The sequence below is a fragment of the Rutidosis leptorrhynchoides genome, chromosome 6, assembly GCF_046630445.1.
Source record: "Rutidosis leptorrhynchoides isolate AG116_Rl617_1_P2 chromosome 6, CSIRO_AGI_Rlap_v1, whole genome shotgun sequence".
NCBI lineage: Eukaryota > Viridiplantae > Streptophyta > Magnoliopsida > Asterales > Asteraceae > Rutidosis > Rutidosis leptorrhynchoides.
This window is the reverse complement of record NC_092338.1, coordinates 278,465,253-278,537,341: the sequence shown is the minus strand read 5'-3', so window position 1 is coordinate 278,537,341 and position 72,089 is coordinate 278,465,253.

The following is a 72,089-nucleotide window of genomic DNA, read 5'->3' as shown; positions in this document are numbered from 1 at the left end:
AAAATATCTTCAGAAATATGGAGGATATTTATAATGAAAGATACTATGATATCTTAGAATTTCTAATATCAGAGGATGATGAAGGATATTGTCCGCAGGAGTTTAGAGTTAGAAGCAAGGTATTCGTTAATGACTTCAGCAGATACTAAATCATTTGTATTCTTTGAAGTCAGGTTCAGTCTTTGTGATTTGTCCACAGCCTCCTTAATACTTTGCTCAATCCTGTTTCCAGTTCCAAGACTTCTCTTTTTCTGAGCTTTGCCAGCACACTATTCATTATCATCAAACTTTTTACTGTTAAGGTCGTTTTATAGTTTTTGCTGCTTCATCAACATTTCGAGAACTATTCCGCAGTTCAGGATGTTTTTCAGAAACTTCACATCCGAAGTATGTAAGTCCGTTATATGTAAACATGTAACTATTGGCATAGGCATGCTGCGAGATTTCAAAATACTAATTGCTAATTCCCAATGATTCGTATGGCAATTCTCGTTACAAGATGCGAATGAGTAAATGATGGGGTTTCAATGAATAATTATAATGACTTTTTGGAGAGGCTAAAGTCAAAGGGTAATGAAGTTGTTGGTACATCTACTAATAATGTGGTGGAATGTAAAAGGTTCCCCGGTAATGATGGTGTATATCTCAAGGTTATAATAAGGTTAGTCCGACTGAAAAGTCGAAGTTGACTTGCAGGAGCTGTGACAAAACTGGCTACTTTGAAAAGTAATTGCAAAGTTATTTTTGCTAATAAATGCCAAAGAATCTGATGCGGATATGTTGTTTAAACTTTTACTTTGGTTTCAAGAGTTTTTCGGGTACATAACTATGGGTAACATTTTGTTGGATCATCATCTCGATTGCTCATCATTTGAAGTGTCTTCAGAAATTTTTGAAGGGTTTGAACACAGATTGTAATTGTTAACATACATTTGATGTTCTAACACAGTTTTGAAGTCAAAATATAGCTTTGAAAGATTTAGGAATCTAAAGGTGATGGTAAACAGTTATATCTCGAATTTAATTCTGAGGTTTCAAAATCAGAATTTGTAATTGAGTTTGAATGAGTATGGTTGTTTTGATATGAAAGAATGTATATTATTGTGAAAGTAGGAAGTATGGTTGATAATTTGCTTAATCAGATTCGAAGAATGTAACATATTAATTGTGAATATATATATATATATATATATATATATATATATATATATATATATATATATATATATCTCGGGTATTACCTACCCGTTAAAAAAAATTTCACAATTAATATCTTAAATTTTTTTTTTATTACAGTCTTTATGAAAATATATATGTATATATTCTCTTCAGATGTAACATAGATTTTAATGAGTTAATACTAAATTAAACTCATTTGATTTACAGTTGGAACTAGAATTGAATAATCCCTTGAAGGCTTTAGAAATTACATAAGTATTTCTTCAATAATATTGAAATTATGAATCAATACTTCGTTATTTGTTGAGATGTGATGTTAGTTTTCGTTAAATTCTTGTGAACTTCGCAAAGTACGAATGATGTTATCTGAAAAGTTTCGGTTACATCAATGATGAAGTGTAAAATCAAATATATACTTGATTTATTAGGAATTGGAATTTGTTGAATTGAGAAAGAAATTGTAGTTAACGCTAGTTAAGTTGCGGCCGAAGGACGTACATTATTGCATATTTGTAATATGAATTAACCGATTAGTTAAGATTCACACACAATAGCTTAGCACGGAAAGATTTATTTTTATTTCAATATATATATATATATATATATATATATATATATATATATATATATATATATATATACATATAATTTCTTCAGAAGGAATGAGTTAATTCTTCATAACTTGTTGACACAATATACGCGTTACTGATTCGTAATGATGTCCACAGTGATTCTTGAACTGACGGAGTTTGTGATGTTATAGGTGTTGTTGATTCTGATGTTGACTGTACTGACGATGCTGGTGACGTTGATGGTACTGTTGATGTTGTTGGTAAAATAAGTTTAACTTGTTAATCACACACCATTTTTGTTAGGGTTTCTACTCTTCCTTCTGTCATTTTGGTTCGCTTTACTGATTTATGGTTAGGGCTAGATTAGATAATCTCTAAGACTTTAGAGATTATATAATCGCCGCGGAATGTTTCTCCAATGAAGTTATGAATTAATATTTCGTCAGTTATTGTTGTTGGTACTCCGTGGTATCTATGGTGCGTATGACGTTGATGCTCGTGGGACAGATTGTGAAGTTGAGGTTTACGACGCGGTTGTGGTTGGAGGTGGTAATGGTACTGTTGGCGTTGATGATGGTGGTACTGGTTATGCTGCTGGTGTTTGTAATCTCTGCACCATATTCTCCAAAGCCACTATCCGAGCGTGAAGCTCATTGACTTCTTCTATTACACCGGGGTGATTGTCGGTTCGGACGAGTGGATAAATAAAATCTAGAATTTGATGTAGTATATAATCGTGACGAGATACTCTGGAAATGAGAGAGAAAATGGTGTTTCGGACAGATTCAACGGTAAGTGCTTCAGGTTCTTCGCCAAGAGAGCAATGTGATGGATGGAAGGGATCACCTTCTTCTTGTCTCCAATGATTGAGAAGGCTACGAACCATCCCCAATTCATCCAAAATAGATGATGGCTGATTGGTTGATCCATTCCGGTCACACTGCTTTCAGAGCTTGAATGGGATTCCATTTCGGAATCCGAGTGACTTGAACTGATGACGAATTCCATTTCGTACGATTGGATAAAGGATTTTTTTCGATATGAAATGATTTTGGAAAACTGATGGTATTCTAATTACATAGAATATCCATATATATAGAACAAAAGATTTCGTAATTTACGGAGGAATTTACGAAATATATCAGGCAACGTTTACAGTAATAGATACGATAAGATATGATTTAGAAAATACGCTAAGATATAAATTTTTGTCTATACACTATTCATGCAATCAATGCAGCAAGAAGTGTCTAGACTAAGCAGGAAATTTTTCTAAGGGTGATAAGCAGATGATTTCAGGCTAGACATGATAAGCAAAACTTTTGACATGTAGACACGGTCGAAGTCCAGACTCACTAATGCATCCTAACGACTTATCAGTTAGACACACTAATGCAGACCTGGTTCGCTAAGACCACCGCTCTGATACCAACTGAAAGACAGTTGGGGACAACCACTGTCCCACCCAGTGCCTTCCCAGCTAACCGCCTGGTGACCACTGAGTGTACCTCAGATACTGATTTTAGGGCCTGCCTCTCGGCTACTGCCAACCCTCGTAAGGGATCGCAAGGAGTAAGAGCCAATGCTTCGTCACAGGTAACACTGTGAGAACCTCCTTTACGACTAACCCGCCACACATGGACGGCGTTATACCAGCTCTGATACCAACTGAAAGGACCCGTTCATATACATTATAAACGATTCACAATAGTTGATTTCATTGCGAGGTATTTGACCTCTATATGATACATTTTACAAACATTGCATTCGTTTCTAAAAGACAAACTTTCTTTACAACGAAAGTTGACGGCATGCATACCATTTCATAATACATCCAACTATAATTGACTTAATAATAATCTTTGATGAACTCAATGACTCGAATGCAACGTTCTTCGAAATATGCTATGAAAGACTCCAAGTAATATCTTTAAAATGAGCAAATGCACAGCGGAAGATTTCTTTAACACCTGAGAATAAACATGCTTTAAAGTGTCAACCAAAAGGTTGGTGAGTTCATTAGTTTATCATAATAATTTATTTCCATCATTTTAATAGACCACCAGAATTTCATTTCCAGTTCTCATAAATATACGTCCCATACATAGAGACAAAAATAATCATTCATATGGTGAACACCTGGTAACCGACATTAACTAGATACATATAAGAATATCCCCTATCATTCCGGGATCCTCCTTCGGACATGATATAAATTTCGAAGTAATAAAGCATCCGGTACTTTGGATGGGGTTTGTTAGGCCCAATAGATCTATCTTTAGGATTCGCGTCAATTAGGGTGTCTGTTCCCTAATTCTTAGATTACCAGACTTTAATAAAAAGGGGCATATTCGATTTCGATCATTCAATCATATAATGTAGTTTCGATTACTTGTGTCTATTTCGTAAAACATTTATAAAAGCGCATGCATTCTCAGTCCCAAAAATATATATTGCAAAAGCATTTAAAAGGGGAGTAATGAAACTCACCATACTGTATTTCGTAGTAAAAATACATATAACGTCATTGAACAAGTGCAAGGTTGGCCTCGGATTCATGAACCTAAATTAATTATAAATAATTATGTGTTGGTCAATATTTGTCTAACAAATTAGGTCAAGTCATAGTGTACCACAATCCTAATGCTCGAGACTAATATGCAAAAGTTAACAAAAGTAAATTTGACTCAAAATAATTTCCAAAAATCTATACATGATTAATATATAGTTTAAATATCATCATTTTATATTTTTAAATATTTTTAAAAGATTTATTAGAGTAATAATATAATTTATTTATTAATAAATAAAATTTTATATTAAATTTATGTAATAAAATATACTTTTATATATATTAAGTAATAAAATTTATAGGGTTCATTTAATATTATAAAGATAATATGATAGGTATTATTAAAGTAAGTTATTACACGTAGTAAAATATGTTTGTATCACATATTTATTTGATAAAATAATATCTATACTGATAGTAAGTAAAAGTTGTATTATTTTGTAATAATAATTATTATTATAAAAATATCAATATTTATAATTACTAAGATGACATTATGATAAAACGATAATTCTAATTATGATAACTTTAATATTTACGATAATTTTTAATATTATCTTTAAAATAATAATTCTATTTAAAATAATAATAATAATGATATTTTATAGTAACAATGATATTTCTATTAAAATGATAATTTTTGTTAAAATGATAATTTTTGTTAAAATGATAGTTTTAATACTAACGATACTTTTAATAATAATAGTAATGATAAAAATAATAAGAACGATAATTTTATCTAAATCAATATCTTATAATATTTTAATTTCATCATGATACTCTTACTCATTATTTCCTAATCGTTTCGTTTAATAGCTTTTAATCATCTTTTATATCGTGTTCATAATAATGATAATAATAGTAATCAAAATAATTAGGTGTTACAAATATTTTTTTTAATTACACTAATATTAATAATGATAGTTACTATAACATTATTAACGATAATACTAATAATTATCTTACTGATAATATACTAATAATAATAATAACAATAACAATAACCATTTTTAAATAATGATATATATATTAATAATGATAATAATAATTATAATAATACTAATAATAATTATAATAATAATAATAATAATAATAATAATAATAATAATAATAATAATAATAATAATAATAATAATAATAATAATAATTGGATAATAATAATAATACTAATTATAACTTTAACGATAATAACGATAGTAACAATAAAAAAAAATAACAATTTTTAATGATAAATCCCTTTTATTGATAAAGATAATAATAATGATAAAATAAGATAAAACTAGAACGACGATAAAAACGACGATAATAATAATCATTTTTAATAAAAATATCGAAAATTCAATTGATTATAACTTCTAATCCGTTCATCGAAACCATTCTATATCTAAAGGAAAAGTTCTTAATTTTTAGCTAGCTTTCCAAGGACATGCATATCTTATACCTTATCTCAACCGCAAGTGTAACTAATTCAATATTCAACCTAACCTGTCTAAGGGCAATATCAAAAGTACAAGCATGCATAATCCTAAATACTCGAGCACTAGTCGGGGATACACTATTAGTATGTAAAAGTTAAATTATGAGTACTCACGTATCAATATTGAGATTCAATATTGCAGGAAAGGTACGCATACGCAACGGAAATGATAAACACTATATTGACCTCACGAGCATACCCATGAACCATAATCAATCACCTCCATAGCTATAACCCATAATTTCCTTAATCCTATCCTACTCGAAAAATAATTTCAAAATCACTCGAACAGCACTCCGTCGTAATATTTTATGTATACTAATAATATCTTGAAATAATACGGAGTAAATATATATATATGTAAATCGATTGAGAGAGTTTAGAGAAAAATATTTTCAAGTTTCTATGAAATAATGAAACCTATTGAATTCTATTTATAATAGATTTTTGAATTATTAAAGTGAATTATTAAAGTATGAATTATTAAAGTGAATTATTAAAGTATGAATTATTAAAGTGAATTATTAAAGTATGAATTATTAAAGTGAATTATTAAAGTTAAAGTAAAGTAAAAATAAAGTAAAGGTAAAGTTTAAGTATAATAAAAGTATAAAATTATGTACGTATAATACGCGTATAAATATATATAATATTAATTTAAATCGTTATATATATTTAATAATATAAAATATAAATATCGTTATCTTTATCATACTAGTTAAGTAATGAGTTGTCAAAAGTGGTTCTAGATATTTATAAAAGTTATATACGTTTTAATAATAAAGTTCTTTTTAAACTGAAAACGTTTTTGTACGTTTGAACTAAATAGATCAATCGAGTCTTTATGAGATTCAATCTTCCACTATCCTTTGTCTAGTTCTCAATGATTGAAAATTTGTTCTTATTTATAAATCACTTTACCATTTTCCGAATATTGTTAAAATGGAAAGATTTCTCAAATCAACGTGGGCCTTTCAACAGAGACTTGTAATCATAATTCAATATATCTGATAATTCAATCATTTGATCTTATCTTCTAATTCCATTGATAAACATTTTGAAACAGATACAATCATATAAAGTATTTAATCTAATATTTTGTTTACGTTTCAAGTTATAATATATATACACATATACATATATAATCATATTCGTTTAATGGTTCGTGAATCGTTGGAACTTGGTCGAGGTTGAATGAATGTATGAACATAGTTTAAAATTCTTGCAATTTAACTTAACAAATATTGCTTATCGTGTCGGAAACATATAAAGATTAAAGTTTAAATTTGGTTGGAAATTTCCGGGTTGTCACACTTATGTAGTTCATTGTTAACACACTTAATGTTATATTTACTTATCATTTTATCATGTTAAATATAGTGTACCATAGTGTAACAATATCTTAATATGATTCATATATACTTAATAAGGCGTTGTTATAACGATAATCGTTATATATATCGTTTCGAGTTTCTTACGTCAATAATCTCATTTTTATGTATATAACTCCTTGTTACTATATTTAATGAGATACTTGATTATAATTATATCATGTTAAACATATATATTTATCCATATATGTATCATCATGTCCTATACAACTTATAGCGTTCGTGAATCATCTGTCAAACTGGGTGATCAAACATTCACAAAATTTCCGTTTCAATTAACCAAGTCTTAACAAGTTTGATTGCTTAACATGTTGGAAACATTTACTCATTCAAATATAGTTTTCATTTAATATATAATCATAGAAAAGTTCGGAAAAGTTCGGGTCACTACATTGTACATCTTTCTCGCTCCGGGATGTATTGAATATCTGGTTTTATGTGCTTCCTTAAGTACCAATTCTCTCACATCTCCAAACTTTGGTACCCAAATTCTTTCAGCCCTATACCGAGTTCCATCTTCTCGAACATTAAGATGTTTCTCCGATCCTTTGGGTATTTCCTTCTTCAAATTTCCTTCTTTTAAAACTCCTTGTTGCGCCTCCTTTATTTGAGTAGTAAGGTTAATATGAATAATTATATTCATAGCTTTTACTCGAATAGGTTCCCTGTCCTTTCTGCTCAAGGCATCGGCTACCACATTTGCCTTTCCCGGGTGGTAATGAATTTCAAAATCGTAGTCATTTAACAACTCAATCCACCTACGTTGTCTCATGTTCAGTTGTTTCTGATTAAATATATGTTGGAGACTTTTGTGATCGGTATATATAATACTTTTGACCCCATATAAGTAATGCCTCCATGTCTTTAATGTAAAAACAACAGCGCCCAATTCCAAATCGTGAGTAGTATAATTTTGCTCGTGAATCTTCAATTGTCTAGACGCATAAGCAATTACCTTCGTTCGTTGCATTAATACACAACCAAGACCTTGCTTTGAGGCGTCACAATATATCACAAAATCATCATTCCCTTCTGGCAATGACAATATAGGTGCTGTAGTTAACTTTTTCTTCAACAATTGAAACGCTTTCTCTTGTTCATCCTTCCATTCAAATTTCTTTCCTTTATGCGTTAATGCAGTCAAGGGTTTTGCTATTTTGGAAAAATCTTGGATGAATCTTCTGTAGTAACCGGCCAATCCTAAAAATTGGTGTATATGCTTCGGAGTTTTCGGGGTTTCCCACTTTTCAACGGTTTCAATCTTTGCTGGATCCACCTTAATACCTTCTTTGTTCACTATGTGACAGAGGAATTGAACTTCTTCCAACCAAAATGCACGCTTTGAAAACTTAGCGTACAGTTTTTCTTTCCTCAACAACTCTAGCACTTTTCTCAAATGTTCTTCGTGCTCTTGATCATTCTTTGAGTAAATAAGAATGTCATCAATGAAAACAATGACAAAATTGTCAAGGTATGGTCCACACACTCGGTTCATGAGGTCCATGAACAAAGCTGGTGCATTAGTTAAATTAAAAGGCATGACCATAAACTCGTAATGACCGTAACGCGTTCTAAAAGCAGTCTTTGGAATATCATCTTCCTTCACCCGCATTTGATGATACCCAGAACGTAAATCAATCTTTGAATAAACTGACGAGCCTTGTAGTTGATCAAATAAGTCGTCGATCCTCGGTAGTGGATAACGGTTCTTGATGGTAAATTTGTTCAACTCTCTGTAGTCGATACACAATCTGAACGAACCATCCTTCTTTTTGACAAACAATACCGGTGCTCCCTATGGTGACGTGCTTGGTCGAATGAAACCACGTTCTAAAAGTTCTTGTAATTGACTTTGTAATTCCTTCATTTCGCTGGGTGCGAGTCTGTAAGGTGCACGAGCTATTAGTTCAGCTCCTGGTACAAGATCTATTTGAAATTCAACTGATCGGTGCGGAGGTAGTCCCGGTAATTCTTTCGGAAATACGTCGGGAAATTCTTTTGCGATGGGAACATCATTGATGTTGTTTTCTTCGGTTTGCAAATTTTCGACATGTGCAAGAATGGCATAGCAACCTTTTCTTATTAGTTTTTGCGCCTTCAAATTACTAAAAAGATTTAGCTTCGCGTTGCTCTTTTCTCCGTACACCATTAAGGGTTTTCTTTTCTCACGCATAATACGAATCGCGTTTTCGTAACATACAACCTCTGCTCTCTCCTTTTTCAGCCAGTCCATGCCAATTATTACATCAAAACTCCCTAACACTACTGGTATCAAATTAATCTTAAACGTTTCACCAACCAGTTTAATTTCACGATTCCGACATATTTTATCGGCTGACATTAATTTACCGTTTGCTACTTCGAGTAAAAATTTATTATCCAAAGGCGTTAATGGACCACCTAATTTGGCACAAAATTCTCTACTCATATAGCTCTTATCCGCACCCGAATCAAATAAAACATAAGTAGGTTTATCATCAATAAAAAACATACCCGTAACAAGCTCCGGGTCTTCCTGCGCTTCTGCCACGTTGATGTTGAAGACTCTCCTACAGTTATGTCCATTATTATTTTCCCGATTTGGGCACTGAGTGAAATGTCCCATTCATATTGATTATAAACGTTCCATATTAATTGATTTCGTTGTGAGGTTTTGACCTCTATATGAGACGTTTTTCAAAGACTGCATTCATTTTTAAAACAACAATAACCTTTATTTTATCAATAAAGGTTTTAAAAGCATTACGTAAATTATCAAATAATGATAATCTAAAATATACTGTTTACACATGACCATTACATAATGGTTTACAATAGAAATATATTACATCGACATATGTTTCTTGAATGCAGTTTTTACACAATATCATACAAACATGGACTCCAAATCTTGTCCTTATTTTAGTATGCAACAGCGGAAGCTCTTAGTATTCACCTGAGAATAAACATGCTTTAAACGTCAACAAAAATGTTGGTGAGTTATAGGTTTAACCAATATATATCAAATCGTAACAATAGACCACAAGATTTCATATTTCAATACACATCCCATACATAGAGATAAAAATCATTCATATGGTGAACACCTGGTAACCGACATTAACAAGATGCATATATAAGAATATTCACATCATTCCGGGACACCCTTCGGATATGATATAAATTTCGAAGTACTAAAGCATCTGGTACTTTGGATGGGGTTTGTTAGGCCCAATAGATCTATCTTTAGGATTCGCGTCAATTAGGGTGTCTGTTCCCTAATTCTTAGATTACCAGACTTAATAAAAAGGGGCATATTCAATTTCAATAATTTAACCATAGAATGTAGTTTCACGTACTTGTGTCTATTTTGTAAATCATTTATAAAACATGCATGTATTCTCATTCAAAAAATATTAGATTTTAAAAGTGGGACTATAACTCACTTTCACAGTTTTTTACTTCGTCGGGAAGTAAGACTTGGCCACTGCTCAATTCACGAACTTATAACAAATATGTACATATATATCAAAGTATGTTCAAAATATATTTACAACATTTTTAATATGTTTTAAAGTTTTAAGTTTATTAAGTCAGCTGTCCTCGTTAGTAACCTACAACTAGTTATCCACAATTAGATGTACAGAAATAAATAGATATATATTATCTTGAATCAATCCACGACCCAGTGTATACACGTCTCAGGCTAGATCACAACTCAAAGTATATATATTTTTGGAATCAACCTCAACCATGTATAGCTAACTCCAACATTACTGCATATAGAGTGTCTATGGTTGTTCCAAATAATATATATACATGGGTCGATATGATATGTCAAAACATTTGCATACGTGTCTATGGTATCCCAAGATTACATAATATATTAGAATACATGTATAATACAATATAAGTTAGCTAGGATATGATTTATATAGATTTGTTACCAATTTTCACGTAGCTACAACAAGCAAAATTATCCAATCTTGTTTTACCCATAACTTCTTCGTTTTAAATCCGTTTTGAGTGTTTCAAGTTGCTATGGTTTCATATTGAACTTAAGTTTATGAATCTAAACAGAAAAAGTATACGTTTATAGTCAGAAATACTGGTTTCAAGTCATTTTTGTAAAGGTAGTCATTTCAGTCGAAAGAACGACGTCTAGATGACCATTTTGGAAAACATACTTCCACTTTGAGTTTAACCATTATTTATGGATATAGTTTCATGTTCATAAGAAAAATCATTTTCCCAGAAGAACAGCTTTTAAATCAAAGTTTATCATAGTTTTTAATTAACTAACCCAAAACAGCCCTCGGTGTTACTACGACGGCGTATATCCGGTTTTACGGTGTTTTTCATTTTTCCCGATTTTAAATCATTAAGTTAGCATATAATATAGATATAGAAAATGTGTTTAGTTGATTTTAAAAGTCAAGTTAGAAGGATTAACTTTTGTTTGCGAACAAGTTTAGAATTAACTAAACTATGTTCTAGTGATTACATGTTCAAATCTTCGAATAAGATAGTTTTATATGTATGAATCGAATGATGTTATGAACATAATTACTACATAAATTTTAGTAGGTAAAGCTACTGGAAGTTACAAGAAATGATCTAGCTTCAAAGGATCTTGGATGGCTTGAAAGTTCTTGAAGTAGAATCATGACACGAAAACAAGTTCAAGTAATATTATCACTCGAATTAAGATAGTTATAGTTATAGGAACTGAATCAAAGTTTGTATATGAGTATTACCTTGATTTAGAATGATATCTTACTGTAAACAACAAGGATTTCTTGAGGTTGGATGATCACTTTACAAGATTGGAAGTGAGCTAGTAAACTTGGAAGTATTCTTGATTTTATTAAACTAGAACTTGTAGAATTTATGAAGAACACATAGAACTTGAAGATGGAACTTGAGAGAGATCAATTAGATGAAGAAAATTGAAGAATGAAAGTATTTGTAGGTGTTTTTGGTCGTTGGTATATGGATTAGATATAAAGGATATGTAATTTTGTTTTCATGTAAATAAGTCATGAATGATTACTCATATTTTTGTAATTTTATGAGATATTTCTTGCTAGCTGCCAAATGATGGTTCCTACATGTGTTAGGTGACTCAAATGGACTGCTAAGAGCTGATCATTGGAGTGTATATACCAATAGTACATACATCTAAAAGCTGTGTATTTTACAAGTACGAATACGGGTGCATACGAGTAGAATTGTTGATGAAACTGAACGAGGATGTAATTGTAAGCATTTTTGTTAAGTAGAAGTATTTTGATAAGTGTCTTGAAGTCTTTCAAAAATGTATGAATACATATTAAAACACTACATGTATATACATTTTAACTGAGTCGTTAAGTCATCATTAGTCGTTACATGTAAATGTTGATTTGAAACCTTTAAGTTAACTATCTTGTTAAATGTTGTTAACTCAATGTTTATTATATCTAATGAGATGTTAAATTATTATATTATCATGATATTATGATATATTAATATATCTTAATATCGTATATATACATTTAAATGTCGTTACAACGATAATCGTTACATATATGTCTCGATTCGAAATCCTTAAGTTAGTAATCTTGTTTTTACATATGTAGTTCATTGTTAATATACACAATGACATGTTTACTTATCATTTATCATGATTAAATATAGTGTATCAATATCTTAATATGATTCATATGTATTTAGTAAGATGTTGTTATAACGATAATCGTTATATATATCGTTTCGAGTTTCTTAAATCAATAAACTCAATTTTATGTATATAACTCATAGTTAAAATACCTAATGAGATACTTACTTATCATAATATCATGTTAACTATATATATAATCATATATATGTCATCATATAGTTTTTACAAGTTTTAACGTTCGTGAAATCACCGGTCAACTTGGGTGGTCAATTGTCTATATGAAACCTATTTCAATTAATCAAGTCTTAACAAGTTTGATTGCTTAACATGTTGGAAACACTTAATCATGTAAATATCAATTTCATTTAATATATATAAACATGGAAAAGTTCGGGTCACTACAGTACATACCCGTTAAATAAATTTCGTCCTGAAATTTTAAGCAGTTGCAAGTGTTGACGTATCTTCTGGAAATAAGTGCGGGTATTTCTTCTTTATCTGATCTTCTCGTTCCCAGGTGAACTCGGGTCCTCTACGAGCATTCCATTGAACCTTAACAATTGGTATCTTGTTTTGCTTAAGTCTCTTAACCTCACGATCCATTATTTCGATGGGTTCTTCACTGAATTGAAGTTTTTCATTGATTTGGATTTCGTCCAACGGAATAGTGAGATCTTCTTTAGCAAAATATTTCTTCAAATTCGAGACATGGAAAGTGTTATGTACAGCCACGAGTTGTTGAGGTAGCTCCAGTTGGTAAGCTACTGGTCCGACACGATCTATAATCTTGAATGGTCCAATGTACCTTGGATTTAGTTTCCCCGTTTACCAAATCTAACTACGCCTTTCCAAGGTGAAACCTTAAGCATGACCATTTCTCCAATTTTAAACTCTATATCTTTTCTTTTACTGTCCGCGTAACTCTTTTGTCGACTCTGGGCGATTTTCAATCGTTGTTGAATTTGGATGATTTTCTCGGTAGTTTCTTGTATTATCTCCAGACCCGTAATCTGTCTATCCCCCACTTCATTCCAACAAATCGGAGACCTGCACTTTCTACCATAAGGTGCCTCAAACGGCGCCATCTCAATACTAGAATGAAAACTGTTGTTGTAGGAAAATTCTGCTAACGGTAGGTGTCGATCCCAACTATTTCCGAAATCAATAACACATGCTCATAGCATGTCTTCAAGTGTTTGTATCGTCCTTTCGCTATGCCCATCAGTTTGTGGATGATAGGCAGTACTCATATCTAGACGAGTCCCCAATGCTTGTTGCAACATCTGCCAGAACCTTGAAACAAATCTACCATCCCTATCAGAGATAATAGAGACGGGTATTCCATGTCTGGAGACAACCTCCTTCAAATACAATCGCGCCAACTTCTCCATTTTGTCATCTTCTCTCATTGGCAAGAAGTGTTCTGACTTGGTGAGATGATCAACTATTACCCAAATAGTATCATAACCACTTGTAGTCCTTGGCAATTTAGTGATGAAATCCATGGTAATGTTTTCCCATTTCCATTCCGGGATTTCGGGTTGTTGAAATAGACCTGATGGTTTCTGATGCTCCGCTTTGACCTTAGAACACGTCAAACATCCCCCTACGTATTTAGCAACATCGGCTTTCATACCTGGCCACCAAAAATGTTTCTTGAGATCCTTGTACATCTTCCTCGTTCCAGGATGTATTGAGTATCTGGTTTTATGAGCTTCTTTAAGTACCATTTCTCTCATATCTCCAAATTTTGGTACCCAAATTCTTTTAGCCCTATATCGGGTTCCATCTTCCCGAATATTAAGATGTTTCTCTGATCCTTTGGGTATCTCATTCTTCAACTTTCCTTCTTTTACAACCCCCTGTTGCGCCTCTTTTATTTGAGTAGTAAGGTTAGTACGAATAATTATATTCATAGCTTTTACCCGTATAGGTTCTCTGTCCTTTCTACTCAAAGTGTCGGCTACCACATTCGCCTTCCCCGGGTGGTATCGAATCTCCAAAATCATAATCATTCAACAGTTCAATCCACCTGCGTTGTCTCATATTCAGTTGCTTCTGATTAAATATATGTTGGAGACTTTTGTGGTCGATATATATATTACTTTTGACTCCATATAAATAATGCCTCCAAGTCTTTAATGCAAAAACAACAGCACCCAATTCCAAATCGTGAGTTGTATAATTTTGCTCGTGAATCTTCAATTGTCTAGACGCATAAGCAATCACCTTCGTTCGTTGCATTAATACACAACCGAGACCTTGCTTTGATGCGTCACAATAAATCACAAAATCATCATTCCCTTCAGGCAATGAAAATATAGGTTCCGTAGTTAGCTTTTTCTTCAATAACTAAAACGCCTTCTCTTGTTCATCCTTCCATTCAAATTTCTTCCCTTTATGCGTTAATGCAGTCAAGGGTTTTGCTATTTTGGAGAAATCTTGGATGAATCTTCTGTAGTAACCGGCCAATCCTAAAAATTAACGTATATGCTTCGGAGTTTTTGGGGTTTCCCACTTTTCAACGATTTCGATCTTTGCCGGGTCCACCTGGATACCTTCTTTGTTCACTATGTGACCGAGGAATTGAACTTCTTCCAACCAAAATGCATACTTTGAAAACTTAGTTTTTCTTTCCTCAATACTTCTAGCACTTTTCTCAAATGTTCTTCGTGCTCTTGATCATTCTTTGAGTAAATAAGTATGTCATCGATGAAAACAATGACAAACTTGTCAAGATATGGCCCACACACTCGGTTCATAAGGTCCATGAACACAGCTGGTTCGTTAGTCAATCCAAACGGCATAACCGTAAACTCGTAATGACCATAACGCGTCCTAAAAGCAGTTTTTGGAATATCATCCTCCTTTACTCGCATTTGATGATATCCTGAACGTAAATCGATTTTCGAATAAATCGACGAGCCTTGTAGTTGATCAAATAAGTCGTCAATTCTTGGTAGTGGATAACGGTTTTTGATGGTAAGTTTATTCAACTCTCTGTAGTCATTACACAACCTAAATGTACCATCCTACTTCTTGACAAACAAAACAAGAGCTCCCCATGGTGATGTGCTTGGTCGAATGAAACCACGTTCTAATAATTCTTGCAGTTGGCTTTGCAGTTCTTTTATCTCGCTGGGTACGATTCTGTAAGGAGCACGAACTATTGGTGCAGCTCCTGGTACAAGATCTATTTGAAATTCAACAGATCGATGTGGAGGTAGTCCCGGTAATTCTTTCGGAAATACATCGGGAAATTCTTTTGCGATGGGAACATCATTGATGCTCTTTTCTTCAGTTTGTACTTTCTCGACGTGTGCTAGAACAGCATAGCAACCTTTTCTTATTAGTTTTTGTGACTTCAAATTACTAATAAGATGTAGCTTCGTGTTGCCCTTTTCTCCATACACCATTAAGGGTTCTCCTTCTTCTCGTACAATGCGAATTGCATTTTTGTAAAATACGATCTCTACTTTCATCTCCTTCAGCCAGTCCATGCCAACTATTACATCAAAACTCCCTAACTCTACTGGTATCAAATCAATCTTAAATATTTCGCTACCCAGTTTAATTTCTCGATTCCGGCATATATAATCTGCTGAAATTAATTTACCGTTTGCTAATTCGAGTAAAAATTTACTATCCAACGGCGTCAATGGACAACTTAATTTAGCATAAAAATCTCTACTCATATAGCTTCTATCCGCACCCAAATCAAATAAAACGTAAGCAGATTTATTGTCAATAAGAAACGTACCCGTAACAAGCTCCGAGTCTTCCTGTTCCTCTGCCGCATTAATATTGAAAACTCTTTCGCGGCCTTGTCGATTCTTGTTCTCCTGGTTCGGGCAATTTCTAATAATGTGGCCTGGTTTTTCACATTTATAACAAACTACATTGGCATAACTTGCTCCGACACTACTTGCTCCGCCATTACTCGTTTCGACACCATTTGTTCCTTTCGTTCTGTTAACCCCTGGTTCGTAGACCTCACACTTCGCCGCGCTATGACCATTTATTTTACACTTGTTGCAAAATTTGGTGCAGAACCCCGATTGATACTTTTCACACCTTTGGCATAGCTGCTTCTGATTGTTGTTGTTGTTGTGGTTGTTATTGTTGTTGGGATGATTGTTGTAGTTGTTGTTGTTGTTGTTGTGCCGTTTGTTGTAGTTGCGATTGATGTTGCGATTGTTGGGATAGTTGTTGTTATTTTGGTGACTCTTATCACCGTTTTCCTCCCACTTTCTTTTTACTAACTTCACGTTGGCCTCTTCGGCCGCCTGTTCTTTAATTCTTCCCTCAATCTGGTTCACTAGTTTATGAGCCATTCTACATGCCTTTTGTATGGAGGCAGGCTCGTGTGAACTTATATCTTCTTGGATTCTCTCCGGTAACCCTTTCACAAACGCGTCGATCTTCTCTTCCTCATCTTCGAACGCTCTCGGACACAATAGGCACAATTCTGTGAATCGTCTTTCGTACGAAGTGTAGTGACCCGAACTTTTCCATGTTTATATATATTAATTGAGATTTATATTTACATGATTAAATGTTTCCAACATGTTAAGCAATCAAACTTTTTAAGACTTGATTGATTGAAATATGTTTCATATAGACAATTGACCACCCAAGTTGACCGGTGATTCACGAACGTTAAAACTTGTAAAAACTATATGATGACATATATATGGATATATATATATATATATATATATATATATATATATATATATATATATATATATATATATATATATATATATATATATATATATATATAGTTAACATGATACTATGATAAGTAAACATATCATTAAGTATATTAACAATGAACTACATATGTAAAAACAAGACTACTAACTTAATGATTTTTAAACGAGACATATATGTAACGATTATCGTTGTAAAGACATTTAATGTATATATATCATATTAAGAGATATTCATACATGATAATATCATGATAATATAATAATTTAAAATCTCATTTGGTATTATAAACATTGGGTTAACAACATTTAACAAGATCGTTAACCTAAAGGTTTCAAAACAACACTTACATGTAACGACTAACGATGACTTAACGACTCAGTTAAAATGTATATACATGTAGTGTTTTAATATGTATTTATACACTTTTGAAAGACTTCAATACACTTATAAAAATACTTCTACTTAACAAAAATGCTTACAAATACATCCTCGTTCAGTTTCATCAACAATTCTACTCGTATGCACCCGTATTCGTACGCGTACAATACACAGCTTTTAGATGTATGTACTATTGGTATATACACTCCAATTATCAGCTCTTAGCAGCCCATGTGAGTCACCTAACACATGTAGGAACCATCATTTGGCAACTAGCATGAAATATCTCATAAAATTACAAAAATATGAGTAATCATTCATGACTTATTTACATGAAAACAAAATTACATATCCTTTATATCTAATCCATACACCAACGACCAAAAACACCTACAAACACTTTCATTCTTCAATTTTCTTCATCTAATTGATCTCTCTCAAGTTCTATCTTCAAGTTCTAAGTGTTCTTCATATATTCTACAAGTTCTAGTTACATAAAATCGAGAATACTTTCAAGTTTGCTAGCTCACTTCCAATCTTGTAAGGTGATCATCCAACCTCAAGAAATCTTTGTTTCTTACAGTATATTATCATTCTAATATAAGGTAATAATCATATTCAAACTTTGGTTCAATTTCTATAACTATAACAATCTTATTTCAAGTGATGATCTTACTTGAACTTGTTTTCGTGTCATGATTCTGCTTCAAGAACTTCGAGCCATCCAAGGATCCGTTGAAGCTAGATCCATTTTTCTCTTTTCCAGTAGGTTTATCCAAGGAACTTAAGGTAGTAATGATGTTCATAACATCATTCGATTCATACATATAAAGCTATCTTATTCGAAGGTTTAAACTTGTAATCACTAGAACATAGTTTAGTTAATTCTAAACTTGTTCGCAAACAAAAGTTAATCCTTATAACTTGACTTTTAAAATCAACTAAACACATGTTCTATATCTATATGATATGCTAACTTAATGATTTGAAACCTGGAAACACGAAAAACACCGTAAAACCGGATTTACGCCGTCGTAGTAACACCGCGGGCTGTTTTAGGTTAGTTAATTAAAAACTATGATAAAATTTGATTTAAAAGTTGTTATTCTGAGAAAATGATTTTTATTATGAACATGAAACTATATCCAAAAATTATGGTTAAACTCAAAGTGGAAGTATGTTTTCTAAAATGGTCATCTAGACGTCGTCCTTTCGACTGAAATGACTACCTTTACAAAAACGACTTGTAACTTATTTTTCAGACTATAAACCTATACTTTTTCTGTTTAGATTCATAAAATAGAGTTCAATATGAAACTATAGCAATTTGATTCACTCAAAACGGATTTAAAATGAAGAAGTTATGGGTAAAACAAGATTGAATAATTTTTCTCATTTTAGCTACGTGAAAATTGGTAACAAATCTATTCCAACCATAACTTAATCAACTTGTATTGTATATTATGTAATCTTGAGATACCATAGACACGTATACAATGTTTCAACCTATCATGTCGACACATCTATATATATTTCGGAACAACCATAGACACTCTATATGTGAATGTTGGAGTTAGCTATACAGGGTTGAGGTTGATTCCAAAATATATATAGTTTGAGTTGTGATCAATACTGAGATACGTATACACTGGGTCGTGGATTGATTCAAGATAATATTTATCGATTTATTTCTGTACATCTAACTGTGGACAACTAGTTGTAGGTTACTAACGAGGACAGCTGACTTAATAAACTTAAAACATCAAATATATTAAAAGTGTTTTAAATCTATTTTGAACATACTTTGATATATATGTATATATTGTTATAGGTTCGTGAATCAACCAGTGGCTAAGTCTTACTTCCCGACGAAGTAAAAATCTGTGAAAGTGAGTTATAGTCCCACTTTTAAAATCTAATATTTTTGGGATGAGAATACATGCAGGTTTTATAAATGATATACAAAATAGACACAAGTACGTGAAACTACATTCTATGGTTGAATTATCGAAATCGAATATGCCCCTTTTTATTAAGTCTGGTAATCTAAGAATTAGGGAACAGACACTCTAATTGACGCGAATCCTAAAGATAGATCTATTGGGCCTAATAAACCCCATCCAAAGTACCGGATGCTTTAGTACTTCAAAATTTATATCATATCCGAAGGGTGTCCCGGAATGATGGGGATATTCTTATATATGCATCTTGTTAATGTCGGTTACCAGGTGTTCACCATATGAATGATTTTTATCTCTATGTATGGGATGTGTATTGAAATATGAAATCTTGTGGTCTATTATTATGATTTGATATATATAGGTTAAACCTATAACTCACCAACATTTTTGTTGACGTTTTAAGCATGTTTATTCTCAGGTGATTATTAAGAGCTTCCGCTGTCGCATACTTAAATAAGGACGAGATTTGGAGTCCATGCTTGTATGATATTGTGTAAAAACTGCATTCAAGAAACTTATTTTGTTGTAACATATTTGTATTGTAAACCATTATGTAATGGTCGTGTGTAAACAGGATATTTTAGATTATCATTATTTGATAATCTACGCAAAGCTTTTTAAACCTTTATTGATAAAATAAAGGTTATGGTTTGTTTTAAAATGAAAGCAGTCTTTGAAAAACGTCTCATATAGAGGTCAAAACCTCGCAACGAAATCAATTAATATGGAACGTTTTTAATCAATAAGAACGGGACATTTCAGTTGGTATCCGAGCGTTGGTCTTAGAGAACCAGAATTTTGCATTAGTGTGTCTTATCGAGTTTGTTAGGATGCATTAGTGAGTCTGGACTTCGACCGTGTTTACTTGAAAAATGATTGCTTAACAAATTTTGTTGGAAACTATATATTTTTAACATGTGAATATTATGTGATATATTAATCTCTTAACGCGTTTGATATTATGTGATAGATGTCTACCTCTAGAACAAGTCCCATTGACTCACCTAATAATAATGAAGAGTCAAATGTAAATTGGAATGATTCATGGACTGATTCACAAGTTCCCGAAGAGGAACCGGAAGAAGAGTTGGAACCGGAAGAAGAATCGGAACCGGCAGAAGAATCGGAACCGGATGAAGAAATAGAACCGGTGGGGGAAATAATAAAACGGTTAAGTAAAAGAAAATCCTCAACCAACCGACCAAGGTTAATTATGGTCAATGGTGTTTCCGCTAAGGAAGCAAAATATTGGGAGGATTACCAATTCTCCGATGAATCGGATTCCGACGAGAATTCCGATGATGTTATAGAAATTACCCCAACTGAATTTAAAAAGGCAAAAGAAAATAATAAGGGAAAGGGCATAAAAATAGAGAAATCTAATTCCAACCCCGATGAACTTTATATGCATCGTCAACCCCCGAAGTCCTTAAGTTGTAACAATGACCCGGGAACCTCTAAACCACCAGGTTTTTCTAAACCAATGTGGAAAACGACGGCTCGTATTAGGGGAACATCATATATCCCTAGAAACTTGGCAAAACGAACCAAAACCAAAGAAGAAGAAACGAGCGAGTCGGAATAAGATAGTTGTATTCGTGTGGTGTAATATATGTAATATAGTGTGCTTATGCTTTATGATATATGTAAAAATTGCTTGTATTAATAAGTATTTTTTTATGAATCTAACTCTTGTCTATTTTACAGTTTAAAAACACAAAATGGATAGACAACCCAATATTTTAAGAGACCTACCCGGAGACATGATTGATGAAATCTTATCTAGAGTCGGTCAGAATTCTTCGGCACAACTATTTAAGGCGAGATCAGTTTGTAAGACATTCGAAGAACGTTCCAAGAATGCCTTGGTTTATAAAAGGCTTTCGTTCGAAAGATGGGGGATATCACATTGGGAAATCCATAAGTTACGATGTGTTTACTTTGACGCATATATTGCGGGGAACCCAAATGCTATTTTACGCAATGGGTTAAGAAATTATTTTGACTCAATATATCCGAATATTGGACTTCATGATTTAGAAAAAGTGGCTAACATGCAACATAAAGAAGCATGTTATGCTTACGGATTAGTAATGTTCGCTTCTCACCAAAGTGAGAACAAGAACATCGGGCTACAACTATTAAACAAAACGTTCCCACAAGTGACGGAGTCGGTAATTGGGGTAAGAAATGAGGTTTTTAGATTGTTACGGGACTGTTGGACATTACGTAACCCTCGTCCCTTTGACGACGTTACAACACGCTGTCTTATCAACGGCCATAACGGTTATGTTCCACAAGACCAAGGATGGGAAGTAATCCTAGTAAAACCAGAATGCATGACTTGTTTCTAGACGTATGAATTACGTGTCTTTATTGCCTTTGCTGAACGACTTGTGTACTAGCTAGAATTTTCTTCACAATCATCTTGTATCAAATTTATTGTGTGCTATATTTCATGCTATATGTAAAATAAGCGGTATTGTAAGTTTGTAAAATATTGTGTAAAAGTTTGAACGCGAAATATTATTATAATCAGTTTTTCATATAGAATTGTAGTAGTTGAATTGTATATTAGCTACTAAGTATGAACTTAACGGGTAGGTACTACCCGAATTTAAACTTATAAAACGCTAATATGAAGAAAAAGCTTTTATAAATGAGTTCATATTATGCTACAAAATACTATTAACTACTCTTAATATTCTGTATGATTAACTTGTTCCATTTGACTATTTTGAAGGAAATGGCACCGACTACTCGACACACCGTGAATATGAATGAAGAGGAATTATGTACTTTTCTAGCTTCAAACATAGCCGCAGTACAGGCTGCGCTACATACCAACAATAACCTTAGATCTAGCAGTACAGGAAATCGTGTAGGATGCACCTACAAAGAATTCACTGCCTGCAAACCTTTAGAATTTGATGGAACCGAAGGACCGATCGGATTGAAACGGTGGACCGAGAAGGTCGAATTGGTGTTTGCCATAAGTAAGTGTACTGAAGAGGACAAAGTGAAGTACGCTACGCATACCTTCTGAAATGTCCCGTTCTTATTGATTAAAAACGTTCCATATTAATTGATTTCGTTGCGAGGTTTTGACCTCTATATGAGATGTTTTTCAAAGACTGCATTCATTTTAAAATAAACCATAACCTTTATTTCATCAATAAAGGTTTAAAAAGCTTTACGTAGATTATCAAATAATGATAACCTAAAATATCTTGTTTACACACGACCATTACATAATGGTTTACAATACAAATATGTTACAACAAAATAAGTTTCTTGAATGCAGTTTTTACACAATATCATACAAGCATGGACTCCAAATCTCGTCCTTATTTAAGTATGCGACAGCGGAAGCTCTTAATAATCACCTAAGAATAAACATGCTTAAAACGTCAACAAAAATTTTGGTGAGTTATAGGTTTAACCTATATATATCAAATCATAATAATAGACCACAAGATTTCATATTTCAATACACATCCCATACATAGAGATAAAAATCATGCATATGGTGAACACTTGGTAACCAACATTAACAAGATGCATATATAAGAATATCCCCATCATTCCGGGACACCCTTCGGATATGATATAAATTTCGAAGTACTAAAGCATCCGGTACTTTGGATGAGGTTTGTTAGGCCCAATAGATCTATCTTTAGGATTCGCGTCAATTAGGGTGTTTGTTCCCTAATTCTTAGATTACCAGACTTAATAAAAAGGGGCATATTCGATTTCGATAATTCAACCATAGAATGTAGTTTCACGTACTTGTGTCTATTTTGTAAATCATTTATAAAACCTGCATGTATTCTCATCCCAAAAATATTAGATTTTAAAAGTGGGACTATAACTCACTTTCAAAGATTTTTACTTCGTCGGGAAGTAAGACTTGGCCACTGGTTGATTCATGAACCTATAACAATATATACATATATATCAAAGTATGTTCAAAATATATTTACAACACTTTTAATATATTTTGATGTTTTAAGTTTATTAAGTCAGCTGTCCTCGTTAGTAACCTACAACTAGTTGTCCACAGTTAGATGTACAGAAAAATAAATCGATAAATATTATCTTGAATCAATCCACGACCCAGTGTATATGTATCTCAGTATTGATCACAACTCAAACTATATATATTTTGGAATCAACCTCAACCCTATATAGCTAACTCCAACATTCACGTATAGAGTGTCTATGGTTGTTCCGAAATATATATAGATGTGTCGACATGATAGGTCGAAACATTGTATACGTGTCTATGGTATCTCAAGATTACATAATATACAATACAAGTTGATTAAGTTATGGTTGGAATAGATTTGTTACCAATTTTCACGTAGCTAAAATGAGAAAAATTATCCAATCTTGTTTTACCCATAACTTCTTCATTTTAAATCCGTTTTGAGTGAATCAAATTTCTATGGTTTCATATTGAACTCTATTTTATGAATTTAAACATAAAAAGTATAGGTTTATAGTCAGAAAAATAAGTTACAAGTCATTTTTGTAAAGGTAGTCATTTCAGTCGAAAGAACGACGTCTAGATGACCATTTTGGAAAACATACTTCCACTTTGAGTTTAACCATAATTTTTGGATATAGTTTCATGTTCATAATAAAAATCATTTTCTCAGAATAACAACTTTTAAATCAAAGTTTATCATAGTTTTTAATTAACTAACCCAAAACAGCCCGCGGTGTTACTACGACGGCGTAAATCCGGTTTTACGGTGTTTTTCGTGTTTCCAGGTTTTAAATCATTAAGTTAGCATATCATATAGATATAGAACATGTGTTTAGTTGATTTTAAAAGTCAATTTAGAAGGATTAACTTTTGTTTGCGAACAAGTTTAGAATTAACTAAACTATGTTCTAGTGATTACAAGTTTAAACCTTCTAATAAGATAGCTTTATAGGTATGAATCGAATGATGTTATGAACATCATTACTACCTTAAGTTCCTTGGATAAACCTACTGGAAAATAGAAAAATGGATCTAGCTTCAACGGATCCTTGGATGGCTCGAAGTTCTTGAAGCAGAATCATGACACGAAAACAAGTTCAAGTAAGATCATCACTTGAAATAAGATTGTTATAGTTATAGAAATTGAACCAAAGTTTGAATATGATTATTACCTTGTATTAGAATGATAACCTACTGTAAGAAATAAAGATTTCTTGAGGTTGTATGATCACCTTACAAGATTGGAAGTGAGCTAGCAAACTTGAAAGTATTCTTGATTTTATGTAACTAGAACTTGTAGAATATATGAAGAACACTTAGAACTTGAAAATAGAACTTGAGAGAGATCAATTAGATGAAGAAAATTGAAGAATTAAAGTGTTTGTAGGTGTTTTTGGTCGTTGGTGTATGGATTAGATATAAAGGATATGTAATTTTGTTTTCATGTAAATAAGTCATGAATGATTACTCATATTTTTGTAATTTTATGAGATATTTCATGCTAGTTGCCAAATGATGGTTCCCACATGTGTTAGGTGACTCAAATGGGCTACTAAGAGCTGATCATTGGAGTGTATATACCAATAGTACATACATCTAAAAGCTGTGTATTGTACGAGTACGAATACGGGTGCATATGAGTAGAATTGTTGATGAAACTGAACGAGGATGTAATTGTAAGCATTTTTGTTAAGTAGAAGTATTTTGATAAGTGTATTGAAGTCTTTCAAAAGTGTATAAATACATATTAAAACACTACATGTATATACATTTTAACTGAGTCGTTAAGTCATCGTTAGTCGTTACATGTAAGTGTTGTTTTGAAACCTTTAGTTTAACGATCTTGTTAAATGTTGTTAACCCAATGTTTATAATATCAAATGAGATTTTAAAATATTATATTATCATGATATTATCATGTATGAATATCTCTTAATATGATATATATACATTAAATGTCTTTACAACGATAATCGTTACATATATGTCTCGTTTAAAAATCATTAAGTTAGTAGTCTTGTTTTTACATATGTAGTTCATTGTTAATATACTTAATGATATGTTTACTTATCATAGTATCATGTTAACTATATATATATATATCCATATATATGTCATCATATAGTTTTTACAAGTTTTAACGTTCGTGAATCACCGGTCAACTTGGGTGGTCAATTGTCTATATGAAACAAATTTCAATTAATCAAGTCTTAACAAGTTTGATTGCTTAACATGTTGGAAACATTTAATCATGTAAATATCAATCTCAATTAATATATATAAACATGGAAAAGTTCGGGTCACTACAGTACCTACCCGTTAAATAAATTTTGTCCCGAAATTTTAAGCTGTTGAAGGTGTTGACGAATCTTCTGGAAATAGATGCGGGTATTTCTTCTTCATCTGATCTTCACGCTCCCAGGTGAACTCGGGTCCTCTACGAGCAATCCATCGAACCTTAACAATTGGTATCTTGTTTTGCTTAAGTCTTTTAACCTCACGATCCATTATTTCGACGGGTTCTTCGATGAATTGAAGTTTTTCGTTGATTTGGATTTCATCTAACGGAATAGTGAGATCTTCTTTAGCAAAACATTTCTTTAAATTCGAGACGTGGAAAGTGTTATGTACAGCCGCGAGTTGTCGAGGTAACTCAAGTCGGTAAGCTACTGGTCCGACACGATCAATAATCTTGAATGGTCCAATATACCTTGGATTTAATTTCCCCCGTTTAACAAATCGAACAACGCCTTTCCAAGGTGCAACTTTAAGCATGACCATCTCTCCAATTTCAAATTCTATATCTTTTCTTTTAATGTCAGCGTAGCTCTTTTGTCGACTTTGGGCGGTTTTCAACCGTTGTTGAATTTGGATGATCTTCTCGGTAGTTTCTTGTATAATCTCCGGACCCGTAATCTGTCTATCCCCCACTTTTGAAATGTCCCGTTCTTATTGATTAAAAATGTTCCATATTAATTGATTTCGTTGCGAGGTTTTGACCTCTATATGAGACGTTTTTCAAAGACTGCATTCATTTTTAAAACAAACCATAACCTTTATTTCATCAATAAAGGTTTAAAAAGCTTTACGTAGATTATCAAATAATGATAATCTAAAATATCCTGTTTACACACGACCATTACATAATGGTTTACAATACAAATATGTTACAACAAAATAAGTTTCTTGAATACAGTTTTTACACAATATCATACAAGCATGGACTCCAAATCTCGTCCTTATTTAAGTATGCGACAGCGGAAGCTCTTAATAATCACCTGAGAATAAACATGCTTAAAACGTCAACAAAAATGTTGGTGAGTTATAGGTTTAACCTATATATATCAAATCATAATAATAGACCACAAGATTTCATATTTCAATACACATCCCATACATAGAGATAAAAATCATTCATATGGTGAACACCTGGTAACCGACAATAACAAGATGCATATATAAGAATATCCCCATCATTCCGGGACACCCTTCGGATATGATATAAATTTCGAAGTACTAAAGCATCCGGTACTTTGGATGGGGTTTGTTAGGCCCAATAGATCTATCTTTAGGATTCGCGTCAATTAGGGTGTCTGTTCCCTAATTCTTAGATTACCAGACTTAATAAAAAGGGGCATATTTGATTTCGATAATTCAACCATAGAATTTAGTTTCACGTACTTGTGTCTATTTTGTAAATCATTTATAAAACCTGCATGTATTCTCATCCCAAAAATATTAGATTTTAAAAGTGGGACTATAACTCACTTTCACAGATTATTACTTCGTCGGGAAGTAAGACTTGGCCACTGGTTGATTCACGAACCTATAACAATATATACATATATATCAAAGTATGTTCAAAATATATTTACAACACTTTTAATATATTTTGATGTTTTAAGTTTATTAAGTCAGCTGTCCTCGTTAGTAACCTACAACTAGTTGTCCACAGTTAGATGTACAGAAATAAATCGATAAATATTATCTTGAATCAATCCACGACCCAGTGTATACGTATCTCAGTATTGATCACAACTCAAACTATATATATTTTGGAATCAACCTCAACCCTGTATAGCTAACTCCAACATTCACATATAGAGTGTCTATGGTTGTTCCGAAATATATATAGATGTGTCGACATGATAGGTCGAAACATTGTATACGTTTCTATGGTATCTCAAGATTACATAATATACAATACAAGTTGATTAAGTTAAGGTTGGAATAGATTTGTTACCAATTTTCACGTAGCTAAAATGAGAAAAATTATCCAATCTTGTTTTACCCATAACTTCTTCATTTTAAATCCGTTTTGAGTGAATCAAATTGCTATGGTTTCATATTGAATTCTATTTTATGAATCTAAACAGAAAAAGTATAGGTTTATTGTCGGAAAAATAAGTTACAAGTCGTTTTTGTAAAGGTAGTCATTTCAGTCGAAAGAACGACGTCTAGATGACCATTTTAGAAAACATACTTCCACTTTGAGTTTAACCATAATTTTTGGATATAGTTTCATGTTCATAATAAAAATCATTTTCTCAGAATAACAACTTTTAAATCAAAGGTTATCATAGTTTTTAATTAACTAACCCAAAACAGCCCGCGGTGTTACTACGACGGCGTAAATCCGGTTTTACGGTGTTTTTCGTGTTTCCAGGTTTTAAATCATTAAGTTAGCATATCATATAGATATAGAACATGTGTTTAGTTGATTTTAAAATTCAAGTTAGAAGGATTAACTTTTGTTTGCGAACAAGTTTAGAATTAACTAAACTATGTTCTAGTGATTACAAGTTTAAACCTTCGAATAAGATAGCTTTATATGTATGAATTGAATGATGTTATGAACATCATTACTACCTTAATTTCCTTGGATAAACCTACTGGAAAAGATAAAAATGGATCTAGCTTCAACGGATCCTTGGATGGCTCGAAGTTCTTGAAGCAGAATCATGACACGAAAACAAGTTCAAGTAAGATCATCACTTGAAATAAGATTGTTATAGTTATAGAAATTGAACCAAAGTTTGAATATGATTATTACCTTGTATTAGAATGATAACCTACTGTAAGAAACAAAGATTTCTTGAGGTTGGATGATCACCTTACAAGATTGGAAGTGAGCTAGCAAACTAGAAAGTATTCTTGATTTTATGTAACTAGAACTTGTAAAATATATGAAGAACACTTAGAACTTGAAGATAGAACTTGAGAGAGATCAATTAGATGAAGAAAATTGAAGAATGAAAGTGTTTGTAGGTGTTTTTGGTCGTTGGTGTATGGATTAGATATAAAGGATATGTAATTTTGTTTTCATGTAAATAAGTCATGAATGATTACTCATATTTTTGTAATTTTATGAGATATTTCATGCTAGTTGCCAAATGATGGTTCCCACATGTGTTAGGTGACTCACATGGACTGCTAAGAGCTGATCATTGGAGTGTATATACCAATAGTACATACATCTAAAAGCTGTGTATTGTACGAGTACGAATACGGGTGCATACGAGTAGAATTGTTGATGAAAGTGAACGAGGATGTAATTGTAAGCATTTTTGTTAAGTAGAAGTATTTTGATAAGTGTCTTGAAGTCTTTCAAAAGTGTATGAATACATATTAAAACACTACATGTATATACATTTTAACTGAGTCGTTAAGTCATCGTTAGTCGTTACATGTAAATGTTGTTTTGAAACCTTTAGGTTAACGATCTTGTTGAATGTTGTTAACCCATTGTTTATTATAACAAATGAGATGTTAAATTGTTATATTATCATGATATTATGATATATAATATATCTCAGTATGATGTATATACAGTTAAATGTCGTTACAACGATAATCATTACATATATGTCTCGTTTCGAAATCATTAAGTTAGTAGTCTTATTTTTACATATGTATTTCATTGTTAATACACTTAATAATATATTTACTTATAATTTAACATAATTAACCAAGTGTATCAATATCTTAATATGATTCATATGTACCTAGTAAGACGTTGTTATAACGATAATCATTATATATATCGTTTTCGAGTTTCTTAAATTAATAGTCTCATTTTTATGCATATAACTCATTGTTAAAATACCTAATGAGATACATACTTATAATAAAAACATGTTAACTATATATATAACCATATATATTTCATCGTATAGTTTTTACAAGTTTTAACGTTCGTGAATCACCGGTCAACTTGGGTGGTCAATTGTCTATATGAAACATATTTCAATTAATCAAGTCTTAACAAGTTTGATTGCTTAACATGTTGGAAACATTTAATCATGTAAATATCAATCTCAATTAATATATATAAACATGGAAAATTTCGGGTCACTACAGTACCTACCCGTTAAATAAATTTCGTCCCGAAATTTTAAGCTGTTGAAGGTGTTGACGAATCTTCTGGAAATAGATGCGGGTATTTCTTCTTCATCTGATCTTCACGCTCCCAGGTGAACTCGGGTCCTCTACAAGCATTCCATCGAACCTTAACAATTGGTATCTTTTTTTGCTTAAGTCTTTTAACCTCACGATCCATTATTTCGACGGGTTCTTCGATGAATTGAAGTTTTTCGTTGATTTGGATTTCATCTAACGGAATAGTGAGATCTTCTTTAGCAAAACATTTCTTCAAATTCGAGACGTGGAAAGTGTTATGTACAGCCGCGAGTTGTTAAGGTAACTCAAGTCGGTAAGCTACTGGTCCGACACGATCAATAATCTTGAATGGTCCAATAAACCTTGGATTTAATTTCCCTCGTTTACCAAATCGAACAACGACTTTCCAAGGTGAAACTTTAAGCATGACCATCTCTCCAATTTCAAATTCTATATCTTTTCTTTTAATGTCAGCGTAGCTCTTTTGTCGACTTTGGGCGGTTTTCAACCGTTGTTGAATTTGGATGATCTTCTCGGTAGTTTCTTCTATAATCTCCGGACCCGTAATCTGTCTATCCCCCACTTCACTCCAACAAATCGGAGACCTGCACTTTCTACCATAAAGTGCTTCAAACGGCGCCATCTCAATGCTTGAATGGTAGCTGTTGTTGTAGGAAAATTCTGCTAACGGTAGATGTCGATCCTAACTGTTTCCGAAATCAATAACACATGCTCGTAGCATGTCTTCAAGTGTTTGTATCGTCCTTTCACTCTGCCCATCAGTTTGTGGATGATAGGCAGTACTCATGTCTAGACGAGTTCCTAATGCTTGCTGTAATGTCTGCCAGAATCTTGAAATAAATCTGCCATCCCTATCAGAGATAATAGAGATTGGTATTCCATGTCTGGAGACGACTTCCTTCAAATACAGTCATGCTAACTTCTCCATCTTGTCATCTTCTCTTATTGTCAGGAAGTGTGCTGATTTGGTGAGACGATCACCTATTACCCAAATAGTATCAAAACCACTTGCAGTCCTTGGCAATTTAGTGATGAAATCCATGGTAATGTTTTCCCATTTCCATTCCGGGATTTTGGGTTGTTGAAGTAGACCTGATGGTTTCTGATGCTCAGCTTTGACCTTAGAACACGTCAAGCATTCTCCTACGTATTTAGCAACATCGGCTTTCATACCCGACCACCAAAAATGTTTCTTGAGATCCTTGTACATCTTCCCCGTTCCAGGACGTATTGAGTATCTGGTTTTATGAGCTTCTCTAAGTACCATTTCTCTCATATCTCCAAATTTTGGTACCCAAATCCTTTCAGCCCTATACCGGGTTCCGTCTTCCCGAATATTAAGATGCTTCTCCGATCCTTTGGGTATTTCATCCTTTAAATTTCCCTCTTTTAAAACTCCTTGTTGCGCCTCCTTTATTTGAGTAGTAAGGTTATTATGAATCATTATATTCATAGATTTTACTCGAATGGGTTCTCTGTCCTTCCTGCTCAAGGCATCGGCTACCACATTTGCCTTCCCCGGGTGGTAACGAATCTCAAAGTCATAATCATTCAATAATTCAATCCACCTACGCTGCCTCATATTCAGTTGTTTCTGATTAAATATGTGTTGAAGACTTTTGTGGTCGGTATATATAATACTTTTGACCCCATATAAGTAGTGCCTCCAAGTCTTTAATGCAAAAACAACCGCGCCTAATTCCAAATCATGCGTCGTATAATTTTGTTCGTGAATCTTCAATTGTCTAGACGCATAAGCAATCACCTTCGTTCGTTGCATTAATACACAACCGAGACCTTGCTTTGATGCGTCACAATAAATCACAAAATCATCATTCCCTTCAGGCAATGACAATATAGGTACCGTAGTTAGCTTTTTCTTCAATAACTGAAACGCTTTCTCTTGTTCATCATTCCATTCAAATTTCTTCCCTTTATGCGTTAATGCAGTCAAGGGTTTTGCTATTCTGGAAAAGTCTTGGATGAACCTTCTGTAGTAACCAGCTAGTCCTAAAAACTGGCGTATGTGTTTCGGAGTTTTCGGGGTTTCCCACTTTTCAACAGTTTCTATCTTTGCCGGATCCACCTTAATACCTTCTTTGTTCACTATGTGACAGAGGAATTGAACTTCTTCCAACCAAAATGCACACTTTGAAAACTTAGCGTACAATTCTTCCTTCCTCAATACTTCTAACACCTTTCTCAAATGTTCACCGTGTTCTTGGTCATTCTTTGAGTAAATAAGTATGTCATCAATGAAAACAATGACAAACTTGTCAAGGTATGGTCCACACACTCGGTTCATTAGGTCCATGAACACAACTGGTGCATTAGTTAAACTAAATGGCATGACCATAAACTCGTAATGACCGTAACGTGTTTTGAAAGCAGTCTTTGGAATATCATCTTCTTTCACCCGCATTTGATGATACCCGGAACGTAAGTCAATCTTTGAATAAACAGACGAGCCTTGTAGTTGATCAAATAAGTCGTCGATTCTCGGTAGTGGGTAGCGGTTCTTGATGGTAAGTTTATTCAACTCTCGGTAGTCGATACACAACCTGAATGTACCATCTTTCTTCTTGACAAACAAAACAGGAGCTCCCCACGATGATGTGCTTGGTCGAATGAAACCACGCTCTAAAAGTTCTTGTAATTGGCTTTGCAGTTCTTTCATCTCGCTGGGTGCGAGTCTGTAAGGAGCACGAGCTATTGGTGCAGCTCCCGGTACAAGATCTATTTGAAATTCAACGGATCGATGTGGCGGTAATCCCGGTAATTCTTTCGGAAATACATCGGGAAATTATTTTGCGACGGGAACATCATTGATGCTCTTTTCTTCAGTTTGTACTTTCTCGACGTGTGCTAGAATAGCATAGCAACCTTTTCTTATTAGTTTTTGTGCCTTCAAATTACTAATAAGATGTAGCTTCGTGTTGCCCTTTTCTCCGTACACCATTAAGGGTTTTCCTTTTTCTCGTATAATGCGAATTGCATTTTTGTAACAAACGATCTCTGCTTTAACTTCTTTCAACCAGTCCATACCGATTATCACATCAAAACTCCCTAACTCTACTGGTATCAAATCAATCTTAAATGTTTCGCTAACCAGTTTAATTTCTCGATTCCGACATATATTATCTGCTGAAATTAATTTACCATTTGCTAATTCGAGTAAAAATTTACTATCCAAAGGCGTCAATGGACAACTTAATTTAGCACAAAAATCTCTACTCATATAGCTTCTATCCGCACCCGAATCAAATAAAACGTAAGCAGATTTATTGTCAATAAGAAACGTACCCGTAACAAGCTCCGGGTCTTCCTGTGCCTCTGCCGCATTAATATTGAAAACTCTTCCGCGGCCTTGTCCATTCGTGTTCTCCTGGTTCGGGCAATTTCTAATAATGTGGCCCGGTTTTCCACATTTATAACAAACTACATTGGCATAACTTGCTCCGACACTACTTGCTCCGCCATTACTCGTTCCGACACCATTTGTTCCTTTCGTTCTATTAACCCCTGGTCCGTAGACTTCACACTTCGCTGCGCTATGACCATTTCTTTTACACTTGTTGCAAAATTTGGTGCAGAACCCCGAGTGATACTTTTCACACCTTTGGCATAGCTGCTTTTGATTGTTGTTGTTGTTGCGGTTATTATTGTTGTTGGGATGATTGTTGTAGCTGCTGCTGCGGTTGTTGTTGTTGTTGTTGTTATTGGGCCGTTTGTTGTAGTTGCGATTGATGTTGCGATTGTTGGGATAATTGTTGCGATTATTGTTGTAATTACTGTTGTTGTTGTATTGTTGATTCTTATCACCGTTTTCCTCCCACTTTCTTTTGACTTGCTTCACATTGGCCTCTTCAGCAGTCTGTTCTTTAATTCTTTCTTTAATCTGGTTCACTAGTTTGTGAGCCATTCTACATGCCTGTTGTATAGAGGCGGGCTCGTGTGAACTTATATCTTCTTGGATTCTTTCCGGTAATCCTTTCACAAATGCGTCGATCTTCTCTTCCTCATCTTCGAATGCTCCCGGACACAATAGGCACAATTCTGTGAATCGTCTTTCGTACGTGGTAATATCAAATCCTTGGGTTCGTAACCCTCTAAGTTCTGTCTTGAGCTTATTGACCTCGGTTCTGGGACGGTACTTCTCGTTCATCAAGTGCTTGAATGCTGACCACGGTAGTGCGTACGCATCGTCTTGTCCCACTTGCTCTAGATAGGTATTCCACCATGTTAACGCAGAACCTGTGAAGGTATGCGTAGCGTACTTCACTTTGTCCTCTTCAGTACACTTACTTATGGCAAATACCGATTCGACCTTCTCGGTCCACCGTTTCAATCCGATCGGTCCTTCGGTTCCATCAAATTCCAAAGGTTTGCAGGCAGTGAATTCTTTGTAGGTGCATCCTACACGATTTCCTGTACTGCTAGATCCAAGGTTATTGTTGGTATGTAGCGCAGCCTGTACTGCGGCTATGTTTGAAGCTAGAAAAGTACGGAATTCCTCTTCATTCATATTCACGGTGTGTCGAGTAGTCGGTGCCATTTCCTTCAAAATTATCAAATGGAACAAGTTAATCATACAGAATACTAAGAGTAGTTAATAGTATTTCGTAACATAATATGAACTCATTTATAAAAGCTTTTTCTTCATATTAGCGTTTTATAAGTTTAAATTCGGGTAGTACCTACCCGTTAAGTTCATACTTAGTAGCTAATATACAATTCAACTACTACAATTCTATATGAAAAACTGATTAAAATAATATTTTGCGTTCAAACTTTTATACAATATTTTATAAACTTACAATACCGCTTATTTTACATAAAGCATGAAATATAGCACAAAATAACTTTGATACAAGATAGTTGTGAAGATAATTCTAGCTAGTACACAAGTCGTTCAGCAAAGGCAATAAAGACACGTAATTCATACGTCCAGAAACAAGTCATGCATTCTGGTTTTACTAGGACTACTTCCCATCCTTGGTCTTGTGGAACATAACCGTTATGGCCGTTGATAAGACAGCGTGTTGTAATGTCGTCAAAGGGACGAGGGTTACGTAATGTCCAACAGTCCCGTAATAATCTAAAAACCTCATTTCTTACCCCAATTACCGACTCCGTCACTTGTGGAAACGTTTTGTTTAATAGTTGTAGCCCGATGTTCTTGTTCTCACTTTGGTGAGAAGCGAACATTACTAATCCGTAAGCATAACATGCTTCTTTATGTTGCATGTTAGCCGCTTTTTGTAAATCACGAAGTCCAATATTCGGATATATTGAGTCAAAATAATTTCTTAACCCGTTGCGTAAAATAGCATTTGGGTTCCCCGCAATATATGCGTCAAAGTAAACACATCGTAACTTATGGGTTTCCCAATGTGATATCCCCCATCTTTCAAACGAAAGTCTCTTATAAACCAAGACATTCTTGGAACGTTCTTCGAATGTCTTACAAACTGATCTCGCCTTAAATAGTTGTGCCGAGGAATTCTGGCCGACTCTAGATAAGATTTCATCAATCATGTCTCCGGGTAGGTCTCTTAAAATATTGGGTTGTCTATCCATTTTGTGTTTTTAAACTGTAAAATAGACAAGAGTTAGATTCATAAAAAAATACTTATTAATACAAGCAATTTTTACATATATCATAAAGCATAAGAACACTATATTACATATATTACACCACACGAATACAACTAGCTTATTCCGACTCGCTCGTTTCTTCTTCTTTGGTTTTGGTTCGTTTTGCCAAGTTTCTAGGGATATATGATGTTCCCCTAATACGAGCCGTCGTTATCCACATTGGTTTAGAAAAACCTGGTGGTTTAGAGGTTCCCGGGTCTTTGTTACAACTTAAGGACTTCGGGGGTTGACGATACATATAAAGTTCATCGGGGTTGGAATTAGATTTCTCTATTTTTATGCCCTTTCCCTTATTATTTTCTTTTGCCTTTTTAAATTCAGTTGGGGTAATTTCTATAACATCATCGGAATTCTCGTCGGAATCCGATTCATCGGAGAATTGGTAATCCTCCCAATATTTTGCTTCCTTGGCGGAAACACCATTGACCATAATTAACCTTGGTCGGTTGGTTGAGGATTTTCTTTTACTTAACCGTTTTATTATTTCCCCCACCGGTTCTATTTCTTCATCCGGTTCCGATTCTTCTTCCGGTTCCGATTCTTCTTTCGGTTCCGACTCTTCTTCCGGTTCCTCTTCGGGAACTTGTGAATCAGTCCACGAATCATTCCAATTTACATTTGACTCTTCATTATTATTAGGTGAGTCAATGTGACTTGTTCTAGAGGTAGACATCTATCACATAATATCAAACGCGTTAAGAGATTAATATATCACATAATATTCACATGTTAAAAATATATAGTTTCCAACAAAATTTGTTAAGCAATCATTTTTCAAGTAAACACGGTCGAAGTCCAGACTCACTAATGCATCCTAACAAACTCGATAAGACACACTAATGCAAAATTCTGGTTCTCTAAGACCAACGCTCGGATACCAACTGAAATGTCCCGTTCTTATTGATTAAAAACATTCCATATTAATTGATTTCGTTGCGAGGTTTTGACCTCTATATGAGACGTTTTTCAAAGACTGCATTCATTTTTAAAACAAACCATAACCTTTATTTCATCAATAAAGGTTTAAAAAGCTTTACGTAGATTATCAAATAATGATAATCTAAAATATCCTGTTTACACACGACCATTACATAATGGTTTACAATACAAATATGTTACAACAAAATAAGTTTCTTGAATGCAGTTTTTACACAATATCATACAAGCATGGACTCCAAATCTCGTCCTTATTTAAGTATGCGACAGCGGAAGCTCTTAATAATCACCTGAGAATAAACATGCTTAAAACGTCAACAAAAATGTTGGTGAGTTATAGGTTTAACCTATATATCAAATCATAATAATAGACCACAAGATTTCATATTTCAATACACATCCCATACATAGAGATAAAAATCATTCATATGGTGAACACCTGGTAACTGACAATAACAAGATGCATATATAAGAATATCCCCATCATTCCGGGACACCCTTCGGATATGATATAAATTTCGAAGTACTAAAGCATCCGGTACTTTGGATGGGGTTTGTTAGGCCCAATAGATCTATCTTTAGGATTCGCATCAATTAGGGTGTCTGTTCCCTAATTCTTAGATTACCAGACTTAATAAAAAGGGGCATATTCGATTTTGATAATTCAACCATAGAATGTAGTTTCACGTACTTGTGTCTATTTTGTAAATCATTTATAAAACCTGCATGTATTCTCATCCCAAAAATATTAGATTTTAAAAGTGGGACTATAACTCACTTTCACATATTTTTATTTCGTCGGGAAGTAAGACTTGGCCACTGGTTGATTCACGAACCTATAACAATATATACATATATATCAAAGTATGTTCAAAATATATTTACAACACTTTTAATATATTTTGATGTTTTAAGTTTATTAAGTCAGCTGTCCTCGTTAGTAACCTACAACTAGTTGTCCACAGTTAGATGTACAGAAATAAATCGATAAATATTATCTTGAATCAATCCACGACCCAGTGTATACGTATCTCAGTATTGATCACAACTCAAACTATATATATTTTGGAATCAACCTCAACCCTGTATAGCTAACTCCAACATTCACATATAGAGTGTCTATGGTTGTTCCGAAATATATATAGATGTGTCGACATGATAGGTCGAAACATTGTATACGTGTCTATGGTATCTCAAGATTACATAATATACAATACAAGTTGATTAAGTTATGGTTGGAATAGATTTGTTACCAATTTTCACGTAGCTAAAATGAGAAAAATTATCCAATCTTGTTTAACCCATAACTTCTTCATTTTAAATCCGTTTTGAGTGAATCAAATTGCTATGGTTTCATATTGAACTCTATTTTATGAATCTAAACAGAAAAAGTATAGGTTTATAGTCGGAAAAATAAGTTACAAGTCGTTTTTGTAAAGGTAGTCATTTCAGTCGAAAGAACGACGTCTAGATGACCATTTTAGAAAACATACTTCCACTTTGAGTTTAACCATAATTTTTGGATATAGTTTCATGTTCATAATAAAAATCATTTTCTCAGAATAACAACTTTTAAATCAAAGGTTATCATAGTTTTTAATTAACTAACCCAAAACAGCCCGCGGTGTTACTACGACGGCGTAAATCCGGTTTTACGGTGTTTTTCGTGTTTCCAGGTTTTAAATCATTAAGTTAGCATATCATATAGATATAGAACATGTGTTTAGTTGATTTTAAAATTCAAGTTAGAAGGATTAACTTTTGTTTGCGAACAAGTTTAGAATTAACTAAACTATGTTCTAGTGATTACAAGTTTAAACCTTCGAATAAGATAGCTTTATATGTATGAATTGAATGATGTTATGAACATCATTACTACCTTAAGTTCCTTGGATAAACCTACTGGAAAAGAGAAAAATGGATCTAGCTTCAACGGATCCTTGGATGGCTCGAAGTTCTTAAAGCAGAATCATGACACGAAAACAAGTTCAAGTAAGATCATCACTTGAAATTAGATTGTTATAGTTATAGAAATTGAACCAAAGTTTGAATATGATTATTACCTTGTATTAGAATGATAACCTACTGTAAGAAACAAAGATTTCTTGAGGTTGGATGATCACCTTACAAGATTGGAAGTGAGCTAGTAAACTTGAAAGTATTCTTTATTTTATGTAACTAGAACTTGTAAAATATATGAAGAACACTTAGAACTTGAAGATAGAACTTGAGAGAGATCAATTAGATGAAGAAAATTGAAGAATGAAAGTGTTTGTAGGTGTTTTTGGTCATTGGTGTATGGATTAGATATAAAGGATATGTAATTTTGTTTTCATGTAAATAAGTCATGAATGATTACTCATATTTTTGTAATTTTATGAGATATTTCATGCTAGTTACCAAATGATGGTTCCCACATGTGTTAGGTGACTCACATGGGCTGCTAAGAGCTGATCATTGGAGTGTATATACCAATCGTACATACATCTAAAAGCTGTGTATTGTACGAGTACGAATACGGGTGCATACGAGTAGAATTGTTGATGAAACTGAACGAGGATGTAATTGTAAGCATTTTTGTTAAGTAGAAGTATTTTGATAAGTGTCTTGAAGTCTTTCAAAAGTGTATGAATACATATTAAAACACTACATGTATATACATTTTAACTGAGTCGTTAAGTCATCGTTAGTCGTTACATGTAAATGTTGTTTTGAAACCTTTAGGTTAACGATCTTGTTGAATGTTGTTAACCCATTGTTTATTATAACAAATGAGATGTTAAATTGTTATATTATCATGATATTATGATATATAATATATCTCAGTATGATGTATATACAGTTAAATGTCGTTACAACGATAATCGTTACATATATGTCTCGTTTCGAAATCATTAAGTTAGTAGTCTTATTTTTACATATGTATTTCATTGTTAATACACTTAATAATATATTTACTTATCATTTAACATAATTAACCAAGTGTATCAATATCTTAATATGATTCATATGTACCTAGTAAGACGTTGTTATAACGATAATCGTTATATATATCGTTTTCGAGTTTCTTAAATTAATAGTCTCATTTTTATGTATATAACTCATTGTTAAAATACCTAATGAGATACATACTTATAATAAAAACATGTTAACTATATATATAACCATATATATGTCATCGTATAGTTTTTACAAGTTTTAACGTTCGTGAATCACCGGTCAACTTGGGTGGTCAATTGTCTATATGAAACATATTTCAATTAATCAAGTCTTAACAAGTTTGATTGCTTAACATGTTGGAAACATTTAATCATGTAAATATCAATCTCAATTAATATATATAAACATAGAAAAGTTCGGGTCACTACAACTTCACTCCAACAAATCAGAGACCTGCACTTTCTACCATAAAGTGCTTCAAACGGCGCCATCTCAATGCTTGAATGGTAGCTGTTGTTGTAGGAAAATTCTTCTAACGATAGATGTCGATCCCAACTGTTTCCGAAATCAATAACACATGCTCGTAGCATGTCTTCTAGCGTTTGTATCGTCCTTTCACTCTGCCCATCAGTTTGTGGATGATAGGCAGTACTCATGTCTAGACGAGTTCCTAATGCTTGCTGTAATGCCTACCAGAATCTTGAAATAAATCTGCCATCCCTATCAGAGATAATAGAGATTGGTATTTCATGTCTAGAGACGACTTCCTTCAAATACAGTCGTGCTAACTTCTCCATCTTGTTATCTTCTCTTATTGGCAGGAAGTGTGCTGATTTGGTGAGACGATCAACTATTACCCAAATAGTATCAAAACCACTTGCAGTCCTTGGCAATTTAGTGATGAAATCCATGGTAATGTTTTCCCATTTCCATTCCAGGATTTCGGGTTGTTGAAGTAGACCTGATGGTTTCTGATGCTCAGCTTTGACCTTAGAACACGTCAAACATTCTCCTACGTATTTAGCAACATCGGCTTTCATACCCGGCCACCAAAAATGTTTCTTGAGATCCTTGTACATCTTCCCCGTTCCATGATGTATTGAGTATCTGGTTTTATGAGCTTCTCTAAGTACCATTTCTCTCATATCTCCAAATTTTGGTACCCAAATCCTTTCAACCCTATACCGGGTTCCGTCTTCCCGAATATTAAGATGCTTCTCCGATCCTTTGGGTATTTCATCCTTTAAATTTCCCTCTTTTAAAACTCCTTGTTGCGCCTCCTTTATTTGAGTAGTAAGGTTATTATGAATCATTATATTCATAGATTTTACTCGAATGGGTTCTCTGTCCTTCCTGCTCAAGGCATCGGCTACCACATTTGCCTTCCCCGGGTGGTAACGAATCTCAAAGTCGTAATTATTCAATAATTCAATCCACCTACGCTGCCTCATATTCAGTTGTTTCTGATTAAATATGAGTTGAAGACTTTTGTGGTCGGTATATATAATACTTTTGACCCCATATAAGTAGTGCCTCCAAGTCTTTAATGCAAAAACAACCGCGCCTAATTCCAAATCATGCGTCGTATAATTTTGTTCGTGAATCTTCAATTGTCTAGACGCGTAAGCAATCACCTTCGTTCGTTGCATTAATACACAACCAAGACCTTGCTTTGATGCGTCACAATAAATCACAAAATCATCATTCCCTTCAGGCAATGACAATATAGGTGCCGTAGTTAGCTTTTTCTTCAATAACTGAAACGCTTTCTCTTATTCATCATTCCATTCAAATTTCTTCCCTTTATGCGTTAATGCAGTCAAGGGTTTTGCTATTCTGGAAAAGTCTTGGATGAACCTTCTGTAGTAACCAGCTAGTCCTAAAAACTGACGTATGTGTTTCGGAGTTTTCAGGGTTTCCCACTTTTCAACAGATTCTATCTTTGCCGGATCCACCTTAATACCTTCTTTGTTCACTATGTGTTCGAGGAATTGAACTTCTTCCAACCAAAATACACACTTTGAAAACTTAGCGTACAATTCTTCCTTCCTCAATACTTCTAACACCTTTCTCAAATGTTCACCGTGTTCTTGGTCATTCTTTGAGTAAATAAGTTTGTCATCAATAAAAACAATGACAAACTTGTCAAGGTATGGTCCACACACTCGGTTCATAAGATCCATGAACACAGCTGGTGCATTAGTTAAACCAAACGGCATGACCATAAACTCGTAATGACCGTAACGTGTTCTGAAAGCAGTCTTTGGAATATCATCTTCTTTCACCCGCATTTGATGATACCCGGAACGTAAGTCAATCTTTGAATAAACAGACGAGCCTTGTAGTTGATCAAATAAGTCGTTGATTCTCGGTAGTGGGTAGCGGTTCTTGATGGTAAGTTTGTTCAACTCTCGGTAGTCGATACACAACATGAATGTACCATCTTTCTTCTTGACAAACAAAACAGGAGCACCCCACGGTGATGTGCTTGGTCGAATGAAACCATGCTCTAAAAGTTCTTGTAATTGGCTTTGCAGTTCTTTCATCTTGTTGGGTGCGAGTCTGTAAGGAGCACGAGCTATTGGTGCAGCTCCTGGTACAAGATCTATTTGAAATTCAACGGATCGATGTGGGGGTAATCCCGGTAATTCTTTCGGAAATACATCGGAAAATTTTTTTGCAATGGGAACATCATTGATGCTCTTTTCTTCAGTTTGTACTTTCTCGACGTGTGCTAGAATAGCATAGCAACCTTTTCTTACTAGTTTTTGTGCCTTCAAATTACTAATAAGATGTAGCTTCGTGTTGCCCTTTTCTCCGTACACCATTAAGGGTTTTCCTTTTTCTCGTATAATGCGAATTGCATTTTTGTAACAAACGATCTCTGCTTTCACTTCTTTCAACCAGTCCATACCGATTATCACATCAAAACTCCCTAACTCTACTGGTATCAAATCAATCTTAAATGTTTCGCTAACCAGTTTAATTTCTCGATTCTGACATATATTATCTGCTGAAATTAATTTACCATTTGCTAATTCGAGTAAAAATTTACTATCCAAAGGCATCAATGGACAACTTAATTTAGCACAAAAATCTCTACTCATATAGCTTCTATCCGCACCCGAATCAAATAAAACGTAAGCAGATTTATTGTCAATAAGAAACGTACCCGTAACAAGCTCCGGGTCTTCCTGTGCCTCTGCCGCATTAATATTGAAAACTCTTCCGCGGCCTTGTCCATTCGTGTTCTCCTGGTTCGGGCAATTTCTAATAATGTGGCCCGGTTTTCCACATTTATAACAAACTACATTGGCATAACTTGCTCCGACACTACTTGCTCCGCCATTACTCGTTCCGACACCATTTGTTCCTTTCGTTCTATTAACCCCTGGTCCATAGACCTCACACTTCGCCGCGCTATGACCATTTCTTTTACACTTGTTGCAAAATTTGGTGCAGAACCCCGAGTGATCCTTTTCACACCTTTGGCATAGCTTCTTCTGATTGTTGTTGTTGTTGCGGTTATTATTATTGTTGGGATGATTGTTATAGTTGCTATTGTTGTTGTTGTTGTTGTTGTTGGGCCGTTTGTTGTAGTTGCGATTGATGTTGCGATTGTTGGGATAATTGTTGCGATTATTGTTGTAATTACTGTTGTTGTTGTATTGGTGATTCTTATCACTGTTTTCCTCCCACTTTCTTTTGACTTGCTTCACATTGGCCTCTTCAGCAGTCTGTTCTTTAATTCTTTCTTCAATCTGGTTCACTAGTTTGTGAGCCATTCTACATGCCTGTTGTATGGAGGCGGGCTCGTGTGAACTTATATCTTCTTGGATTCTTTCCGGTAATCCTTTCATAAACGCGTCGATCTTCTCTTCCTCATCTTCGAATGCTCCTGGACACAATAGGCACAATTCTGTGAATCGTCTTTCGTACGTGGTAATATCAAATCCTTGGGTTCGTAACCCTCTAAGTTCTGTCTTGAGCTTATTAACCTCGATTCTGGGACGGTACTTCTCCTTCATCAAGTGCTTGAATGCTGACCACGGTAGTGCGTACACATCGTCTTGTCCCACTTGCTCTAGATAGGTATTCCACCATGTTAACGCAGAACCTGTGAAGGTATGCGTAGCGTACTTCACTTTGTCCTCTTCAGTACACTTACTTATGGCAAACACCGATTCGACCTTCTCGGTCCACCATTTCAATCCGATCGGTCCTTCGGTTCCATCAAATTCCAAAGGTTTGTAGGCAGTGAATTCTTTGTAGGTGCATCCTACACGATTTCCTGTATTGCTAGATTCAGAGTTATTGTTGGTATGTAGCGCAGCCTGTGTAGTGACCCGAACTTTTCCATGTTTATATATATTAATTGAGATTGATGTTTACATGATTAAATGTTTCCAACATGTTAAGCAATCAAACTTGTTAAGACTTGATTAATTGAAATAGGTTTCATATAGACAATTGACCACCCAAGTTGACCGGTGATTCACGAACGTTAAAACTTGTAAAAAAAAACTATATGATGACATATATATGGTTATATATATAGTTAACATGATATTATGATAAGTAAACATATCATTAATTATATTAACAATGAACTACATATGTAAAAAACAAGACTACTAACTTAATGATTTTGAAACGAGACATATATGTAACGTTTATCGTTGTAACGACATTTAATGTATATATATCATATTAAGAGATATTCGTACATCATAATATCATGATAATATAATAATTTAAAATCTCTTTTGATATTATAAACATTGGGTTAACAACATTTAACAAGATCGTTAACCTAAAGGTTTCAAAACAACACTTAAATGTAACGACTAACGATGACTTAACGACTCAGTTAAAATGTATATACATGTAGTGTTTTAATATGTATTTATACACTTTTGAAAGACTTCAATACACTTATCAAAATACTTCTACTTAACAAAAATGCTTACAATTACATTCTCGTTCAGTTTCATCAACAATTCTACTCGTATGCACCCGTATTCGTACTCGTACAATACACAGCTTTTAGATGTATGTACTATTGGTATATACACTCCAATGATCAGCTCTTAGCAGCCCATGTGAGTCACCTAACACATGTGGGAACCATCATTTGGCAACTAGCATGAAATATCTCATAAGATTACAAAAATATGAGTAATCATTCATGACTTATTTACATGAAAACAAAATTACATATCCTTTATATCTAATCCATACACCAACGACCAAAAACACCTACAAACACTTTCATTCATCAATTTTCTTCATCTAATTGAACTCTCTCAAGTTCTATCTTCAAGTTCTAAGTGTTCTTCATAAATTCCAAAAGTTCTAGTTTCATAAAATCAAGAATACTTTCAAGTTTGCTAGCTCACTTCCAATCTTGTAAGGTGATCATCCAACCTCAAGAAATCTTTGTTTCTTACAGTAGGTTATCATTCTAATACAAGGTAATAATCATATTCAAACTTTGGTTCAATTTCTATAACTATAACAATCTTATTTCAAGTGATAATCTTACTTGAACTTGTTTTCGTGTCATGATTTTGCTTCAAGAACTTTGAGCCATCCAAGGATCCATTGAAGCTAGATCCATTTTTCTCTTTTCCAGTAGGTTCATCCAAGGAACTTAAGGTATTAATGATGTTCATAACATCATTCGATTCATACATATAAAGCTATCTTATTCGAAGGTTTAAACTTGTAATCACTAGAACATAGTTTAGTTAATTCTAAACTTGTTCGCAAAAAAAAGTTAATCCTTCTAACTTGACTTTTAAAATCAACTAAACACATGTTCTATATCTATATGATATGCTAACTTAATGATTTAAAACCTGGAAACACGAAAAACACCGTAAAACCGGATTTACGCCGTCGTAGTAACACCGCGGGCTGTTTTGGGTTAGTTAATTAAAAACTATGATAAACTTTGATTTAAAAGTTGTTATTCTGAGAAAATGATTTTTATTATGAACATGAAACTATATCCAAAAATTATGGTTAAACTCAAAGTGGAAGTATGTTTTCTAAAATGGTCATCTAGACGTCGTTCTTTCGACTGAAATGACTACCTTTACAAAAACGACTTGTAACTTATTTTTCCGACTAGAAACCTATACTTTTTTTGTTTAGATTCATAAAATAGAGTTCAATATGAAACCATAGCAATTTGATTCACTCAAAACGGATTTAAAATGAAGAAGTTATGGGTAAAACAAGATTGGATAATTTTTCTCATTTTAGCTACGTGAAAATTGGTAACAAATCTATTCCAACCATAACTTAATCAACTTGTATTATATATTATGTAATCTTGAGATACCATAGACACGTATACAATGTTTCGACCTATCATGTCGACACATCTATATATATTTCGGAACAACCATAGACACTCTATATGTGAATGTTGGAGTTAGCTATACAGGGTTGAGGTTGATTCCAAAATATATATAGTTTGAGTTGTGATCAATACTGAGATACGTATACACTGGGTCGTGGATTGATTCAAGATAATATTTATCGATTTATTTCTGTACATCTAACTGTGGACAACTAGTTGTAGGTTACTAACGAGGACAGCTGACTTAATAAACTTAAAACATCAAAATATATTAAAAGTGTTGTAAATATATTTTGAACATACTTTGATATATATGTATATATTGTTATAGGTTCGTGAATCAACCAGTGGCCAAGTCTTACTTCCCGACGAAGTAAAAATCTGTGAAAGTGAGTTATAGTCCCACTTTTAAAATCTAATATTTTTGGGATGAGAATACATGCAGGTTTTATAAATGATTTACAAAATAGACACAAGTACGTGAAACTACATTCTATGGTTGAATTATCGAAATCGAATATGCCCCTTTTTATTAAGTCTGGTAATCTAAGAATTAGGGAACAGACACCCTAATTGACGCGAATCCTAAAGATAGATCTATTGGGCCTAACAAACCCCATCTAAAGTACCGGATGCTTTAGTACTTCGAAATTTATATCATATCCGAAGGGTGTCCCGGAATGATGGGGATATTCTTATATATGCATCTTGTTATTGTCGGTTACCAGGTGTTCACCATATGAATGATTTTTATCTCTATGTATGGGATGTGTATTGAAATATGAAATCTTGTGGTCTATTGTTACGATTTGATATATATAGGTTAAACCTATAACTCACCAACATTTTTGTTGACGTTTTAAGCATGTTTATTCTCAGGTGATTATTAAGAGCTTCCGCTGTCGCATACTTAAATAAGGACAAGATTTGGAGTCCATGCTTGTATGATATTGTGTAAAAACTGCATTCAAGAAACTTATTTTGTTGTAACATATTTGTATTGTAAACCATTATGTAATGGTCGTGTGTAAACAGGATATTTTAGATTATCATTATTTGATAATCTACGTAAAGCTTTTTAAACCTTTATTGATGAAATAAAGGTTATGGTTTGTTTAAAAATGAATGCAGTCTTTGAAAAACGTCTCATATAGAGGTCAAAACCTAGCAACGAAATCAATTAATATGGAACGTTTTTAATCAATAAGAACGGGACATTTCAGTTGGTATCCGAGCGTTGGTCTTAGAGAACCAGAAAATTTGCATTAGTGTGTCTTATCGAGTTTGTTAGGATGCATTAGTGAGTCTGGACTTCGACCGTGTTTTCTTTAAAAATGATTGCTTAACATTTTTGTTGGAAACTATATATTTTTAACATATGAATATTATGTGATATATTAATCTCTTAACGTGTTTGATATTATGTGATAGATGTCTACCTCTAGAACAAGTCCCATTGACTCACCTAATAATAATGAAGAGTCAAATGTAAATTGGAATGATTTGTGGACTGATTCACAAGTTCCCGAAGAGGAACCGGAAGAAGAGTCGGAACCGGAAGAAGAATCGGAACCGGAAGAAGAATCGGAACCGGATGAAGAAATAGAACCGGTGGGGGAAATAATAAAACGGTTAAGTAAAAGAAAATCCTCAACCAACCGACCAAAGTTAATTATGGTCAATGGTGTTTCCGCCAAGGAAGCAAAATATTGGGAGGATTACCAATTCTCCGATGAATCGGATTCCGACGAGAATTCCGATGATGTTATAGAAATTACCCCAACTGAATTTAAAAAGGCAAAAGAAAATAATAAGGGAAAGGGAATAAAAATAGAGAAATCTAATTCCAACCCCGATGAACTTTATATGTATCGTCAACCCCCGAAGTCCTTAAGTTGTAACAATGACCCGGGAACCTCTAAACCACCAGGTTTTTCTAAACCAATGTGGACAACGACTGCTCGTATTAGGGGAACATCATATATCCCTAGAAACTTGGCAAAACGAACCAAAACCGAAGAAGAAGAAACGAGCGAGTCGGAATAAGATAGTTGTATTCGTGTGGTGTAATATATGGAATATAGTGTTCTTATGCTTTATGATATATGTAAAAATTGCTTGTATTAATAAGTATTTTTTTATGAATCTAACTCTTGTCTATTTTACAGTTTAAAAACACAAAATGGATAGACAACCCAATATTTTAAGAGACCTACCCGGAGACATGATTGATGAAATCTTGTCTAGAGTCGGCCAGAATTCTTCTGCACAACTATTTAAGGCGAGATCAGTTTGTAAGACATTCGAAGAACGTTCCAAGAATGTCTTGGTTTATAAGAGACTTTCGTTTGAAAGATGGGGGATATCACATTGGGAAACCCATAAGTTACGATGTGTTTACTTTGACGCATATATTGCGGGGAACCCAAATGCTATTTTACGCAACGGGTTAAGAAATTATTTTGACTCAATATATCCGAATATTGGACTTCGTGATTTAGAAAAAGCGGCTAACATGCAACATAAAGAAGCATGTTATGCTTACGGATTAGTAATGTTCGCTTCTCACCAAAGTGAGAACAAGAACATCGGGCTACAACTATTAAACAAAACGTTTCCACAAGTGACGGAGTCGGTAATTGGGGTAAGAAATGAGGTTTTTAGATTATTACGGGACTGTTGGACATTACGTAACCCTCGTCCCTTTGATGACGTTACAACACGCTGTCTTATCAATGGCCATAACGGTTATGTTGCACAAGACCAAGGATGGGAAGTAGTCCTAGTAAAACCAGAATGCATGACTTGTTTCTGGACGTATGAATTACGTGTCTTTATTGCCTTTGCTGAACGACTTGTGTACTAGCTAGAATTGTCTTCACAACTATCTTGTATCAAAGTTATTGTGTGCTATATTTCATGCTTTATGTAAAATAAGCGGTATTGTAAGTTTGTAAAATATTGTATAAAAGTTTGAACGCGAAATATTATTATAATCAGTTTTTCATATAGAATTGTAGTAGTTGAATTGTATATTAGCTACTAAGTATGAACTTAACGGGTAGGTACTACCCGAATTTAAACTTATAAAACGCTAATATGAAGAAAAAGCTTTTATAAATGAGTTCATATTATGCTACGAAATACTATTAACTACTCTTAATATTCTGTATGATTAACTTGTTCCATTTAACTATTTTGAAGGAAATGGCACCGACTACTCGACACACCGTGAATATGAATGAAGAGGAATTCCGTACTTTTCTAGCTTCAAACATAGCCGCAGTACAGGCTGCGCTACATACCAACAATAACCTTGGATCTAGCAGTACAGGAAATCGTGTAGGATGCACCTACAAAGAATTCACTGCCTGCAAACCTTTGGAATTTGATGGAACCGAAGGACCGATCGGATTGAAACGGTGGACCGAGAAGGTTGAATTGGTGTTTGCCATAAGTAAGTGTACTGAAGAGGACAAAGTGAAGTACGCTACGCATACCTTCACAGGTTCTGCGTTAACATGGTGGAATACCTATCTAGAGCAAGTGGGACAAGATGATGCGTACGCACTACCGTGGTCAGCATTCAAGCACTTGATGAACGAGAAGTACCGTCCCAGAACCGAGGTCAATAAGCTCAAGACAGAACTTAGAGGGTTACGAACCCAAGGATTTGATATTACCACGTACGAAAGACGATTCACAGAATTGTGCCTATTGTGTCCGGGAGCATTCGAAGATGAGGAAGAGAAGATCGACGCGTTTGTGAAAGGATTACCGGAAAGAATCCAAGAAGATATAAGTTCACACGAGCCCGCCTCCATACAACAGGCATGTAGAATGGCTCACAAACTAGTGAACCAGATTGAAGAAAGAATTAAAGAACAGACTGCTGAAGAGGCCAATGTGAAGCAAGTCAAAAGAAAGTGGGAGGAAAACGGTGATAAGAATCACCAATACAACAACAACAGCAATTACAACAATAATCGCAACAATTATCCCAACAATCGCAACATCAATCGCAACTACAACAAACGGCCCAACAACAACAACAACAACAACAACAGCAACTACAACAATCATCCCAACAACAATAATAACCGCAACAACAACAACAATCAGAAGCAACTATGCCAAAGGTGTGAAAAGAATCACTCGGGGTTCTGCACCAAATTTTGCAACAAGTGTAAAAGAAATGGTCATAGCGCGGCGAAGTGTGAGGTCTACGGACCAGGGGTTAATAGAACGAAAGGAACAAATGGTGTCGGAACGAGTAATGGCGGAGCAAGTAGTGTCGGAGCAAGTTATGCCAATGTAGTTTGTTATAAATGTGGAAAACCAGGCCACATTATTAGAAATTGCCCGAACCAGGAGAACACGAATGGACAAGGCCGTGGAAGAGTTTTCAATATTAATGCGGTAGAGGCACAGGAAGACCCGGAGCTTGTTACGGGTACGTTTCTTATTGACAATAAATCTGCTTACGTTTTATTTGATTCGGGTGCGGATAGAAGCTATATGAGTAGAGATTTTTGTGCTAAATTAAGTTGTCCATTGACGCCTTTGGATAGTAAATTTTTACTCGAATTAGCAAATGGTAAATTAATTTCAGCAGATAATATATGTCGGAATCGAGAAATTAAACTGGTTAGCGAAACATTTAAGATTGATTTGATACCAGTAGAGTTAGGGAGTTTTGATGTGATAATCGGTATGGACTGGTTGAAAGAAGTGAAAGCGGAGATCGTTTGTTACAAAAATGCAATTCGCATTATACGAGAAAAAGGAAAACCCTTAATGGTGTACGGAGAAAAGGGCAACACGAAGCTACATCTTATTAGTAATTTGAAGGCACAAAAACTAATAAGAAAAGGTTGCTATGCTGTTCTAGCACACGTCGAGAAAGTACAAACTGAAGAAAAGAGCATCAATGATGTTCCCATTGCAAAAGAATTTCCCGATGTATTTCCGAAAGAATTACCGGGATTACCCCCACATCGATCCGTTGAATTTCAAATAGATCTTGTACCAGGAGCTGCACCAATAGCTCGTGCTCCTTACAGACTCGCACCCAGCGAGATGAAAGAACTGCAAAGCCAATTACAAGAACTTTTAGAGCGTGGTTTCATTCGACCAAGCACATCACCGTGGGGAGCTCCTGTTTTGTTTGTCAAGAAGAAAGATGGTACATTCAGGTTGTGTATCGACTACCGAGAGTTGAACAAACTTACCATCAAGAACCGCTACCCACTACCGAGAATCGACGACTTATTTGATCAACTACAAGGCTCGTCTGTTTATTCAAAGATTGACTTACGTTCCGGGTATCATCAAATGCGGGTGAAAGAAGATGATATTCCAAAGACTGCTTTCAGAACACGTTACGGTCATTACGAGTTTATGGTCATGCCGTTTGGTTTAACTAATGCACCAGCTGTGTTCATGGACCTTATGAACCGAGTGTGTGGACCATACCTTGACAAGTTTGTCATTGTTTTCATTGATGACATACTTATTTACTCAAAGAATGACCAAGAACACGGTGAACATTTGAGAAAGGTGTTAGAAGTATTGAGGAAGGAAGAATTGTACGCTAAGTTTTCAAAGTGTGCATTTTGGTTGGAAGAAGTTCAATTCCTCGGTCACATAGTGAACAAAGAAGGTATTAAGGTGGATCCGGCAAAGATAGAAACTGTTGAAAAGTGGTAAACCCCGAAAACTCCGAAACACATACGCCAGTTTTTAGGACTAGCTGGTTACTACAGAAGGTTCATCCAAGACTTTTCCAGAATAGCAAAACCCTTGACTGCATTAACGCATAAAGGGAAGAAATTTGAATGGAATGATGAACAAGAGAAAGCGTTTCAGTTATTGAAGAAAAAGCTAACTACGGCACCTATATTGTCATTGCCTGAAGGGAATGATGATTTTGTGATTTATTGTGACGCATCAAAGCAAGGTCTCGGTTGTGTATTAATGCAACGAACGAAGGTGATTGCTTATGCGTCTAGACAATTGAAGATTCACGAACAAAATTATACGACGCATGATTTGGAATTAGGCGCGGTTGTTTTTGCATTAAAGACTTGGAGGCACTACTTATATGGGGTCAAAAGTATTATATATACCGACCACAAAAGTCTTCAACACATATTTAATCAGAAACAACTGAATATGAGGCAGCGTAGGTGGATTGAATTATTGAATGATTACGATTTTGAGATTCGTTACCACCCGGGGAAGGTAAATGTGGTAGCCGATGCCTTGAGCAGGAAGGATAGAGAACCCATTTGAGTAAAATCTATGAATATAATGATTCATAATAACATTACTACTCAAATAAAGGAGGCGCAACAAGGAGTTTTAAAAGAGGGAAATTTAAAGGATGAAATACCCAAAGGATCGGAGAAGCATCTTAATATTCGGGAAGACGGAACCCGGTATAGGGCTGAAAGGATTTGGGTACCAAAATTTGGAGATATGAGAGAAATGGTACTTAGAGAAGCTCATAAAACCAGGTACTCAATACATCCTGGAACGGGGAAGATGTACAAGGATCTCAAGAAACATTTTTGGTGGCCGGGTATGAAAGCCGATGTTGCTAAATACGTAGGAGAATGTTTGACGTGTTCTAAGGTCAAAGCTGAGCATCAGAAACCATCAGGTCTACTTCAACAACCCGAAATCCCGGAATGGAAATGGGAAAACATTACCATGGATTTCATCACTAAATTGCCAAGGACTGCAAGTGGTTTTGATACTATTTGGGTAATAGTTGATCGTCTCACCAAATCAGCACACTTCCTACCAATAAGAGAAGATGACAAGATGGAGAAGTTAGCACGACTGTATTTGAAGGAAGTCGTCTCCAGACATGGAATACCAATCTCTATTATCTCTGATAGGGATGGCAGATTTATTTCAAGATTCTGGCAGACATTACAGCAAGCATTAGGAACTCGTCTAGACATGAGTACTGCCTATCATCCACAAACTGATGGGCAGAGCGAAAGGACGATACAAACGCTTGAAGACATGCTACGAGCATGTGTTATTGATTTCGGAAACAGTTGGGATCGACATCTACCGTTAGCAGAATTTTCCTACAACAACAGCTACCATTCAAGCATTGAGATGGCGCCGTTTGAAGCACTTTATGGTAGAATGTGCAGGTCTCCGATTTGTTGGAGTGAGGTGGGGGATAGACAGATTACGGGTCCGGAGATTATACAAGAAACTACCGAGAAGATCATCCAAATTCAACAACGGTTGAAAACCGCCCAAAGTCGACAAAAGAGCTACGCTGACATTAAAAGAAAAGATATAGAATTTGAAATTGGAGAGATGGTCATGCTTAAAGTTTCACCTTGGAAAGGCGTTGTTCGATTTGGTAAACGAGGGAAATTAAATCCAAGGTATATTGGACCATTCAAGATTATTGATCGTGTCGGACCAGTAGCTTACCGACTTGAGTTACCTCAACAACTCGCGGCTGTACATAACACTTTCCACGTCTCGAATTTGAAGAAATGTTTTGCTAAAGAAGATCTCACTATTCCGTTAGATGAAATCCAAATCAACGAAAAACTCCAATTCATCGAAGAACCCGTCGAAATAATGGATCGTGAGGTTAAAAGACTTAAGCAAAACAAGATACCAATTGTTAAGGTTCGATGGAATGCTCGTAGAGGACCCGAGTTCACCTGGGAGCGTGAAGATCAGATGAAGAAGAAATACCCGCATCTATTTCCAGAAGATTCGTCAACACCTTCAACAGCTTAAAATTTCGGGACGAAATTTATTTAACGGGTAGGTACTGTAGTGACCCGAACTTTTCCATGTTTATATATATTAATTGAGATTGATGTTTACATGATTAAATGTTTCCAACATGTTAAGCAATCAAACTTGTTAAGACTTGATTAATTGAAATAGGTTTCATATAGACAATTGACCACCCAAGTTGACCGGTGATTCACGAACGTTAAAACTTGTAAAAAAAAACTATATGATGACATATATATGGTTATATATATAGTTAACATGATATTATGATAAGTAAACATATCATTAATTATATTAACAATGAACTACATATGTAAAAACAAGACTACTAACTTAATGATTTTGAAACGAGACATATATGTAACGTTTATCGTTGTAACGACATTTAATGTATATATATCATATTAAGAGATATTCGTACATCATAATATCATGATAATATAATAATTTAAAATCTCTTTTGATATTATAAACATTGGGTTAACAACATTTAACAAGATCGTTAACCTAAAGGTTTCAAAACAACACTTACATGTAACGACTAACGATGACTTAACGACTCAGTTAAAATGTATATACATGTAGTGTTTTAATATGTATTTATACACTTTTGAAAGACTTCAATACACTTATCAAAATACTTCTACTTAACAAAAATGCTTACAATTACATTCTCGTTCAGTTTCATCAACAATTCTACTCGTATGCACCCGTATTCGTACTCGTACAATACACAGCTTTTAGATGTATGTACTATTGGTATATACACTCCAATGATCAGCTCTTAGCAGCCCATGTGAGTCACCTAACACATGTGGGAACCATCATTTGGCAACTAGCATGAAATATCTCATAAGATTACAAAAATATGAGTAATCATTCATGACTTATTTACATGAAAACAAAATTACATATCCTTTATATCTAATCCATACACCAACGACCAAAAACACCTACAAACACTTTCATTCATCAATTTTCTTCATCTAATTGAACTCTCTCAAGTTCTATCTTCAAGTTCTAAGTGTTCTTCATAAATTCCAAAAGTTCTAGTTTCATAAAATCAAGAATACTTTCAAGTTTGCTAGCTCACTTCCAATCTTGTAAGGTGATCATCCAACCTCAAGAAATCTTTGTTTCTTACAGTAGGTTATCATTCTAATACAAGGTAATAATCATATTCAAACTTTGGTTCAATTTCTATAACTATAACAATCTTATTTCAAGTGATGATCTTACTTGAACTTGTTTTCGTGTCATGATTTTGCTTCAAGAACTTTGAGCCATCCAAGGATCCATTGAAGCTAGATCCATTTTTCTCTTTTCCAGTAGGTTCATCCAAGGAACTTAAGGTAGTAATGATGTTCATAACATCATTCGATTCATACATATAAAGCTATCTTATTCGAAGGTTTAAACTTGTAATCACTAGAACATAGTTTAGTTAATTCTAAACTTGTTCGCAAACAAAAGTTAATCCTTCTAACTTGACTTTTAAAATCAACTAAACACATGTTCTATATCTATATGATATGCTAACTTAATGATTTAAAACCTGGAAACACGAAAAACACCGTAAAACCGGATTTACGCCGTCGTAGTAACACCGCGGGCTGTTTTGGGTTAGTTAATTAAAAACTATGATAAACTTTGATTTAAAAGTTGTTATTCTGAGAAAATGATTTTTATTATGAACATGAAACTATATCCAAAAATTATGGTTAAACTCAAAGTGGAAGTATGTTTTCTAAAATGGTCATCTAGACGTCGTTCTTTCGACTGAAATGACTACCTTTACAAAAACGACTTGTAACTTATTTTTCCGACTAGAAACCTATACTTTTTTTGTTTAGATTCATAAAATAGAGTTCAATATGAAACCATAGCAATTTGATTCACTCAAAACGGATTTAAAATGAAGAAGTTATGGGTAAAACAAGATTGGATAATTTTTCTCATTTTAGCTACGTGAAAATTGGTAACAAATCTATTCCAACCATAACTTAATCAACTTGTATTATATATTATGTAATCTTGAGATACCATAGACACGTATACAATGTTTCGACCTATCATGTCGACACATCTATATATATTTCGGAACAACCATAGACACTCTATATGTGAATGTTGGAGTTAGCTATACAGGGTTGAGGTTGATTCCAAAATATATATAGTTTGAGTTGTGATCAATACTGAGATACGTATACACTGGGTCGTGGATTGATTCAAGATAATATTTATCGATTTATTTCTGTACATCTAACTGTGGACAACTAGTTGTAGGTTACTAACGAGGACAGCTGACTTAATAAACTTAAAACATCAAAATATATTAAAAGTGTTGTAAATATATTTTGAACATACTTTGATATATATGTATATATTGTTATAGGTTCGTGAATCAACCAGTGGCCAAGTCTTACTTCCCGACGAAGTAAAAATCTGTGAAAGTGAGTTATAGTCCCACTTTTAAAATCTAATATTTTTGGGATGAGAATACATGCAGGTTTTATAAATGATTTACAAAATAGACACAAGTACGTGAAACTACATTCTATGGTTGAATTATCGAAATCGAATATGCCCCTTTTTATTAAGTCTGGTAATCTAAGAATTAGGGAACAGACACCCTAATTGACGCGAATCCTAAAGATAGATCTATTGGGCCTAACAAACCCCATCCAAAGTACCGGATGCTTTAGTACTTCGAAATTTATATCATATCCGAAGGGTGTCCCGGAATGATGGGGATATTCTTATATATGCATCTTGTTATTGTCGGTTACCAGGTGTTCACCATATGAATGATTTTTATCTCTATGTATGGGATGTGTATTGAAATATGAAATCTTGTGGTCTATTGTTACGATTTGATATATATAGGTTAAACCTATAACTCACCAACATTTTTGTTGACGTTTTAAGCATGTTTATTCTCAGGTGATTATTAAGAGCTTCCGCTGTCGCATACTTAAATAAGGACAAGATTTGGAGTCCATGCTTGTATGATATTGTGTAAAAACTGCATTCAAGAAACTTATTTTGTTGTAACATATTTGTATTGTAAACCATTATGTAATGGTCGTGTGTAAACAGGATATTTTAGATTATCATTATTTGATAATCTACGTAAAGCTTTTTAAACCTTTATTGATGAAATAAAGGTTATGGTTTGTTTAAAAATGAATGCAGTCTTTGAAAAACGTCTCATATAGAGGTCAAAACCTCGCAACGAAATCAATTAATATGGAACGTTTTTAATCAATAAGAACGGGACATTTCAGCCTGTACTGCGACTATGTTTGCAGCAAGAAAGATACGAAATTCCTCTTCGCTCATATTCATGGTTTGTCGAGTAGTCGGTGCCATTTCCTTCAAAATAGCCAACTGAATCGAGTTAATCATACAGAATATTAAGAGTAGTCAATAGTATTTCGTAGCATAATATGAACTCATTTATAAAAGCTTTTTCTTCATATTAGCGTCCTTTTTCTTCATATCTGGTTTTACTAAGACGACTTCCCATCCTTGGTCTTGTGGAAAATAACCGTTATGACCATTAGCTAAGCAGCATGTTGTAATGTCGTCAAAAGGACGAGGATTTCGTAATGTCCAACAGCCCCGTAATAATCTAAAAACCTTGTTTCTCACCCCAACTACTGAATCCGTCACTTGTGGGAAAGTTTTATTTAAAAGCTGCAATCCGATGTTCTTTTTCTCACTTTGGTAAGAAGCGAACATCACTAACCCGTAAGCATAACATGCTTCTTTATGTTGCATGTTAGAAGCTCTTTCTAATTCATGAAATCCTATGTTGGGATATGTTGATTCAAAATAGGTTCTTAACCCGTAGCGTAAAATTGCATTTGGGTTCCCCGCATTTAACGCTTTAAAGAAAACACGGCGTAACTTAAAGTCTCCCCTATGTGATATACCCCACCTATCAAAGGAAAGCCTTTTATAAACTAAGGCATTTCTGGAAAGTCTTTCAAATGTTTGACAAGTTAATTTCGCCATAACTAAATGTGCTGATGAATTCTGACCGACTCTAGACAAGATTTCCTCAATCATATCCTCTGGTAGGTCTTCTAAAATATTCGGTTGTCTACCCTTAACGTCCATTTTGTTTTTATACTGTAAAATAGACAAGGATTAGATTCGTAAAAACAAACAATAAAAGAAATTTTTACATAGAACATAAAAGTACAAGCACACTATAATACATTTATTACACAACATGCTCACAGCCCTCTAATCTGAATCACTGGTTTCTTCTTCTTCGGACTTGGTTCTTTTTCCTAATCTTCTAGGGATATATGATGTTCCTCTAATACGAGTCGTCGTTTTCCACATTGGTTTAGAAAAACCTGGTGGTTTAGAGGTTCCCGGGTTATTGTCACGATATTGAAAATACGGGTGTTGACGGTACATATAAAGTTCATCGGGGTCGGAATCAGATTTCTCTATTTTGATTCCTTTTCCCTTATTATTTTCTTTTGCCTCATTAAATTGGGTCGGGGTAATTTCTATAACATCATCGGAATCCTCATCAGGATCCAATTAATCGAAAAATTGGTAATTTTCCCAATATTTTGCTTCCTTAGCGGAAACACCATTGACCATTATTAACTTTGGTCCATTGGTTGAGGATTTTCTTTTATTTGACCGGTTTTCTGTGGTTCCTACTATTCCCCCCTTCGGAACCTCTTCTTCTTCTTCCGGTTCCTCTTCTTCTGGTTCCGTTTCCTCTTCTTCCGGTTCTTCGGGAACTTGTGAATCTTGCCAATATATATTCGACTCTTCGTTATTATTAGGTGAGTAAATGATATTTGTGCTAGAGGTAGACATCTATCACACAATATCAAACATGTTAAGAGATAAATATATCACATAATATTTATATGTTAATAATATATAGTTTCCAACAAAAATGTTAAGCAATCATTTTTAAAGAAAACACGGTCGAAGACCAGACTCACTAATGCATCCTAACAAACTCGATAAGACACACTAATGCAAATTTTCCGGTTCTCTAAGACCAACGCTCGGATACCAACTAAAATGTTCCGTTCATATTGATTATAAACATTTCATATTAATTGATTTCGTTGCGAGGTTTTGACCTCTATATGAGACGTTTTTCAAAGACTGCATTCATTTTTAAAACAACAATAACCTTTATTTTATCAATAAAGGTTTTAAAAGCATTATGTAGATTATCAAATAATGATAATCTAAAATATACTGTTTACACATGACCATTACATAATGGTTTACAATAGAAATATATTACATCGACATATGTTTCTTGAATGCAGTTTTTACACAATATCATACAAACATGGACTCCAAATCTTGTCCTTATTCTAGTATGCAACAGCGGAAGCTCTTAGTATTCACCTGAGAATAAACATGCTTTAAATGTCAACAAAAATGTTGGTGAGTTATAGGTTTAACCTATATATATCAAATCGTAACAATAGACCACAAGATTTCATATTTCAATACACATCCCATACATAGAGATAAAAATCATTCATATGGTGAACACCTGGTAACCGACATTAACAAGATGCATATATAAGAATATCCCCATCATTCCGGGACACCCTTCGGATATGATATAAATTTCGAAGTACTAAAGCATCCGGTACTTTGGATGGGGTTTTTTAGGCCCAATAGATCTATCTTTAAGATTCGCGTCAATTAGGGTATCTGTTCCCTAATTCTTAGATTACCAGACTTAATAAAAAGGGGCATATTCGATTTTGATAATTCAACCATAGAATGTAGTTTCACGTACTTGTGTCTATTTTTTAAATCATTTATAAAACCTGCATGTATTCTCATCCCAAAAATATTAGATTTTAAAAGTGGGACTATAACTCACTTTCACAGATTTTTACTTCGTCGGGAAGTAAGACTTGGCCACTGGTCGATTCACGAACCTATAACAAATATGTACATATATATCAAAGTATGTTCAAAATATATTTACAACATTTTTAATACGTTTTAAAGTTTTAAGTTTATTAAGTCAGCTGTCCTCGTTAGTAACCTACAAATAGTTGTCCACAATTAGATGTACAGAAATAAATGGATATATATTATCTTGAATCAATCCACGACCCAGTGTATACACGTCTCAGGCTAGATCATAACTCAAAGTATATATATTTTTGGAATCAACCTCAACCCTGTATAGCTAACTCCAACATTACTGCATATAGAGTGTCTATGGTTGTTTCAAATAATATATATACATGGGTCGATATGATATGTCAAAACATTTGCATGCGTGTCTATGGTATCCCAAGATTACATAATATATTAGAATACATGTATAATACAATATAAGTTAGCTAGGATATGATTTGTATAGATTTGTTACCAATTTTCACGTAGCTACAACAAGCAAAATTATCCAATCTTGTTTTACCCATAACTTCTTCGTTTTAAATCCGTTTTGAGTGTTTAAAGTTGATATGGTTTCATATTGAACTTAAGTTTATGAATATAAACAGAAAAAGTATAAGTTTATAGTCAGAAATACTAGTTTCAAGTCGTTTTTGTAAAGGTAGTCATTTCAGTCGAAATAACGACGTCTAGATGACCATTTTAGAAAACATACTTCCACTTTGAATTTAACCATGATTTTTGGATATAGTTTCATGTTCATAAGAAAAATCATTTTTCCAGAAGAACAACTTTTAAATCAAAGTTTATCATAGTTTTTAATTAACTAATCCAAAACAGCCCGCGGTGTTACTACGACGGCATATATCCGGTTTTACGGTGTTTTTCGTATTTTTCGATTTTAAATCATTAAGTTAGCATATCATATAGATATAGAACATGTGTTTAGTTGATTTTAAAAGTCAAGTTAGAAGGATTAACTTTTATTTGCGAACAAGTTTAAAATTAACTAAACTATGTTCTAGTGATTACATGTTCAAATCTTCGAATAAGATAGTTTTATATGTATGAATCGAATGATGTTATGAACATCATTACTACATCAATTTTATTAGGTAAACGTACTGGAAGTAACAAGAAATGATCTAGCTTCAAAGGATCTTGGATGGCTTGAAAGTTCTTGAAGTAGAATCATGACACGAAAACAAGTTCAAGTAAGATTATCACTCGAATTAAGATAGTTATAGTTATAGGAACTGAATCAAAGTTTGTATATGAGTATTACCTTGATTTAGAATGATATCTTACTTTAAACAACAAAGATTTCTTGAGGTTGGATGATCACTTTACAAGATTGGAAGTGAGCTAGTAAACTTGGAAGTATTCTTGATTTTATGAAACTAGAACTTGTAGAATTTATGAAGAACACTTAGAACTTGAAGATGGAACTTGAGAGAGATCAATTAGATGAAGAAAATTGAAGAATGAAAGTGTTTGTAGGTGTTTTTGGTCGTTGGTATATGGATTAGATATAAAGGATATGTAATTTTGTTTTCATGTAAATAAGTCATGAATGATTACTCATATTTTTGTAATTTTATGAGATATTTCATGCTAGTTGCCAAATGATGATTCTCACATGTGTTAGGTGACTCACATGGGCTGCTAAGAGCTGATTATTGGACTGTATATACCAATAGTACATACATCTAAAAGCTGTGTATTGTACGAGTACGAATACCGGTGCATACGAGTAGAATTGTTGATGAAACTGAACGAGGATGTAATTGTAAGTGATAATGCTAAAAATGAACATATATTTCATAGCATTATTCCTCAAGAAAGACAAGCTTTTAGTTGCAATTGTTCTATTTACAAGTGATATTCGTTTAAATAATAAAAGGTGAAGACAAAAGACAGATTCGACGAATTGAAGACGCAAACGACCAAAAAGCTCAAAAGTACAAAATACAATCAAAGAGGTTCCAATTATTGATAAGAAACATCTCAAAATTACAAGAGCACAAGATTCAAAACGCAAAGTACAAGATATTAAATTGTACGCAAGGACGTTCGAAAATCTGGAACCGGGACCAGAGTCAACTCTCAACGCTCGACGCAACGGACTAAAAATTACAAGTCAACTATGCACATAAATATAATATAATATTTAAATAATTACTAAAATTATTTATATATTATATTTATTTATATAATCCGTCGACAAGCTAGGAGCCAAGGCTTGGTGAGCTGTAAAAACAAACTCCGCGACTCGCGGAGTTTGAAGAAGGAAAGGGCCGCGAGTCGCGGAGATTCCCTGGACTCAAATCCCTATAAAAGGCAATGCAGTTTGATCATTTTTAATATCAATATATCCATCCTCTCTATATCTATACGTAAATATTTATATTTATATTTAAATTTTAATTTTAATTTTAATTTTAATCCTAATAATAAGGGTATGTTAGCGAATGTTGTAAGGGTGTAAGTCGAAATTCTGTCCGTGTAACGCTACGCTATTTTTAATCATTGTAAGTTATGTTCAACCTTTTTAATTTAATGTCTTGTAGCTAAGTTATTATTATGCTTATTTAAAACGAAGTAATCATGATGTTGGGCTAATTACTAAAATTGGGTAATTGGGCTTTGTACCATAATTGGTGTTTGGACAAAAGAACGACACTTGTGGAAATTAGACTATGGGCTATTAATGGGCTTTATATTTGTTTAACTAAATGATAGTTTGTTAATTTTAATATAAAGATTTACAATTGGACGTCCCTATAAATAACCATATACACTCAATCGGACACGATGGGTGGGATATTTATATGTACGAATAATCGTTCATTTAACCGGACACGGGAATGGATTAATAGCCATTAGAATTATTAAAACAGGGGTGAAATTATGTACAAGGACACTTGGCATAATTGTTAACAAAGTATTAAAACCTTGGGTTACACGCAGTCGATAACCTGGTGTAATTATTAAACAAAGTATTAAAATCTTGTTACAGTTTAAGTCCCCAATTAGTTGGAATATTTAACTTCGGGTATAAGGATAATTTGACGAGGACACTCGCACTTTATATTTATGACTGATGGACTGTTATGGACAAAAACCAGACAGACATATTAAATAATCCAGGACAAAGGACCATTAACCCATGGGCATAAAACTAAAATCAACACGTCAAACATCATGATTACGGAAGTTTAAATAAGCATAATTCTTTTATTTCATATTTAATTTCCTTTATTTTATATTTAATTGCACTTCTAATTATGGCACTTTTATTTATTGTTATTGTATTTAATTGCACTTTTAATTATCGTACTTTTTAATTATCGCACTTTTATTTATTGAAATTTCATTATCGTTATTTATTTTACGCTTTAAATTAAGTCTTTTAATTATTTAATATTTTACATTTTGTTTTAACTACGACTAAAGTTTTAAAAATCGACAAACCGGTCATTAAACGGTAAAAACCCCCCTTTATAATAATAATAATATTACTTATATATATTTGTATTTTTATAAATTAAACTAATATAGCGTTAAGCTTTGTTTAAAGATTTTTTTTCCCTGTGGAACGAACCGGACTTACTAAAAACTACACTACTGTACGATTAGGTACACTGCCTATAAGTGTTGTAGCAAGGTTTAAGTATATCCATTCTCTAAATAAATAAATATCTTGTGTAAAATTGTATCATATTTAATAGTATTTTATACCCCTTAGCTTTGACATCAAGTATTTTTGGCGCCGCTGCCGGGGAACTTAAAATCTAGCTTAAAAGCCGGAAGCGCAATGCTAAATATATAAAAAAAAATTATTTTTAGTTTACTTTTATAAAAATACGCTTTTGTAAAAATACGTTTTAAATATTCGAAAATATAGAAAAAAAAAACAAAAATATAAATATTTTTAAGAGTTTGTTAAATATTTAAGTTTTGTAAAGTTTCTTTATTTTTATTTTATAAAAATATAAGTCTTATTTAAATATTTTGTTTTTATTAAAAACATAAAAAAAACCAAAAGAAAAAATATATATATAATTACGTTGAACCTGTCAAACGAAACAACCTGATCTGAAATTTGAAATCTCGCGACTCGCGGAGTTTTCCAGCTTCGAGAACCGCGACTCGCGGAGTTCTCTCTGACACGGGTACACAGAAACCCTAACAGCATCATTACGTAATTATTATTATTATTAATAATTAAAAACCCTAATTAGGTTTTAATTTTTAATTAATTAAGTTTAGTTTATTTATTTAATTTGTATATTTAGTTTAATTAATTTAAATAAATTATAAAATTAACACTCTTATAAAATAAATAATATAAAAATAATATTTTTATAAAAATTGTACTTTTTTCAACTTTTAGTATATTTTTATATTTTGTCCCTTTTTAATTGTTTTAGCGTAATATTTGTATTTTTCGCTCATATTTAGTTTTAAATATAGTTTTTGCCATAGTTATTTTTACCTCTAGATTTTCAGGCTTTGTCGTAAAATCCCTTAAGTGCTTTTTCTTTAGACTAAGATTTAAGTGCTCTAGAATTTTGCGACGCCTATCTAAGTTTTAGTACCTTTTTAAGTTATTGCCATTTGGGATATAGTTTTACTTGTAAGCTTTAATATTTTTAGACGCAACTTTTAATTTTTAGGTTTTAGTTCCTTTTTAAGTTTAGACGCGCTATTTTCTTATTTCTCGACGCCTTTTACCTATGTATCAATTATCACTCCAATTAGTAATCTCAATTTGCGATTATAATTTTAAGTTAGTGATAGTAATAAGGTTGGGTTAGTCGAGTGTTTTTAAATTTTATAAGTCGCTCTTTTTCTTTTCTTTTTCGACCTTTTTCGACGCGCTCTTTTTCTTTCTTATTTCTCGCTATTCTAGTTTTAGGACATAGATTTTTATTCTACTTCTTATCAAAATTTCTTAAAATTACGAAAATTTATTTTAAGTGGTTAAATTGATAGACATCAAAGTTTTATGGTTCGTAGTAATAGTTAGATTTGTACGTGGACCGGGTTATTGGAGCCAAACAGTCCTCAATTATATTGAGACCAAATGAATCCTGCCCCTCTGCTGCATCTTTTGGCTATTCAAAACGTGGGCAAAATCAGAAAAGTCTATTAATTGGATAACTTATATAATTTTTCTTTCCTTTTAAAAACTAATAGGATATTCAGTGAATGCACCGAGCAAGACGTTCACCACCTTTTGTACGTTCACCACCTGTAACCAGATCAAGACATCTAGCTAATATTGTCGCCGTTGATTTTTCTTTAGAATCGTCATCCAGTCGACCAAGTACTCCAATTCAAATTTTCGATAATCCATTTTTTGAACCTGACCTCACAATTGAGAATCCGGAGAATATTCAGGGACGATTCATAGATCCTGAACCATTAATTTTTCCTCCGGAACCACCAATCATTCAAACAGAGATTGTTGAGGAACGAACCATTAAATCAGAATCCTCTAGTGATTCAGATTCAACAAATTCAATTATGGAAAATCTGGAACCTTTAAGCATGGAAGACCGAATGAGAGCTAAACGCACTAGCCAAGGTCACGCAATTACTCATCCAGACATTAATGCGCCAGATTATGAAATCAAAGGACAAATTCTACATATGGTGACTAATCAATGCCAATTTAGTGGTGCGCCGAAGGAAGATCCAAATGAACATCTTCGTACCTTTAATAGGATCTGCACACTATTTAAAATCCGAGAAGTGGAGGATGAACAGATATATCTCATGTTATTTCCCTAGACTTTAAAGGGAGAAGCCAAAGATTGGTTGGAATCGTTACCTGAAGGGGCGATTGATACATGGAATGTTTTAGTTGAAAATTTTCTTAACCAATTCTTTCCGGCATCTAAAGCCGTAAGACTTCAAGGAGAAATTGTTACGTTCACACAGAAACCGAATGAAACTCTATATGAGGCGTGGACTAGATTTGGAAAGTTATTAAGAGGATGTCCGCAACATGGTTTAGACACCTGTCAAATAGTACAAATATTCTACCAAGGATGCGACTTCACTACAAGGAAAGACATCGATATAGCAGCTGGTGGTTCTATTATGAAGAAAACCGAAACTGATGCTTACAAAATTATTGATAACACTGATTCCCACTCACATGAGTGGCATCAAGAAAAAGATATCGTTAGATCATCTAAAGCAGCTAGAGCCGATTCTAGCCATGACTTAGATTCCATTTTTGCAAAGATAGATGTTGTCGAGAGACGAATGGAAAAGATGACTAAAGATATACACTCAATAAGAATTAGTTGTGAGCAATGTGGAGGACCACATTTGACAAAAGATTGTCTCAGTATTGAACTAACAATGGAACAAAGAGAGAATGTTTCATATCTAAACCAAAGGCCTGGAAATAATTATCAGAATAATTATCAACCGCCAAGACCGATCTACAATCAAAACCAGAATTATAATCGAAATGTTCCATACAACAACCAACAAGGTCCTAGCAATCAACAAGTATCCAATAATACTTACAATCAGCAAAGACCTAATTTTCAAAACAAACCACCACAAACCGATGATAAAAAGCCGAATTTAGAAGATATGATGACAAAGCTAGTTGAAACTCAAACGTAGTTTTTAACATCTCAGAAACAAACGAATGAACAAAATGCTCAAGCATTTAGAAATCAACAAGCTTCTATTCAAAACTTGGAACAAGAAGTAAGTAACCTAGCAAGGTTAATAGGTGAAAGAAAACCAGGAAATTTACCTAGTGATACAAATGCTAACCCCCGGAATGAAACAGCTAAAGCTATTACCACAAGAAGTGGTACAACACTTAAACCACCTGAAATACCTGTAAATTCTGATGAAGCTATTCCTACTCCACAAGAACCACAACCTGAACAAGATAAGGAAAAGGAACCGGCAGTTGAAAAGGTTAATGAAGATAACACAGTTAAGGCTAAACCTTATGTTAAATCATACCAACCACCACTTCCTTACCCGAGTAAAATGAAAAAAGAGAACCATGAAGCCGAGCAATCCAAATTCTTGGATATGTTTAAACAAATAAATGTAAATCTTCCCTTCATTGATGTAATTTCAGGAATGCCTAGATATGCTAAATTTCTGAAAGATCTAATCACGAATAGAAAGAAAATGGAAGAACTCTCGGCTGTTACTATGAATGCTAATTGTTCTGCCGTGCTGTTGAATAAGATACCAGAAAAATTATCTGATCCAGGAAGTTTCACAATTCCATGTTTTCTGGGTAGTCTTAGTTCAATAGAAGCATTAGCAGACTTAGGTGCTAGTATAAATCTAATGCCGTATTCACTATACACTAAACTAGACCTTGGAGAATTGAAACCAACAAGAATAAGTATACAACTAGCCGATCGATCAATAAAATATCCTAGAGGGATAATGGAGAACATGCTAGTTAAAGTTGGTACTTTATTATTTCAAGTAGATTTTGTTGTTCTGGACATGGAAGAAGATTCTCAAGTTCCTCTCATATTAGGAAGACCATTCTTAAACACGGCTAAAGCAATGATAGACGTGTTTGGTAAGAAACTGACCCTAAGTATAGAGGACGAGAGTGTTACCTTTTCAGTTGATAGAGCAATGCAACAACCGCAATCTGCAGATGATACATGCTATTATATTCAAACTATAGATTCACATGCAGAATTATTAGAAGAATTTCCAGAATTACAAGGAACAGGAGAATGTTCTTTAGAAGAAGGAACTGAACCAATTGATGAAACTAAAATGTTAGCTACACTAATGGCTAATGGATATGAACCAACAACAGAAGAAATTCAAATGCTAAAAGAAGAAGACAGATATCGATACAAATCATCGATAGAAGAACCTCCGAAATTAGAGTTAAAGCCACTTCCAAACCATTTGGAATACGCTTATTTACATGGTGAATCTGAGTTACCTGTAATAATATCGTCTTCTCTTACTGAAAATGAGAAATCTCAACTCATTTCTGTGTTGAAAGCTCATAAACCAGCCATTGCTTGGAAGATTCATGATATTAAAGGAATAAGTCCTTCATATTGCACACATAAAATCCTTATGGAAGAAGGTCATAAAACGTATGTGCAACGCCAACGAAGACTAAATCCTAATATACAAGATGTTGTTAAAAAAGAAATTATTAAACTGCTAGATGCAGGTTTAATTTATCCTATTTCTGATAGTCCATGGGTAAGCCCAGTTCAATGCGTGCCTAAGAAGGGTGGCATGACTGTCATTACAAATGAGAAAAATGAGCTTATTCCTACTAGGACTGTAACAGGATGGCGTGTGTGTATTGATTATAGAAAATTAAATGACGCCACCAGAAAAGATCACTTTTTCTTACCTTTCATTGATCAAATGTTGGAAAGATTAGCCAGAAACAGTTACTATTGTTTTCTTGATGGTTTTTCCGGATATTTTCAATTCCAATAGCACCTGAGGACCAAGATAAAACCACGTTCACGTGCCCTTATGGTACTTTTGCTTACAAACGCATGCCATTTGGACTTTGCAACGCCCCTGCAACCTTTCAAAGGTGCATGATGGCGATTTTTCACGACATGATAGAAGAATGCATGGAAGTTTTCATGGATGACTTTTCAATCTTTGGTGATACATTTGAATCATGTGTAGTTAATCTTGAATGAATGCTTATTAGATGCGAACAATCAAATCTAGTACTTAATTGGGAGAAATGCCATTTCATGGTTAAAGAAGGCATCGTTCTTGGACATAAAATTTCAAAGGAAGGAATTGAAGTGGATAGAGCTAAAGTAGATGTAATTGCTAAACTTCCACATCCCACCAATGTTAGAGGAGTTAGGAGTTTTCTAGGGCATGCCGGTTTTTACCGACGTTTCATAAAAGATTTTTTCTAAAATTGCCACTCCTATGAATAAACTCCTAGAAAAGGATGCTCCATTCATCTTTTCAGATGAATGTATCAAATCTTTTAATATTCTTAAAGAGAAACTCACTAATGCGCCGATCATGATAACTCCAAATTGGAATCTACCATTTGAACTAATGTGCGATGCAAGTGATTTTGCAATGGGAGCCGTTTTAGGACAAAGGATTGAAAAACGATTTCAACCTATATATTATGCTAGTAAGACGTTACAAGGAGCACAAACAAATTACATAACTACTGAAAAAGAACTCCTTGCTATTGTCTTTGCTTTGGACAAATTTTGTTCATATCTCGTTCTAGCAAAAACGGTGGTCTATACCGACCATTCTGCTCTTAGATACCTATTTTCGAAACAAGATGCTAAACCAAGATTAATCCGTTGGATCTTACTCTTACAAGAATTCGATATTGAAATTCGAGATAAAAGAGGAGCAGAAAATCTCGCCGCTGATCATCTTTCTCGTCTTGAAAATCCCGAATTAGAAGTTCTAAATGAATCGGCCATACAAGACAACTTTCCTGATGAATATCTATTAAAGATAGATTATAATGAAATACCGTGGTTTGCAGACTATGTAAACTACTTAGTTTGTGGATTCCTTGAAAAAGGATTGTCGTACCAAAAACGAAAGAAATTCTTCAGTGATATAAAACACTATTTCTAGGAAGATCCACATTTGTTTAAAAGTTGTCCCGATGGAATAATACGCCGATGTGTATTCGGAGATGAAGCTAGTAAAATCTTAAACCATTGTCACACAGGACCAACAGGAGGGTATTATGGGCCTCAACTAACAGCAAGAAAAGTTTATGATGCTGGATTCTATTGGCCTACAATTTACAAAGACGCACACCTTCTTTGCAAATCCTGTGATGCTTGTCAAAGGGCAGGAAAAATAAGTCAACATGATGAAATGCCACAAAATGTCATTCAAGTATATGAAGTATTTGACATTTGGGGTATTGACTTTATGGGTCCATTTCCAAAATCTCATAATAATCTATATATTCTCGTAGCCATTGATTATGTATCTAAATGGGCGGAAGCACAAGTTCTCCCAACTAACGATGCATGAGTTGTAGTCAACTTTTTAAAATGTCTTTTTGCAAGGTTTGGAACACCGAAAGATTTAATAAGTGATCGGGGAACTCATTTTTGTAATAATCAACTTGAGAAAGTTCTCAAAAGATATGGAGTAACTCATAAAATCTCCACTGCATATCATCCACAAACTAGTGGACAAGTTGAAAATACCAACCGAGCTTTAAAACGTATTCTAGAGAAAACCGTAGGATCAAATCCGAAGAAATGGTCCATTAAATTGGAGGATGCACTCTCGGCTTTTAGAACAGCCTACAAAACTCCAATTGGAACCACACCTTTTAGACTCGTTTATGGAAAACCATGTCATCTTCTAGTAGAAATTGAACACAAAGCATTTTGGGCTTTGAAGACATGTAATCTTGATTTACATGAAGCCGGACGTCTACGGTTAAGTCAATTAAATGAATTAGAAGAATTAAGACATGAAGCATACGAAAATTCGTTAATCTATAAGGAAAGAACGAAGAAATGGCATGATAAAAGAATCAGAAGTTCAAAAGAATTTAAAGAAGGAGATAGAATTCTTCTTTTAAATTCACGATTCAAGCTATTTCCTGGAAAATTGAAATCAAGATGGTCTGGACCATTCATATTCAAAAGAGTTTTCCCATACGGAACAGTAGAATTGATAAATTCAAATGGGATTGAATTTAAAGTTAATGGTCACAGAGTTAAACACTACATAGATAGTCCGATGGAAGTCGACAAAAAAGTTAATCACAATTTCGATACCACAGCTAACTAAGTGTGGGGAGAATCAAGTCTTTTAAGGATTTTATGTATTTCTGTTAGAGTTAGATTGTCTATTTTCGTGTAGTTCTCGAAAATGGAACCCGAATGGTCTTTCCCTAGCAGACCCTAAAGAACTAGTCTTCTCCCCCCATTCTGAATTTTTATTTTTTTTTAGGTTTTTACAAAATGAAGACTTCCTGTGAACTAAACCATGGTCTAATGCTACACGCTTTGATTACTAACCGTAATAATGACATACTTCCGAGTGAACTGGTATCAGTAATCAGAGAAAGATTAGACGGAGTAAGAAAAGAATCCAGATGCGAAGATAATAAGTCACAATTTGGTAAAGAAAAATCAAAATCCGCAGTGAAAAGAAGAGCACGACACCTTGAAAAATGTCACAAATGCGGAAAATGGTCACATGGAGGTAAATGTTCAAATTATCAAACATATTCAAACACCGAATTTGTTACTTTATGCAGAGACGGACCGTTCATATGTTTAGAACAAAAAACACTGAATGCTCGAGGTTACGCCTATGTAGCCATGGAAAACCAATTAAACCGACTATCTTATGAGTGGGATAGATCGTATCACTAAGAATACTATCTCACAGGTAAGTCTGTACAGTTTTTATTTTTTTTATTTTCATTTTTAACCTTTTGATAATAAACGCTAATTTGTTCGCTATAAAGTATTAAATTGGTATTCGATGAAATTAGGTTTGGCGACCGAAATTATTGATATCATTCAAAAATTTATTATATCACTGCGATATTTAACGTTTATTCTTAAGGTATAAATATCTTTAATCAATCAACCCAAAATATTTCAAAATTTCGTCATGAGTTAAATTAGGTCATGGAACCGAAATTACTTTACCGAAAAGAGGGGCGCATATTTTTGATAATATTTGATTGATTAAAGTGGGATAAAAGCCAAAAAGATTTTTAATTTTATTTTTACCATGTTTTTAAAATTAATAAATTAATATTAAAATAATATTGTAAACTTTTTAAATCAATATATTTAAAATTGTAAATATTTGAAAAATTAATATTTTTAATATAAGTTTGTATGTATAAAAACAAAAATATAATATAAGTTTGGTGTGAATTTATAATATGAATTTTTAATTAAGTTTGGTGTGAATTTTTAATTTTATGCATTTTAAATCTAAGTTTGGTGTGAATTTAAAAACAAAAATTTACTTTATTTCGCTAAGTTAAAAATATGATTTTTAAAATTCGTCGTAAGTTGAAGACTAGGTCGTTGAACCGAAATTGCTTTACCCGAGGGAGGGACGAGAACTTTTATTATCATTATTTTTAATCTTAGTGAATTAAAGTATCCAAAAACATTAAAAAAAAATCTA